The sequence below is a fragment of the Pseudorasbora parva genome, chromosome 16, assembly GCF_024679245.1.
Source record: "Pseudorasbora parva isolate DD20220531a chromosome 16, ASM2467924v1, whole genome shotgun sequence".
Classification (NCBI taxonomy): Eukaryota; Metazoa; Chordata; class Actinopteri; order Cypriniformes; family Gobionidae; genus Pseudorasbora; species Pseudorasbora parva.
In genome coordinates this window covers 17495518-17567606 of record NC_090187.1, presented here as the reverse complement: position 1 = coordinate 17567606, position 72089 = coordinate 17495518, and the positions used below count along the sequence as shown (strand labels likewise).

At 43.6% G+C, this 72089-nt stretch overlaps 2 protein-coding genes and 1 long non-coding RNA gene across 3 annotated transcripts; 2 read left to right on the top strand and 1 right to left on the bottom strand.

Moving 5' to 3' along the window:
• Positions 1 to 7137: 7137 nt before the first annotated feature.
• Positions 7138 to 10641, top strand: LOC137043185 (extracellular calcium-sensing receptor-like). Its single transcript, XM_067419359.1, has 6 exons — positions 7138 to 7361; positions 7490 to 7781; positions 7910 to 8665; positions 8755 to 8982; positions 9444 to 9567; positions 9728 to 10641. The coding sequence occupies exons 1-6, from the start codon at positions 7153 to 7155 to the stop codon at positions 10639 to 10641; spliced, it is 2523 nt and encodes an 840-aa protein (XP_067275460.1). The 5' UTR covers positions 7138 to 7152.
• Positions 10642 to 15071: 4430 nt separating this feature from the next.
• Positions 15072 to 37179, top strand: LOC137043805 (uncharacterized). The gene is made up of 3 exons (XR_010898570.1): positions 15072 to 15206; positions 15837 to 15896; positions 36690 to 37179. It is a non-coding gene; the product is annotated as an uncharacterized lncRNA (long non-coding RNA).
• Positions 29066 to 33479, bottom strand: LOC137043751 (zinc finger protein with KRAB and SCAN domains 7-like). Its single transcript, XM_067420169.1, has 2 exons — positions 32598 to 33479; positions 29066 to 29272 (listed from the first exon to the last, which is right to left on the bottom strand). Exons 1-2 carry the CDS (start codon positions 33477 to 33479, stop codon positions 29270 to 29272), a joined length of 885 nt encoding a protein of 294 aa, XP_067276270.1. The 3' UTR covers positions 29066 to 29269.
• Positions 37180 to 72089: the final 34910 nt, after the last annotated feature.

Sequence of the window (72089 nt, the reverse complement as noted above, 5' to 3'; positions counted from 1 at the left end):
TTCTCTTAGGCACTCGTCTTCTCTTCTTAAAGTTAGTATCTTCCACACAGTTTTTCGACTCCAAAGCAAGCAACCTATCATCTATGGACAGCAACCTGGAGATTACTAAAGTTAACTGCTCGTTAAAATCGGCAGCAAACTGAGCAAGCTGACGAGATAGCCCAATGATTGCATTCAGCTGTTTCTTTCTTCCCGCCGGTGTTACGGATCAACTGGGGATCATGTTATCTGGGGACGGGCGCGTGCACGCAGCTAGTTTTACCTGGATTTACAGCAGATGTTAGACGAGGACAGATTCGTCACAGCGGATTTTCCACTGAACAGATTTAAAACGCTTTCAACATTATTGGTAAATGTTTGCATAATATCAGGCTCTGTGTTTTCCTCTGTCGCTGCTTTGCTGTATGTTTCAAACGCAGTTTAAGGGAATTTTTAATGTGGTTTCATATCACAACACAGACCACGCCCACATTTTGTTACATTCTTTTCTATGAAAGTCGTATCCAATGACAATTACATTCAATAAATTACATTGTGTCGTTGCAGTGCGTAATTTGATGAAGCCTAGTTTTTGGCCTTATTTAAGTGGAGCATGAATATTGCTGTGGTTGAAGGAGAAGTCAAGCATTATTTTTTTAAGTATGGCCGTTTGAGGTGATGAGTATGGGCATTGCGTGAGTTTTAAATGTGTACTTCACATTTCCATAGGATGAGTATGTGACTGAAGAGGAGGAAAGCCTTGCTAAGAAGCAGAGTGAAGCAATAAGAATTAGTTAATGAACTAATAAAATAATAAAACAAAGATTAAATTAAGATGCTAACAATATATATATTCATCAAAATTTCCATCGCATGAACACAGTTGGTTATGGCTTAAGTGTACGTAAGCAGGTGGGTAATAACTGGATAGGTGTCACAAATATTACATCCATGCATTCAGCAGCCCAATTAAATACCTGTCTGTCATTAATATTAATCAAACGACTACAGATGTTAAATAAATGTATACATATAAAATAAATATGTATTAGTATCGGAATTTTTATTTTATTTTTAACTATTGTTTTTGTAATTTGCTTAGGGTATTTTTTAAATTATATATATATATATATATATATATATATATATATATATATATATATATATATATATATATATATATATATATATATATATATCCTAACTAAAATAACTCATAGCCTGTCATATTACCTTTCTCATATTAGCCTATTATATTCTATTATAATCTATTATATTGCCCACCCCTTGCCCACCTGCACATCCCAGCTGATATACAAGATTTGGGGGGTCATTCTGCATTTGAAAGTTTGAAAGGGTTTTAAATCTTCTAAATAAAGTAAAATGATTCAAAATCAAGTAATTTATATATGCCAAAATCAACTTTAAACATATACAATGTAATTTCCAAACAGCAAAATTGTGGCCAGTGAAAATGCTGAGTGGCTAGTAACTTTGGAAAACCACTAGCCACGGTGGCCGGTGAGCAAAAAAGTTAATGTCAACCCCTGTATATATATATATATATATATATATATATATATATATATATATATATATATATATATATATATATATATATATATATATATATATATATATATATATATACACACACACACACACACATATATATATATATATATATATATATATATATATATATATATATATATATATATATATATATATATATATGTGTAGTGCCGTTAAAATTAATTTGCGTTAACACGTTCATTTTGACAGTCAATGATATATGATATATAAAGTTTGCTGATGTATGACGCCGCTTATTAGCAGGAGACCGCAATGATTGGTAAAAGTTGCGGTGATAGGTCAAAATTGCGAGTCGCACTGAATTCACGGGGACTGATTGCAAATGACACACAATAAATAATCTAGAATACTTTCATCAAATATATAAATTCAAGCTTAAGTTTAAGATTTTACAGTTAGGCTATACTGAGCCTGATCTATCTAAGAGATTTTCTTAGAAGGAAGTTAATACCTTTTAGAAAAATGTCACATGGGTTAAAACTCCTGCTACCCTGATTTGCATTTGTATAGCTCACAGCATGTTCATTTACATGTTAAAGCCTCCCCTGGAGTTAAGGGAAGGGGGGTCTTGGGGGGGACAACTGCCAAGCAAGGCCCACGTCAATTTCTGACAATTCACGGCAGTTTTCGGTGTTGCCTGCAAACTGCCGTGTACAGTCGTAAACCTGATCTTTCACGACAATCTACAGTGCCGCTTACTGACGAAAATCCCACTTTTCATGCAGTGAAACTTCTCTCATGGACACATGTCATTTTCCAGGCTGTGCAGGAAACTTTTCTACCCTTCCCACAGATAAAAAATGTCCACAGTCATGTTGATGTTTATAATCCGTTACCACAACAATTTAATTCAAGATCGTTCGTTTGTTCGACCCATTTCAAGCAAGCTTCGCTCAGCGTCTTAAACTGAAGAAAGTGGTAATTACAACTGTATTCCTGCAAGCATTAAGTAGCAATTTTATCCACTTATTGACTGTTTTAACAATTTCTGATTAAATTGAAAGTTTCTTAGAGAAACAGCATTGTCTAGATAACGCAAGATGCTAGTACAGTAACAATAGGAAACACCAAGTATTATTTTGTATTACAAAATACAACCATAGATACGTTACTTACAGATCGTTCACTCGATCCTTCTAGCAAATGTCACCTTTTCCACCATATAAGTTAAAACGATAGTCATTTGACAAGGCAATTCATTTTGTAAAAATATAAAAATATAAGTTATATATTTATATTTTTGAGAACTGAAGTAGGCCTATCATATTTTTGCATGCTTTCAGAGTACTTTACAATCACTGCGTAACATTAGCCTACATTGTGAATAACGTAATATAAACATGCAATGTCCTTGACGAAAAAATACAAGCAATACAAAAATACAAACAATGTAGACTGGATGGCACTTTAAGCAGAAAATGTCAAATGGAGATTGCTGAAATGCAGCTTACTTGTTTATTGGTGTTTTCAGATCATCAGTGCGCGAAAGAGAGCTTGCATATGGTTGCCAGATTGGACATGTTCAGGTAAAACACTGGATAGTATATGAGTTCTTTTCACAGAAAAGCTCTGTTTGGGGGAAATTAAATGACTGAAATCTGGCAACCGGAAGCACGCATGCTCTTTCTCGCGCGTGAATGATCTGAAAACACCAATAAACAAGTAGGCTGCATTTTATCAATCTCCATTTGAGATGTTTTGCTTAAAGTGTCATTCAGTCAATCTGTGTTTTGTCAAGACTGTCAGGACTCACAAGCCTCTTTACTGAACTGTGTTGAGCTGTGAGCTGCTGAAAAAAGCCAATCAGAGCAGAGCTCAACATTAATATTCATGACCCTTCCAAATAAGGCAAAAACAGAGCATTATATCCTAGGGACAATTTATAGGGTTGTAAATGGACCTGTAAAACTGTATCTGGACAAATTTTGCCGTTAAATAAGCGGACAATTTAACATATTGTTTCAAATCATTCTAGGGCACCTTTAATAAAAATCGCAAGGCAACATTGATAAGTTCCGGAGCTACTGAATGTTGCTCTGCGTGCTCGGAATGGTCTCTGATCTATGTGTGTGTGTTTGTGTTTCAATGAAAGCAGCACATTAATTTAGAAATGTGATAAAACTGACTTTGAACTACATGTGCATTAAATGGTTTTACTGGACACCTTCCAGACAATCAGAATTGATTATTTAAACTTACCCATGGTAGACTATAAAAATAAATAAATAAATAAATAAATAAATAAATAAATAAATAAATAAATAAATAAAACATTTTTAAATTATTTCAGAGTAAAAATAAAATAAAAAGGATTATATTTTTGTGGTTTACTTTTCAAAGTTTACTTTTGGTAGCATTATTTGGGTCTTTACTGGAAATGTTAATCTGGCAATTTTACATCAATTTCAAAAATTAATGTGTGAAATTATTTTATTATAGATGTCAGATTGAGGCACAGGGAAGAGTAGAGATGAGGAGATTTGTAACAGTTTTAATTAAATAAAGATAATCAAAAAGTTAACTTAACAGAGAAAACAAACACAACACAAAAAAATTTGATCTTAACACAGTAAGTAACCAGAATAAAATAGAATGAGGGCTCTAAATACACAAAGGAAATTAGTAATTTAACAAGAAACAGGTTAACGCAATGATTCCCAATACGGTTTTCATAAGATAAACCACCTCTTTTAAACCTCACTATTAATATTTTAATTTAGACTTAATTTAAAATTCTGATTTACATAAGCCATAATATTTGCCATTGAGACCAAACACAAAACTAGGTCTCTGACAACAAACTTCAGACAAGTGTGTATATATACACTCACCTAAAGGATTATTAGGAACACCTGTTAAATTTCTAATCAACCAATCACATGGCAGTTGCTTCAATGCATTTAGGGTTATGGTCCTGATCAAGACAATCTCCTGAACTCCAAACTGAATGTCATAATGGGAAAGAAAGGTGATTTAAGCAATTTTGAGCGTGGCATTGTTGTTGGTGCCAGACGGGCCGGTCTGAGTATTTCACAATCTGCTCAGTTTAAATGGATTTTCACGCACAACCATTTTAAGGGTTTACAAAGAATGATGTGAAAAGGGAAAACATCCAGTATGTGGCAGTCCTGTGGGCGAAAATGCCTTGTTGATGCTAGCGGTCAGAGGAGAATGGGCCGACTGATTCAAGCTGATAGAAGAGCAACTTTGACTGAAATAACCACTCGTTACAACCAAAGTATGCAGCAAAGCATTTGTGAAGCCACAACATGTACTACCTTGAGGAGGATGGGCTTCAACAGCAGAAGACCCCACCGGGTACCACTCATCTTCACTACAAATAAGAAAAAGAGGCTACAATTTGCACAAGCTAACCAAAATTGGACAGTTGAAGCCTTAAAAAATGTTGCCTGTTCTGATGACTCTTGATTTCTGTTGGGACATTCAGATGGTAGAGTCAGAATTTGGCGTAAACAGAATGAGAACATGGATCCATCATGCCTTGTTACCAATGTGCAGGCTGGTGGTGGTGGTGTAATGGTGAGGGGGATGTTTTTTTTGGCACACTTTAGGCCCCTTAAGGTACGTTCACACCAAACGCGAATAGAGTGTCTGGAGCGAATGATTTCCATGTTAAGTCAATGGAAAGGTGCGTTGACGCACGTCTGGAGGCCCTGCGGCATGATAGACGCGTTTAGTGCGGCACGATGGACGCGATTCCACCGCGTTGACGCGCGTCTGGAGGCCCTGCGGCATGATAGACGCGTTTAGTGCGGCACGATGGACGCGATTCCACCTCATTCACGCGTCCAGTTTGCGCGAATAACGCAAATTTGAAGTGAATTGAGCGCCTTGCGCGATACACGCGTTACACTAAGTGGTGCTTTTTGTGCATTCATGCATTTGAAGTGAATTCGCGTCTACGCCTGAGTTGAAAAATTTGAACTTTGGCGTCAATTCCCGCCACGTTAACCAATGAAGAGCCTGGCTGGTGCTGTCACGTGATGAGAAACCCTGCATATAATTAAATAAATACTGATATTTTGTCACTAAATGTAGTTTTAATGCTTTTCAGTTGATAATATAGTTGTTTAAAGCTAAAATATGTGGTTTACCTAGGATGTTTTACTCATAGACAGAGCCTATTTAAAAAGAACACTCTTGCGTTTTTGGAGTTGTGAGATCCAGGCGATCTCCGGGGGCTCAGCGCTCGTTAACCCCAGCGAGAGCAGATTTTCCTCGGCCAGTCCTTCTGGCGTTTACCGCTGGCTCGGATGTCTATGTAGAGGTTAAACATGACAGATATACTTCGTCTTGTGTAAATCTAATGGGCAATCTTTGGTCCAATTAATCTGTTGTTGCCTACCAAATAATTTTGACTGAGGGCAAATTGAAGTTTCATAACTTTATATTTTATGTAAATATACATGCAGTGAAGATAATCCAGGTAGTGTGTTTCCTGAACCACATGTTTGGCTGTTAATGCTTAATATATTTCACCTGGAGCGCCTTTAACGCGCGTCTATTTCGCTTCAAATGCTCGATTTCTATGCGCGTCCAATTAGCTGTGGACGCGCAAATTGATTCAAAATGTTCACGCATCAAACTAGACGCGGTAGACGCGATTTTGACGCTCAATTCGCGTTTGGTGTGAACGTAGCATGAGTGCCAATTGGGCATTGTATAAATACCACAGCCTACCTGAGCATTGTTTCTGACCATGTCCATCCCTTTATGACCACCATGTACCCATCCTCTGATTGCTACTTCCAGCAGGATAATGCACCATGTCACAAAGCTCGAATCCTTTCAAATTGGTTTCTTGAACATGACAATGAGTTCACTGTACTAAAATGCCCCCCACAGTCACCAGATCTCAATCCAATAGAGCATATTTGGGATGTAGTGGAGCAGAAACTTTGTGCCCTGGATGTGCATCCTATAAATTTCCATCAACTGCAAGATGCTATCCTATGGGCCAACATTTATAAACAATGCTTTCAGCACCTTGTTGAATCAATGCCACATAGAATGAAGGTGAAAGAGGGTCAAATACAGTATTAGTATGGTGTTCCTAATAATCCTTTAGGTGAGTGCATATTTATATATATATATATATATATATATATATATATATATATATATATATATATATATATATATATATATATATATATATATATATATATCAATCAACCAAGTGCATATTCGGGTGTGGATAATAAAAAAAAAAAAAACAAATAAAAGTATGTTAGAGCTATTAAATGGCAAGGCGTTTAAAGAAAACAAAAAACTAAAAAACAAACAGGTAATGCAATTCTGAGCGCACAGCATTAACTTTAATGATCCAATATCCACAGTTATAAAATCAACTGCATTCTGACAGTGTTTATGAAGATTAGACACTGTAAAATGAACTTGCCTCTATTCCACCTATGATTGACCTGTCTCATGTGACCTATGAGGTCATTGGCTATGTTTACAATCATTCATCCATAATAATTATGTCTATAAAAGTGTGAATACTGTATCAGGTCAAATACATTTGGCAGCTGTAGTTGAGCTCAATCTTTAGAAATGCTTCTCGTTCTTTACACACTCTTGCTTTTTAGTCTGCTTCATGCAAAGACAGGTGACATTCCTTGTCGAATGATGGGAGACCCAAAGTACCCGCTATTTTTTAAGGATGGAGACGTTACTATTGGGGCACTTTTTCCAATCCACAGCATAGAGCCATTACCTTCATTTGAGTTTACACAAAAACCTCTGCTTCTATCATGCTCCAGGTTTGTTATGTCATGTGAAATTTAGATAGTGTACATGTATGTCCATTCCTTTGCCACTGTCTTTATCGGTTTGTTTGTTTATTTGTTTGTTTATTTTAGTTGATACTTACTGTTTCATGCTTTCACAGTGTGAATCTCAGAGATTTCCGTCTGGCTCAAATCATGATCTTTGCCATTGAGGAGATTAATAGAAGCGAAAGTTTACTCCCAAATATTTCTATAGGCTACTCAATTTATGATACATGTAGTTCAAGAATGTCTTCTATGAGTGCAACAATGGGACTGATGAATGGACCAGGGTTTATAGCAGGGAACAGATGCAATGGACAAGGGTCTCCTATACAAGCCATCATTGGAGAAACAGAGTCGTCTGCCACAGTGATTCTTTCCAGAACTACAGGACCTTTTAAAATTCCAGTGGTAAGTTGAAATTTTAAAAAAAGTATGACAAGATCAGTATACAGTAAAACTTTCTTTCTTTCTTTCTTTCTTTCTTTCTTTCTTTCTTTCTTTCTTTCTTTCTTTCTTTCTTTCTTTCTTTCTTTCAGATAAGTCATGCAGCCTCCTGTGAATGTCTCAGTAATAGGAAAGATCACCCCTCATTCTTCAGGACTATTGCTAGTGATTACCACCAAGGCAGAGCCCTAGCATACATAGTCAAGCACTTTGGCTGGTCTTGGGTAGGAGCTGTGAACAGTGACAATGACTATGGAAACAATGGAATGGCCATATTTCTAAATGCAGCACAGAAGGAGGGGATCTGTGTGGAGTACTCTGTGAAATTCTATCGAACAGAGCCAGAAAAACTCAAACAAGTGGTAGACACAATTAAAAAAAGCACTGCAAAAGTGATTGTTGCATTTGTTTCATTTCTTGAGATGGGCTTACTTATTGATCAGTTGAGTATTCAGAACATTACTGGTCTCCAAATGGTCGGTGTGGAGGGGTGGATAACTTCAAAGAGTTTAATCACGCCAAAAACCTTTCATGTGCTGGGAGGGTCACTGGGGTTTGCAGTGAGAAAAATCAATATTGAAGGCTTTGCAGATTATGTTATAAAATCATTCTGGGACACAGCTTTTCCATGCTCACAGAGTCAAGGAAATTATTCTCAGGTTGATTTAAAATGCAGAAGATATCAGGATCTACTTGCGCTGAAAAATTACAATGAAGATGTGCCTGAACACAGATTTTCAAGCCATGTCTATAAAGCTGTTTATGCTGTAGCTAATTCACTACACAGTCTACTGAGGTGCAAAGAACCAGAAGTTTGTGGGAAAGACCTGACAATACAACCACAGCAGGTAACAGAGCTAAACAGTGATGTCAAATAAATAATTATTTCAGGGTGACAATTATTTTCTCAATAAAAGCTAATTTGTCTTTTTACTAGGTGGTTGAGTCTTTGAAAAAGGTAAATTTCACCGTAAAGATGGGAGATCGTGTGTGGTTTGACAGCACTGGTGCCACAGTAGCCCAATATGAAGTTGTGAACTGGCAGCAGGACTCTGGTGGATCAATTCAGTTTAAACCAGTAGGATACTATGATGCCTCACTGCCCACTGACCAGCGCTTTGTGGTTAACACTGAAAATATAACCTGGGCTGGAGGACACCTAAAGGCAAGCGACACTTTTTTGTTCAATGTTTAAAATGGTTACCATAATGTCAAAATCTAAAAATAGGCAACTGCTAGTACTGACATCTAAGACATAATTGAAGGACATTAAAAAGGATGACATTTATAATGGTAGATTCATTATAAAATAAAGTATTATCATCCAACGCTTTTCAAATATCTACATCACGTTCATTAGTTCAGGACAGAAAATGTAGAAGAAAAAAAATGTAAAAAATAAAAAAATAAAAAATAAAATAATGTGACAAATGTGTAAGTGAAAATGAACCTTGATAAAGCAGAAATACAACTGCAGAGTTCATTAAATAGCCAGTTTTTTTTTTTATCAAAAATTAAATAAATAAATCTGACTTGAATAATAATCCGATGTACCTATTTATCTTCATTCTTCAGAATCAGAATCATTTAATAACTTTGTCCAAATTATTGTATTTTTATATATAGAAGCCACACTCTGTTTGTAGTGAGAGCTGTCCTCCAGGCACCAGGAAGGCTGCACTGAAAGGAAGACCTGTCTGCTGTTATGACTGTATCCCATGTGCAGATGGAGAAATCAGTAATGAGACAGGTAATATTCAGCCCATCTCAATGGTCCAAAGAAAGTTGGCTAGTTGCTCTTTTTGTGTTTTTCTTTTACTCTTCAGGCTACAGTTTTTTATCAACGGAGTTCATAAATAAAATATCTTTCACTGTATCTCTAACTATAGTAAACACAACTTCCTTTCCAGATTCAAATAACTGCAAGAAGTGTCCAGGGGAATACTGGTCTAATGCTGAGAAAAATAAATGTGTGTTAAAAGCTGTAGAGTTTCTGTCATTCACAGAATTTATGGGTATAATGCTAGTCTTTTTCTCACTGTTTGGAGTAGGATTAACTGCAGTGGTGGCCATCCTGTTTTACAGTAAGAAGGAAACGCCCATAGTAAAGGCCAACAACTCAGAGCTGAGCTTCTTGCTGCTCTTCTCATTGACTCTGTGTTTCCTCTGTTCACTTACTTTTATTGGTCGGCCCACTGAGTGGTCCTGTATGTTGCGTCACACAGCGTTTGGAATCACTTTTGTCCTCTGTATCTCCTGTGTTCTGGGGAAAACAATAGTGGTGTTAATGGCCTTCAAGGCCACAGTTCCAGGAAGTAATGTCATGAAATGGTTTGGGCCTTCACAACAACGACTCAGTGTTCTTGCCTTTACACTCATACAACTTCTAATCTGTGTTCTATGGCTGACAATATCTCCCCCATTTCCCCAAAAAAATATGAACTATTACAAGGAAAAGATCATTCTCGAGTGCAGTCTGGGTTCCACTATAGGATTCTGGGCTGTTCTGGGTTATATTGGCCTGTTGGCTGTTATGTGCTTCATTCTAGCTTTTCTGGCTCGCACGCTGCCTGATAACTTCAATGAAGCCAAATTCATCACATTCAGTATGTTAATATTCTGTGCCGTATGGATAACATTTATTCCAGCTTATGTTAGTTCTCCTGGGAAATTTACAGTAGCTGTGGAGATATTTGCCATTTTATTCTCAAGTGTTGGCTTATTAATCTGCATTTTTGCCCCTAAATGTTATATCATCTTGCTTAAGCCTGAACAAAATACAAAGCAACATATGATGGGAAAAACAACATATAAGTTATACTGAAAAATAAAATAACATGTTTACATTATTTTGCAAGTTATATTATTGTTTTTATTGTTTGCAAGAATGTTTGAATGTTTGTGTGCACCTAGAGTGGTTGGTCTCAAGTTTTTGCCATTGAACTGTGATGTGATGGAACCTGGAAAAACAGGCTGACCCAAAGGCCCCTATCATTACCACTCATCTGAAGTAAAGATGCCATATGTGTCTCTAGAAACAATGATGCGAATACAACCTTTAATAAAACCTAGTTGGGAAATACACCATATTATTGTCATAGACATCAAGGGAGTGAAAATGTTTTCAACAACAAAGACAATGAACAAAATACATGATGTAACTGATTGCTAAATTAGGTGTGATTATTAGTTGATTATTAGTTGAAAATGAGTTTGGAGAATATGCGTGAGATCGCAAATATGAGCCAGATGCTGAATGTACTGGGAAATTAGCTCTGACATATGATGATGACAGTGTCAATTAAACTCCCCCTTGTAAATGCTCGACATGACAGTCTTAATAAATTCTTCTTCTGCATGACGACTCCAATCTTTCAAATGATCTTATGAATATATATATTTAACTAATATGACTTAAGACATTTAATGCCAGAATTCTAAACATACATTCACGAGTTTGTGTGCCCATATAATCTTAGTGAATGTGGTAAATAGATTTGGCTTGCTGTCTGCTATAGAGGGGCTCGGAGAGGATAGTCTACCCGAGCTCCGATTGCCCCCCTATAACAGGCAAATTGAATGAATAAAATAATGAATGAATGAGTCATTTATATAGCGCTTTCATATGTACTACTGTACACCCAAAGTGCTTTACACTCGTGTCAGGGATCTCTCCTCAACCACAAAATTGTGTACAAAATTGTAAAAAGGAGGAGCAGGGGAGGAGGAGGGATGCTTCAGGAACTAAAAAAGGGAAGAGGTAAGCTGCTGGTTTTATACCTTGGTATTAATTGAAAGATTAGATGGGCGTACTCCTCCCGAAATTACGTTTATTAACTTCACTTCATGAGTTTCTGTGGCCATAAAATCTTAGTGAAAGTTGTAAACAGATTTGGCTTGCTGTCTGCTATAGAGGAGCTCGGAGAGGATATTCTACCCGAGCTCCGATTGCCCCCCAAAAACAGAATGCAGAAATAGACAGCAAGCAAGAATCATGGCAATTTAAAAGCTCATGATTACGGGAGGAGTCTGCATAATTATTTCAGAAGACCCTCCAAAATTGTTAAATAGACTGAATGGAAGATGGCACTGTAGCAGTATTGAGGTAGGTAACTGCTGTGAAAGTTTATGAAATAGTTGAGGTGTTGCAGCAGCAGTCAGGCATTGAGTGGGGCACTGCAGCAGCATCAAGCAAAGCACTGCAGCAGCATTCTCAAACTAGCAGGGCACTGCAGCAGCATCAAGCAAAGCACTGCAGCAACATTCTCGAATTGGCGGGGCACTGCAGCAGCAGTCTCAAAATGGCGGGGCACTGCAGCAGCATCGAGCAAAGCACTGCAGCAGCATTCTCAAACTGGCGGGGCACTGCAGCAGCCTCCAGCATTCTCGATTTGGTGGGGCACTGCAGCAGCTTCAAGCAAATCACTGCAGCAGCATTCTCTAACTGGTGGGGAACTGCAGCAGCAGTCTCAAATTAGCGGGGCACTGCAGCGGCAGTATCAAGCAAAGCATGGCAACGGCAGTCACAAAATAGCGAAGCACTGCAGCGGCTGCATCAAATGGTGGAGCACTGCAGTGGCAGCATCAAATAAGAGAAGCACTGCAGCAACAGTATCAAATTGTGGAGCACTGGATGGGCAGCATCAAAATGGAGGAGCAGTGCAGCGGCAGCATAAAATTGGCTGAGCATTGCAGCAGCAGCGTCAAATTGCGGAGCACTGCAGCGGCAGTGTCAAAATGGCGGAGGACTGCAGTGTCAGCATTAAATAGGAGGTGTACTGCAGTGGCAGCATTAAATAGGAGGAGCACTGCAGTTGCAGCATTTAATAGGAGGTGCACTGCAGTGGCAGCATTAAATAGGAGGTGCACTGCATTGGCAACATCAAATTGGTGAAGCAGGGTTAAATTGCGGAGCACTGCGGCGGTTGCGTCAAAATGGCGGAGCACTGCAGTGACAGCATCAAATAGGAGGAGCACTTCAGCGGCAGCATTAAAAAGGAGGAGCCCTGCAGTGGCAGCATTAAACTAGAGGAGCACTGTAGCGGCAGCATCAAATAGGAGGAGCACAGTGTCGAAATGGCAAAGCACTGTAGCATCAAAATAGGAGGAGCACTGCAGTGGCAGCATTAAATAGTAGGGGCTCTGCAGTGGCAGCATCAAACTTTAAGAGCACTGCAGTGGCAGCATCAAATAGGAGGGGCACTGCAGTGGCAGCGTCAAACTTTAGGAGCACTGCAGTGGCAGCATCAAATAGGAGGAGCACTGCAGCGGCAGCGTCAAAATAACAGAGCACTGCAGTGCCAGCATTAAATAGTAGGGGCACTGCAGTGGCAGCATTAAACTGGATGAGCACTGTAGTGGCAAGTGAAGCCCTGGAGCATCAAGTGAGGGACTGTGGCATCAAGTGAAGGACTACAACGGTGATATCTAGTAAAGCCAAATACTGCAGCGGCAGTATCAAATTGGCAGAGCCCTGCAGCATCAAGCGAACATGGCTTGTTTTTGATGAGGCTGAGGTCTGAACAAAAGTAAAATCGAAAGGCCTCTGAGGACCACCAACCCAGTAGTTTAATTGATGGTCTGGCAGTCCTTTTTTGGCCTGTGGTAGTGTTTGCTCCATTGCGGAAGAAGTGAGGTGAATACAAGTAAGCCTAAATACCAGAGTGGGTGGGGATCTGCTAACGCTTTTTAATGAACTTCACTGCCTGGTGACAGGAAGGTTGTTCTCATCAGCAAAACAGTGGGTCGAGATGTGAGGAGATCTGCACCTCCCTCAAAGGAACAGAAGGAAAGATATTGATATTGCTGGATGGATGTCGGGAGATTGAAGATAAGAATGAAAAGGCAGTTTTTTTAAATTGATCCGTTTATTGCTTTTAATGAGGAAACGGATGGTGTTCTTGTTTAAAACTTAGAGATCATAGATGTTTGGATGGTTGTAGATTAAAAATTGAAAGCAGCTGAGATAAAGTTTGATGGTACTAGATTGGGTGGACTTACTCTGGTTGAGATATGAGATGAATGAAGAAAATGAAAAAGAGGGAGAATTTGGGAAAACAAGTTGGTTGTAGGAGTGAAATTGTTTGAAAGCTCTCCAAGTTGTCCAGTAGGATTCCAATGCTGGGGTTGGAACTGTGTCCACCTTCGGGCTAATGCTCTTAATATTTATGCCCAAATCTGGGAAATATAGAAACTAAGATAAAAGCTCCACTCTTCTCCTCAAAAAGTCTGTTGGTTCCTCAGTGACAACTTTTATAGCATCAAACAACTAACTAAGCTAAACTTATTTAAAACAAACACTTGAAATAAAATCATAGTGACAAAACTGCCTTAAAAGACAGAAAACATATTGGAAAATATAAAGTGTAATTTGATTGTTTAGTTTAACTCATATCCATTAGAAACCACAGAGGGGCGGGGCTTATGAGCTATACTGGGACCAGCCAGCTGGGGCGATTGAGGCGCGGAGGCTTGGTGGAGACAGGTGATGGATCCATAGTAATGATGTAGTAGGAAATGTAAGAGGTAGTAGGAATGTAAATGTTCAGTTGAGAAGGAGGCAAGGAACTGTAGAGGAAGCAGAAGCTGGATGGAATAAGGTTGGAGAATAGAAACCTTGGGGAGCAGCCGTTTGCGGAGGCAGCCTCACGCTTGGGTCTGCACCTATATTGGGTCTGTGCCTATAGCATAGAAGAAATTATAGATGGGGGGGCAGGACCGTTTGCTGAGGCCGCCTCACGCATTGGGTCTGCTCCAATAGCAGAGGAGAAATGTATTATATAGCTTTTCTCGATTTAACAGCGAATAAAAGCCAGAAAGAACAGAAATGTTGGAAGCGTGGAAAGAAGAACAGAATAAGCTATACTTACCTGTGGGAGGAGGAAAGGTAACAGTCACTGTCGAAGAGGCCGTGGAACTATTGCGAACAGCCGGCTGAAACTGAAACGGACCGTATAGATTGTGCAGTTGTTTGTGTTGATGCACTGTAAAATCTAATAGCTTACCTGACTCACATATTCTTAGTTAACTTTACTCAGTAATATAAAATACATACTTCTTACTAGGTTTTGTTGAGTTTTTTTGTTGAGTTACAGTCAATTTCAGAGTGAAAATAACAATTTACTCAACTGTTTTAGTGACACTTACTTGAAACAAGCAAGTAGTAACAAAGGATGCAATGACGTTACTACACCAGTGAGAGGCAGCAGTGCATTAAAGCGTGTTTAATGTGCAAACGAAGAAGAAGTAGCAGCACTTTTAAGAGTATGCGCAATAGCATCTGTACGTATCTCGGCGTCAATTTTGCAGATGTTGCAAGACGTTGACAGGCTGCCTACGTTTTTATCCGAGGCTTTGTTACGTTTTTGCAAGAAGAAAAATAACAATAAGGTAAGTAATCAAGCATGCAACATTTGTGTTAATGTTTTGTTTACTGTCTGTCACAAATTTTTGCTGATCTTCTTATTGTGTACCTAATAGTTATGCCATTATGCAATTATTAACGTTACAAATCTGTTAAAATGGCGCACATTTACAGTTAACGTTATATGTAACATGCAGCTTATGCAGAGATGAAGTTTGTCATTGTTTTTGACATTTTTTGTGATTTCACTGTATTATACTATTATTTTTAAATTCAGAATATTATACAAGCACTGTAAAAGGTTTCTTCACTCAAACTCAACAGCTTTATTTCAATGTTGATATAATGAGCCATCTTCTAACAAGATGAAACTTAGTGATGTTAAAGTAAGCAATGTTAATATCACATGAATGTTTTCTTTTCCAAGTTTTTTTTTTCTTTTTTTTTTCCGTACTGGCAGACCATTACTGAAAGTAGTCAGAAGAAATGTACTGTTTTTAAAATGTCTGTATTGAAGTCACAAATACATATTTATAGAGCTGCGTATTTAAAGGTATATTTTCTCTAATGCTTGTAGAACATGCAAATATCAAGGAATGTGTGTTTAATCTTGCAAAGCAGAACCTCCTGTTAATCGAATCTTGTATTTTTTTTAGAAGAAGACTTCTGGCAGCTGCTTTCTGAGTGGTCTTCAATGCACAGGTCTTGATACACTGGTGAGTGTACTTTGATACACTTTTCTTTTGAAGAAATAAATTAGTTTGTGACCGTGTTCACTATGCTGCACTTTATATTTTGTTGACTAAACCAACTTAAAATATAGCTGCAAGCAGCAATTGTCGGGGCCAAGCGCAAAGAAGAAGACAAGACATGCCAGCATGACTGGAAGTGTCAAACCAACTGCAACAATGAGCCATTAAAGAATTATTAAGTTGATTTTAGGCAAAAAAGCAGTACAATTTTAAATACAGTCAATAATAATGATTTAATGGTTTATCATTTTCGACCAATAGGTGGCACTGTTACTAAACTGATGTGGTGTAGTCAGATTGAGGAGACAATGACACATGCAAGTTTGGTGTCAATATGTCAAAGCATTGCAGAGATACAGCCTCAAGAGTCATTTTTGCATCAGAGCTCAACTGCGTTGCAGTGGTATATGAAAACTGTTTTGCCTATCAACACGAAATCCATAATTATTTGTCAGCATGGTCTGAAGACAATACGATTTAATTTTGGTGAAAATTGGACAAACGGTCTAGGACGAGTTTGAAAAAGTAGGTTTTTAACAAATAACAAGATAGAGGGGAGAGAGGTTTGCCAAATATGGGAAAAATTGGTATCTATCTTCTCGGCATGAGCCATAGAATGATTTATAACCAGTCTCATTGCAATAGGCTAATTTAATCAAAAGTTATTAGCATTTTTGTACACTTTATTACAACTTTTACACAAGGTGGCGTTGCCCGAAAACTTTTTGAGTACCTTCAGGACATAGAGCGGAAGACACATACCGAGTTTTGTAATTATACACTAGTGCATTCGTAAAGTATAGCATATGCATTTTATACCCTAATTCTGCATTGAAGTCAATGGGAATTTCATGTTTGGTTCTATTATAGCGCCACCAAGAGGCAGAATCCATTTTTTATATGTCCTCAGAGTGAGCCCATACATATGTGTGTCGAGTTTGGTGAAAATATCTCATTTTGTTTTGGAGTTATAAACAGTTGTATGAAAAACACACGTAAAAAATGACTGACACCTGACTTTGATTGGATTTTACTACCCCTTACTATCAATATTTTGAGATTTGGGAATTAGTGTATAGCTATCGACCTATGTTTCCGAACTTCCGGCGCTGGTTTCGTCTCGATCGGAATGAAAATATAGAATGAACTACTATTAGATATTACATATTTTAAGAAGTAAAATGAGTTTTAAAAGGAAGGGACATTTAATGGGATTTGTATGTTTCATTTTATTGTTGTGGATTTAATTAGGGCCCGAGCACTGATGGTGGTCTACATGTCAATATTTAGTCAGTTATATTGTCACCTGTGGGCAAGAGTAAACTTTGATTAACTGTTCATTAAGATTGAACCAAAACAACAACATCATATTTGGTCAGTCTAATAGTTAATAGACTTAATGATGTTAAATTTCAAAGATCTTGAGTTTTGTTGAACATGTCCGTGGTATCCTGACAAAGTCTGATGTTTCGGCAAAATTTTAGTTATTCATAGTGCCACTAGCTGGTCAAGTCGCCTTTATTTATATAGCACTTTTAACAAGTCCAGTTTCAAAGCAGCTTCACAGTTTTAACAGGAAAATAATGCAACAGATTTTGTACAACTGCTCTGTTGAAAACGGTGATGTTATGCAGCTAATTTCAATTATCATGTAGTGTCAATGCGGGCAGATCAGTAATATAGTTGAAATTTAGGTGTCCCCAACTGAGCAAGCCAAGCCAAAGGCAACGGTGGCAAGGAACCAAAATTCCTTTAGGGCCAGGATGAAGATAAAAAAAATCTTGGGAGAAACCAGGCTAAGTCGGGGTGCCAGTTCTCCTCTGGCCAACGAACACACAGTGTATGATTATTATTTTGCGTATAACAGTGTATGATTATTTTTTACCTTTTAAACTGGCAACATTACAGTTCAGAAGTCATATTAGATAAATAGATATTCGTAAGATCATTTGATGGATTACAGTTGTCGTGCCGGAGACAGGTTTATAAGGATGTCTTTTCGAGTCTGCATTTACAGGGCAGAGTTTAATTGACACGTTCTCTTCAGACATTTCAGGGATGCATTGGTCATGTCCTGGCACAGGTCCACCCTCTGATCAGAGTACAGCCCAGTAGCAGGAAGTGTGGCAAATACAAATGATTGATATAGTCCTCCTATTTTTATATACTTAAATGCATATTGCCCACCGTGCTCTGTGTTCCTACAACCACAAGGTAGTGGTGGCACAGTTGCGAGGACCCTTTCATTCCTCTTGCAGCTTTAATGTAGTTTTGTATTTTTTACTTTTTGGGACCTCAGGAAGAGTAGTCACTGCCTAGGTATTGGCTAATGGGGATCCAAATAAACAAATAAACTTAGATCATCGATGGGAAAGAGCATTCATGGGTAAATTAACTAAGGAAAAATATAATATCATAGCTTTTTTAGGTGTCCTCAAAGGGGTCCATAAATATATGTCAAATTTGTTGTAAATATCTAATTTTCTTTTAAAGTTATAGCAAAATATATTTGAGAGCATGGGCTGCATTGATTGGATTTTTTTTTTCTTCCAAAATTTTGGCTTTGTTTTGGTCATTATTGTTTAGCTATTGACCTATGTAAGTATTCAGAATTTCCTATTGTGGTTTTGTTTTAATTGGACTAACTGTTTCCTACATTCGCAAAGGTTTTTTAGGTGCTAAAGTACACCTTTTTACAAACCATAAGGAGAAACCAGGAATGTTTGGTATTATTGGACTCGGCAAGGATTCAGGAGTCTAATGAGGTGAATACTGTGAAAAACACTGGCTTGAAAATTCTCAGGCTCCTTCAGGGCATTGCACCAATGAAGTATGCTTTGTTTGTGATACGCCATTGTCCTCATAGACTATCATGGCACCCAGGATAAAGACAATGAATGCCCATTTTCATCTGACTAATGTTTGGGTGCGTATATTGCCAGTTTCATGAGTTTTTCCCCTGTTATAGCGCCACCAAGTGATCAATCGTTGCGATTTTTTTTCATGTGATCTCAGACTGACCTCACTCACACGTGACCTTAATTTGGTGGAAATATCTCGTTCTGTTCACAAGTTATAACCATTTTATTAAATAAGGTCCCGGTCACATCAAACATTTTGGCTCCCCTTAGCAACCATAAATCAAAATGTTTTTTTTTTTTGATAATTATTGATAGTCTCTCTCCAGAGAACATTTCTGCAGTGGTTTGGTTCCGATCAGTCAAATAAGCTGGGAGTAATTTGCAAAAGTAGGTTTTACAAAAAACCTAAAATATCTCGAAATTGGCGCCTGAAGGGCGAGCAAATCCGAGATATGCATTTTGTCCGTCTCGAGCCAAGGATTCCAGCAATATAAGACACTCGAGGCTACGCCTTACGGTTGAGGAGTTATGAGCCGTTTCGTACTTTTGGTCGCCGTTTCGCACTTTTGATCGCTGTAGCGCCCCCCGTCAGGCCGATCGGGGCGGGCTTCGGTGACGTCTGCAGTGGTTGTGAGTACTACCAGCCCTGAAAGTTTCAAGTCTCTACGACTTACGGTTTGGTCTGCCCGAGCAGTTTTAGCTGGAAAATGATGCATCATGGGGAAATGAACAGTTCCAATAGGGTTTCAGCCTGACGCTTGACTTTGATTGGATTTTACTACCCCTTACTATCAAAATTTTGAGATTTGGCCTCACGACTGTGCCTAGCGACCTATGTTTCCGAACTTCTGACGCTGGTTTCGTCTCGATCGGACCAGTGGTTTCGAAGATATCGGCTAATTTTCTTAAAGCGCTAAATTACAACGGTGCACAAACCATACGCCGAAACCTGGCAAGTGTGGTATCGTTGGACTCGGCAACGATTCAGGAGTCTAAGGAGATGAGTCGCGTGAAAATAAGTCAACCACACCCAAAGTTATAAGCACTTTTTAAAAAAAATCTCAACTAGGTGGCGCTGTTTCGAAACTTCTCAGGCTACTTCAGGGCATCGTGGTGATGACCCATGCCGAGTTCCGTAACAATCCGTTCATGCGTTCATAAAATACAGCATTTTGGCACATAATTCAAGATGGCCGACAGCCAAAATGGCCGACATGGTAAAATTGGACATCAGTTGACTCGGCATGACGTCTCGAATCTGACGAGACCACTTTTGTGATTTTTGGGCAAACGGTTCAGCAAAAAAAAGCAAAAATAGCCATTTTTCCTATCTCCGGGCCAGTAGGTGGCGCTGCGCCGAAACGCAGCAGGTTGCCTCAAGACATGCTTGTGCCAACATGTACCAAGTTTGGTCTGAATACGATAAAGCGTTGCGGAGATACAGCCATACGTCTGTTTTTGCAAGCGCTACGTAAAATTTGTTTGCGCGTTTAACGGAAAAGATTTGACGAATCAACTTGAATTCCATAACTTTTTGTCGACACTGGCTGCAGATGATCTGGTTCAATTTTCGTGCAAATCAGACGAACAGTCTAGGACGAGTTCGCAAAAGTAGGATTTTGGGGAAATTCAAAATGGCGGGAAACATATAATGTCGGAAATGACGTCATAGGGTGCTTTCGGATTGGCAGGAGCTCAGAAATCTGAGGAAAAAAGAATTTTGTTTCTAGCCCTTAAGGTTCAAAAGTTATTAGCATAAACATGAGTGCAACTTTGGACAGGTGGTGGCGCTAGAGGGATTGAGTTGGAGACACCAAAATTGGTGTATTTAATGTTGGGACTGCCCTCTATCAGAATGTCAAATCGTTACAACTTTCCCGCAAACGGTTCTATGGGCTGCCATAGACCTCCATGGCGGAAGAAGAAAGTGCGACAACGGTTTCAATAGGTGCCTCCGCACCTTCGGTGCTTGGCCCCTAATAAAAAGGCAATAAAAAGGGTATAAAAAGGCATATAAAAAATAGACCATAGGGTTTGAGCACTTGAGTTTTGAGCTGCTGGTTGCTAAAACTTTATCAAGCCTGGTGACATGTGCATCGCCGAGGTCAAAGGTCAATTTTTGCATTTTCAGCTCATTTATCATGAAAATGGGGTGTTTTTATTTATTTATTTTTTTACCTTTTAAACTGGTGTGCCTCTACTGATGGCCCGATCTCCGCCAAAGTTTGCACGCGTCTTTACAATAATGCGGCGCACATGCCCAGCCGATTTGGTGAAGTTCTGCGCAAAGCAGGCAATTTTTAGTCATTTAAATGTCAATTTGCATAGGATAATAATAGGGCATTTGTTTTCACCAATTTAACAGTTAAAGCGCCCCGGCGGCCATAAAAGTCTGCAAGCCTCTTTAGGGTCACGTGACGCATGCGCACGCGTGATTTCGTAAAGCTGTATGCCAATCAGGCAGGAAGAGGGCCGCTTTCAGGCCTTTAATGGGATTTTCCATAGAAATACATCATTTTGACCCCTTTTTAACCATTATAGCGCCACCAAGTGGCCGGTCCCCACGTCCTTTTTCACTCGGCCACAGAATGAGCTCTTACATAGGCGTGCTGAGTTTGGTGAAAATACCTCATTCCGTTCACGAGTTTTAGCCAATTTAGTAAAAGGGGCTACTCCCCCTTCCAACGTTTTGGCTGCCTTTAGGGTCCAGGAACCCAAATTTCCGTTTTTTTTAAATGACTTTTGACAATTAGACTCCAGAGAATCTCGCTGCGCTGGTTTGGTTCCGGTTGGGCCAAAAACCTAGGACTAGTTGGCAAAAGTAGGTTTTGCAAAAAACCCGAAATACCCGAATTTTTTCCCACTATTCCGAGCCAATCCGGGGCATGCATTTTGTCCGTCTCGAGCCAAGGATTCCAGCAATATAAGACACTCGAGGCTACGCCTTACGGTTGAGGAGTTATGAGCCGTTTCGTACTTTTGCTCGCCGTTTCGCACTTTTGATCGCTGTAGCGCCCCCCGTCAGGCCGATCGGGGCGGGCTTCGGTGACGTCTGCAGTGGTTGTGAGTACTACCAGCCCTGAAAGTTTCAAGTCTCTACGACTTACGGTTTGGTCTGCCCGAGCAGTTTTAGCTGGAAAATGATGCATCATGGGGAAATGAACAGTTCCAATAGGGTTTCAGCCTGACGCTTGACTTTGATTGGATTTTACTACCCCTTACTATCAAAATTTTGAGATTTGGCCTCACGACTGTGCCTAGCGACCTATGTTTCCGAACTTCTGACGCTGGTTTCGTCTCGATCGGACCAGTGGTTTCGAAGATATCGGCTAATTTTCTTAAAGCGCTAAATTACAACGGTGCACAAACCATACGCCGAAACCTGGCAAGTGTGGTATCGTTGGACTCGGCAACGATTCAGGAGTCTAAGGAGATGAGTCGCGTGAAAATAAGTCAACCACACCCAAAGTTATAAGCACTTTTTAAAAAAAATCTCAACTAGGTGGCGCTGTTTCGAAACTTCTCAGGCTACTTCAGGGCATCGTGGTGATGACCCATGCAGAGTTCCGTAACAATCCGTTCATGCGTTCATAAAATACAGCATTTTGGCACATAATTCAAGATGGCCGACAGCCAAAATGGCCGACATGGTAAAATTGGACATCAGTTGACTCGGCATGACGTCTCGAATCTGACGAGACCACTTTTGTGATTTTTGGGCAAACGGTTCAGCAAAAAAAAGCAAAAATAGCCATTTTTCCTATCTCCGGGCCAGTAGGTGGCGCTGCGCCGAAACGCAGCAGGTTGCCTCAAGACATGCTTGTGCCAACATGTACCAAGTTTGGTCTGAATACGATAAAGCGTTGCGGAGATACAGCCATACGTCTGTTTTTGCAAGCGCTACGTAAAATTTGTTTGCGCGTTTAACGGAAAAGATTTGACGAATCAACTTGAATTCCATAACTTTTTGTCGACACTGGCTGCAGATGATCTGGTTCAATTTTCGTGCAAATCAGACGAACAGTCTAGGACGAGTTCGCAAAAGTAGGATTTTGGGGAAATTCAAAATGGCGGGAAACATATAATGTCGGAAATGACGTCATAGGGTGCTTTCGGATTGGCAGGAGCTCAGAAATCTGAGGAAAAAAGAATTTTGTTTCTAGCCCTTAAGGTTCAAAAGTTATTAGCATAAACATGAGTGCAACTTTGGACAGGTGGTGGCGCTAGAGGGATTGAGTTGGAGACACCAAAATTGGTGTATTTAATGTTGGGACTGCCCTCTATCAGAATGTCAAATCGTTACAACTTTCCCGCAAACGGTTCTATGGGCTGCCATAGACCTCCATGGCGGAAGAAGAAAGTGCGACAACGGTTTCAATAGGTGCCTCCGCACCTTCGGTGCTTGGCCCCTAAATATATGCCCACTTCAAATAATTTCTTGCAGATGCAGTAGAACTGTAAGCACTGTATTTTTACTGCAAACAAAAGAGGACTTTTGTTAAAACATTATCGTCTAAAACATGGAGGCTTCACTCGACAGCAGCCAATACCATGTCTACATATGAATTGCTTGTGCTTTTTCAAGTCTTTTAATGCACTCAAAGTGCACTTATCTGTTTGGCACTCTCAATCAGACAGACAAAAGAGTGAACCCAAAGTTGTGTTTCACTGCCAGTTATGCGAGTATGTGCAGCCCTGCACTGAAGCTGAGTTTTTCACACATTTACGCAGCCATTTAAAACTTAAACAAAGCGTTTCATGCTCATATGAAGGCTGTCAGTTTGAGAGTACACAGTGGGAGTGCTACAACCCAATTTAAAGGTCCAATACTTTCAAACATTGAACAATCAGATCAACTGACTGAAGTGGACGAAGAGTTGCCTTTACAGGATGATGAGTGTGAAGAGTCTGTAGATGAAATGCAGGACTTAGAAATTCAGCCGGAACGTAACCTGGCTTCATTATTTTTGAAAAAGCAAGCAATCCTGCACATATCTGAAAGCGCTGCACAAGAAGTAATCCAGCAAATTAATCAGATCCAAATGCTTTCACAGCCGTTACTACCCATATGGAAAAGTCTTGCTAAAAACATATGTGATTCTTATATGTTCCAACAGAAAACTATAAGGATCATATATGCTGCAAAAACCACATATACAAATTGTACAATATTCATGTATTTTCAGTCATATATGTCCTACACTGTAAAAAAATATATATGCTGGATTGTGTTAAATACAACCCCTGCAAATCAGTGAGATTTTACTTTAGTAAATTAATTAGCAAGTAAAACGAATAAAAATGGGTAACCCTAACACAAAGAAAATATTTCCTTATATATGTGAATGATAAATATATTAAATTATTTAACTGCATATTAAAAATATACAGGATAAATATATTACAATATTTAATAATACATGAGGAATTGCTGCTTTCAATTAGAAAATTATGTGACAATATATTTACTTATATATCATAATGTATGTCATTTTATTTGATGTGCATGTGATGATATACCCAAAAATATATTGAACAAAATAATATATATTACAAAATAAAAGGAACTGTAGTCCGTTACTGAGAAAGTGCTATTATATTACAGTTACTTATGAAAATGTTAACAATTACAAAGGGTTTTATATATATATATATATATATATATATATATATATATATATATATATATATATATATATATATATATATATATATATATATATATATATACACACACACACATACAGTTAACAATAACACAAGTCAAGCACACTGGCATGTTCCTACATATTAAGCAAAGAGCTGTAACTGCTGAAAAGTGCACCGACATTATTGTTAATAAAAGTAACAGTTTTACAGTTTTTTTAAATTGAGCAAAACACATGAAATAACAATTAATTTTAACATTTAACCTCCTTTAAATCAGAAGTAAAGCATGATGGGAAGTAGAAATTTGTTGTAACTCATTCTGTAAAAGTGTTTATGTGTCTACATGCATTCACATTAATATGGGAAATTCAATATACAGTAAGGCTACACAATAAAGGATACAACTTAATGGATATTACATGTAATACTATTTATATCTTAATTACTAAATATTGAATGTGTTAAAATATAGCCATATTTTATAAATAAAGTCAATATGCATACATTGCAGTAGCTATATTAAAAAAGGCTTTAGTTTCCTTTATTCCTTTATATTTCCTTTAATATAGGCTATTTTGCATATAATTGCAGTATATTCCCATATATTTGTTTCGTAATGTTCTACCCATACAAACTATTTGTTAACAGCAAAATCAACAATATTAAAAAAAATAATAATTAAACACTCACTCTAAGCGTTAGGCTTAGACGATGAAGATTTCTGTAACAAAAATAGCCTTAGTTCTGTCATCGCAAACTGCGCATGCGTCACCGCGCCGCGGCCAGGAGGAAATCAATCGCGGCAGAGTCCTGCACGGGTCCATTTTTGGAGACCCGCCCCCGCCCGTACCCGCAAGGTTTAGCACCAGATCCGACCCGTGACCCGTGAAAATATCAAAATTAAATCCGTACCCGCCCAGACCCGTTAATATTTGGCCCGTTACCCGACCCGTGCCCGCAATAAATCACACACGCTAAAACATTCAAATTAAAATGCTTTATTTTGTATCCTGCCCCTCTCTCAACATCAACAGCGTCATGAATGGGCTAATGAAACAGGCAAAAGTGCCTTTAAAGACTCATTGTCAACAATTTCATTTTTAGCTACTCCACTCACCAACTTTACTTTTACTTCATCCATTGCTACTCCTGCAACGCTCGATCGCTTCATCCGCGCTACGAGAGGCATCAACAAAGGTTTCAATGTCGCAGTGATGGTGACGTGATGGGTCAAATGGCATATCGTTGTTGCGTGTGTGTGTAGGCTAATGATAATTTGAACATAGAAATTGTAAAAGCCTACAATATGTTCGATGGGGGAAGAGGGAGGCGGAAACCGGCGAACATTTAAAAGACTTTAACCAAACAAAACGAAAGTAACGTGGGCAGCCCCTCATAGACATCTGCCAAGCGCACACACATAATAAAAAGTAAACAACTCAACGTCAAATCCAGGTCTGGTGATCTCTCGTCCTTATATGCTTCCGAGCTCCCTCAGAGGACTCGAGACCGGTGTGGCTCGCAGGTGACGCTCATTCACAATCACGCCCTGGTCTCGCTGTCGCTCTCTCTCTCTCTCTCTCTCGTTCACTTTGCCACAGAAATATTGCACATATTTTTCATCCGCCCATACGCGCAACTACCCGCCCGCACAGAGTTAATTATCCGCCCGCATCCCCGCCCGTGAATTTTATAAATGTCACAATCCACCCGTTTTAGACACTTTTTTGCGGGTACCCGCGGATACCCGCGGGTACCCGACCCGTTGCAGGACTCTGAATCGCGGGTTCTTGTTGTCTCCGTGATATGATTGCCTCCCAGCGGGACCGCGAAGTGTCGAGCTCCAGGTAAGATTTGTGTTTGTCATGTCGTTCTCAATGCAAATGTTAACTTATTTAATCGCAAGATTTGCTAAAAGATTAGTAAATTGTTCGTTTCTGTTATCATGTCAGTGCCACCGTAGTGTTAGGTAACGTTAAGCCTAATTATGCTGCGCGCACGTGCAAAAATTAAATTACAAGTATTTAATGTGCAAAAACAAGTGAAAAATGCTTATATTTGTATTAAAGTTATTAAACTATATGATTGGTCTCATCATTTGTTAGTCCCTTTGAATAAAAACGTCTGCTAAATGATCAAATGTAAAACACAACTATTCTAGTTGTTTAACTATGTAATTTGGTAACTAAGTTAAACCCTAAAGCTCATGGTTTGCATAGATAACGTTATACAACGATTGTGTGACACAGTGAAAGCTGTGTGACACTGACAAAACGCAAAGGTTAGAATAAATGTAATGTGATTTGTTTACCGGTATGTTCCTTTTGTCATCATTAATAGTCTATTTTGTGCCAATTCACTAATGTTTTAGTGAACTTGAGTTTGCAAATTGCTGTAATGTAGTTAAAATATAGCTAAAATATAAACTTCTATAATTTGCATTCATGTAACTGCAACATATATGAATCTAAATGATGTACAATATTACAATTTTGTAATAGAAAGTTAGTAACTGTATAAGAATATATTGTTATACTGGAAAAAACATTATAATGAAACGTGTTTCTAATATTCATGTATGGGGTGGTCAAGAAGATTTTCTTTTTCTTCCACAGAAAGATCTTCATGAAAACATTTGAAGACCACGCAAGAAGAACAGGTTCAGCCACAGACTGGTTCATCCCATGAGGACTGGTTCAGTTCTGAAGGGGAAGTGTTGAAGAAGTTTATGTAATGTGAGTTGTAAGACTTGAACTAATGTTAACAAATGAGACTTTAATGTAGTGTATTAACTAACATGAACTAACAATGAGCAATACATTATTACAGTATTTATTAAACTTTGTCAATTTTTAACGTTTAGTTCACCCAAAAATGTATGTTGTTAAAATGACCCTCATGTCGTTCCAATAACCAGCTCATGGCAGATGACTTGGGACCAGAGAGTGATCCGAGTGATGCGATGTAGGAGTAGCATTAGCTTCAACGTCTCTCTGGGCAACAAAATCAAGCGCTTCTCTTTTATCGAATCCTCTTTAAATTCAAATTCGTGACCAGTGTTTTGTTTTCCTCTATTCTCTGCATATCCGCATTCATCAATACATCATGCTTCGGGTCAGAGGTCACTCTTTTGGCCTAAGTAGACACGCACAGTTGACTGCCAGAAGATAGATATTTTAGTCTAAAGTCAAAAATATGGATATTTTTTTAATAAAAAATGCATAGCTTCTCTTCAGAAGGCCTTCATTAAAAGATTTTTTAAAATGTCCTGATAATTTACTCACCCCCATGTCATCCAAGATGTTCATGTCTTTCTTTCTTCAGTCGAAAAGAAATTCAGTTTTTTGAACAAAATATTCCAGGATTTTTCATCATATAATGGTTTTTAGTTGCAACCAAAATACTGAAGGTCCAAATCAATGCAGTTCCACCTCCGTGTTTACAAAGCACTCATGTGAAGACTAATACAAATGCCCTCTAGCAAATAAAAATAATATAAAACAACGATACTGGATGATTTTGAAGTTGAAAATTGAGTGTTTTTGCTAAAGGGCGTTTGTATTAGTCTTCACATGAGCGCTTCGTAGACACGAGGGCGGGACTTCTGCCTACGTCTATGTGACCATTTCCACGTGATTACGTCATCCTTGGCACCTCGCAGAGCTGAGCAAGTTGAACAATTAAGGTTGAAAAGTATATTCATTTTTTTAAATGACAGATCGTTTGACTAGATAAGACCCTATTCCTCATCTGAGATCACGCAGAGGCTATGAAGCCCTTTGAAACGGCATTGATCTGGACCTTCAACATTTTGGTTGCAACTGAAAAGCATTATATGATGAACAATCCTGGAATGTTTTCTTCAAGAAACGTAATTTCTTTTCCACTGAAGAAATAAAGACATGAACATCTTGGATGAGATGGGGGTGAGTAAACTATCAGTCAATTTTCATTTTGGGGTGAACTAATCCGTTCATTATCTTTGATTGATGGCCATGACACTGTGTTCAGTGTATTTTGTTGTTGTTTGTTGGGTTTTGTTTTTTTCCTGAGCAAAGTTCAGTTTGCTATCAAGTTGGAATTGTAAATTACTCATGTGGAGTATAATTTGATTATTTTATTTTGTGTTGAAATAAAAGTGTTTCCATCACAAATTTGTGTATGTCATTGATTGAAATCATATATGGTTAGTATATGCAGAGATGTAATATTGACTGAAATCATGTATGATTTTTATATGTAGTTTATATGTATATTATATAAACTTGAAGAGCTAACACACCATTTCCCTATTAAAAAAATATGAAATCTGTATAAAAACCATATAAACAAATGACACAAAATATAAATAAATCCTATATGACTAGCATATGATTCAGTATAAGAACTTTATATGATTTGTATATGAATATCATGTATTTTCTACTAATACCATATACCATTGCATACAGTTTACATGTAAAACTCATATAAGATTTTTGCAGGATTCATACATGACCCAAAAGTTTTCTGTGTGTTTTTTAGTATGAAATGGGCCATAAACGGTCTGATTTTGTGTATGACTGTAGTAAAGTTCGATATAAGGAGGAAGGAAGAGGACACGGGGTCGGCTGGACGGTTGATGCTTGTCTCTTTATTTTCTCAATAACTCATCAACACACATTCATGTGTGAAATCTCATAAACACGATCTCTCGATCACTTCCGGGTCGGCACTTCCGGCTTCCGGTTACTCAGTCTCTGAACAGGGGGTTTGGCATCAACCGTCCGGGTTCTCTCTCTCCTCGATCTCCGGTTCCACTGATGTTTTATCCCCTCTCCGCGCTCATTACTAGAACAAGAGACAGGTGTTATTAATCGGCTTCCAACCCACTCACGTACCGCTTGTCCCGCGGCTCTCTCTCCCGCTGCAGACCTCGCTGAACCACGCCCCCCTTGCCACATACCCCCACCGCCCGACTCAGGCCGGGGAGCCGTCCGGCCTGCAGCCCCCCCCCCCCCCCCCCCCCCCCCCCATTTCTGGAGAGGAAGTCGGCCACAGCCATCTGAGCACCCGGCCTGTGGACCACCTGGAACTTAAAAGGCTGAAGAGCTAGATACCAACGGGTGATCCGCGCGTTGGTATCCTTCATGCGGTGGAGCCACTGGAGAGGAGCGTGGTCCGAACAGAGGGTGAACTCCCGCCCCAGAAGGTAATAGCGGAGGGTGAGAACGGCCCACCTGATGGCAAGGCACTCTTTTTCGATGGTGCTGTACTTAGCCTCTCTCTTCGAGAGCTTACGGCTAATGTACAGCACCGGCCGCTCTCCCCCCTCCACCTCCTGGGCCAGGACTGCGCCCAGCCCCCTGTCCGACGCGTCAGTCTGCAACAGAAAAGGGAGAGAAAAGTCAGGGGAGTGTAAAAGCGGCCCGCCACATAGAGCAGCCTTAACTCGGGTGAAGGCCTGCTGGCACGGCTCCGTCCATTGGACCGTATCTGGTAGCCCCTTTTTAGTAAGGTCAGTCAGAGGGCTGGTGAGGTCCGAATAATTTGGTATAAACCGTCTATAATATCCCGCCAGCCCCAAGAACTGCCTTACCTCCTTTTTGGTCTTGGGCCTCGGGCAGGTCGCAATTGCGGCGGTCTTATCAATTTGGGGACGCACCTGCCCATGACCCAAGTGGAAGCCCAGATACCTTACCTCCACCCGCCCAATTGCACACTTCTTCGGGTTGGCCGTGAGCCCCGCTCCCCTCAACGACCTCAAGACCGCCCGGACATGCTGCATATGCCGCTGCCAATCGTGACTGTAAATCACGATGTCGTCCAGGTAGGCAGCAGCATATGCGGCATGGGGACGCAAAATCCTGTCCATGAGGCGCTGAAAGGTAGCGGGTGCCCCGAACAAGCCGAAGGGAAGCGTGACGAATTGGTGCAATCCGAACGGCGTGGTGAAGGCTGTTTTTTCTTTGGACAATGGAGACAAGGGGATCTGCCAATAGCCCTTCGTTAAGTCCAATGTCGAATAAAATCGAGCCGTGCCCAGCCGATCAAGCAACTCGTCAACCCGCGGCATTGGATACGCGTCGAATTTCGACACTGCGTTCACCTTGCGGTAGTCCACACAGAACCTGACCGAGCCGTCGGTTTTAGGGACCAAAACGATCGGGCTCGCCCAGTCACTGTTGGACTCCTCTATTACTCCCATATCGAGCATTGCCCCTAATTCTTCCTGAACTACTTTTTTTTTGTGTTCAGGTAAACGATACGGCCGGCTGCGAACTACCACGCCCGGCTCGGTCTCGATATGGTGCTGAATTAAGTCGGTACGTCCCGGTAGGGGCGAGAACACGTCGGCGAATTCCGCCTGTAGTTTTGAGAGATCAGTGAGTTGGGACGGTGAGAGGTGATCTCCCCCAGGGGCCAGTGCGACCGATTGTGCTTTGATGCTCGCCTCTGGCCCGAGATCATCCTCTCCCCCGATCACCGTCGCCAACAACACTGATTCGACCTCATTCCATTTCTTCAGGAGATTGAGGTGATATATTTGCCGTGCCCCGTTCCTATCGGACCGTATCACTTCATAATCGAGGTCTCCAACCTGTCGTGCGACCTCAAACGGCCCCTGCCACTTCGACATTAATTTAGAGCTCGATGTAGGGAGTAATACGAGCACTTTCTCTCCCGGTGTGAATTTGCGTAGTCTCGTACCCCTGTTATACGACCGGCTTTGGCGGTCCTGGGCTTGCAACAAATTCTCCCTAGATAGCCGCCCCAAGGTGTGGAGTTTTGTTCGCAAGTCCAGCACATATTGAATTTCGTTTTTGGCCAAAGAAGGCCCCTCCTCCCAAGTTTCTCGTAGGACGTCCAGCACCCCCCGGGGCTGCCGTCTGTAGAGAAGCTCGAAGGGGGAAAACCCCGTGGAGGCTTGCGGGACCTCCTGCACAGCGAATAAGAGGGGTTCTAACCACCGATCCCAATTTTTGGCGTCTTCCTGTACGAATTTACGGATCATGGATTTAAGAGTGCGATTAAATCGTTCGACCAAGCCGTCTGTTTGTGGGTGATAGACGCTTGTCCGAATCGATTTGATGCCCAATAACCCGTATAATTCGCTTAGCGTGCGTGACATAAACGCCGTGCCTTGATCAGTGAGGATTTCCTTCGGAATCCCCACTCGGGAGATTAAACGAAACAGTGCGTCCGCAACACTCTTCGCCGAGATGTTGCGGAGAGCCACTGCTTCCGGATATCGTGTTGCGTAGTCCACGATAACTAGCGCAAAACGATGTCCGCGTGCGGATCGCTCTAATGGCCCGATGAGGTCCATCGCAATTCTCTCGAAGGGGACCTGCATTAATGGAAGGGGGCGCAATGGCGCTTTTGGGGAGGCCAGGGGATTCACCAACTGACATTCAGGACAAGACGCGCACCACCTGCGCACATTGTCGTGAATGCCTGGCCAAAAAAATCGGGTCATTAAACGATTCAGCGTGGCCGCCTGTCCCAGGTGGCCCGCCATTGGGTTAGAGTGAGCCGCCTGGAAAAGCATTTCCCGGCGGCTCTTTGGTACTAACAACTGGGTTGTATCCACTTTTGTCTGAGCGTCTTGGGTCACTCGATACAACCTATCCTTAATTATGGCAAAATAAGGATACGTGACGGGCAAGGCGGGTTGAAGGGACTGACCGTCGATTGTGCGGACCTGTTGGAAAGCATGTTTTAGGGTATCGTCTTGAGACTGCTCCAGAGGGAAGTCATCGCGGTCCGAGAGAATCAGTCTCTCGACCCCGCTCGGTTCCTCTGAAGCAGTTCCCGAGGGTCCCGTATCAGTCTCGCCAACCTGCACCCGCACCGCCCCGTTCCTAGCCTTGTTCTCCCAAGCGGCATCCGCGCATATCGACCCCAATAACGCCGGAAAAGCGGGCCAGTTCGTCCCCAGAATTAGCGGATGCCGGAGGTGGGGACTAACCGCCACCTCAACACTATGATTTTCTCCCCTAAACTGTATCGTGACTGGGACAACCGGATATTCCACCACATCCCCGTGCACACACCGCACCTTAACCATGCGGCTTGTATCCAATGCCCCAGGCTGCATCAGGCTTTGATGGATCGAGGTTTGGTTACATCCTGAATCCACCAAGGCCTGATATGTACCCCCCTTGATACTCACAGGAACTTGGTACTCTCCTGCTTGATCAGGGGTGGTCCGCTGAACGTCCGGGACCCGGATCATTGTCCCGATGTCCATCATTGGACATCGGTCCACAAAATGGTCCGGGTCGCTGCACCGCCAGCAGGCCAGCCCAGGCCTGCCCGCCGCCCCTGCGGCGGGGAGTGGGTTGGAATATGAGCGTGGAGGGGGGGTGGAACCGGAACCGTTATCCCCGCCCGACCCCAGCAGCCCCGCCCCCCTGGGCGGGGCCCTCGAACTCCCGTACTGCCCTGGGCCCATTCCACCCCGACCTCTGGGGGGAATGCGAGGGGGCCCTGGAGGGCGGGACCTAGGGAGAGGGACAGGGTGAGAAGGAGAGACAGAGGGGGGAGAGAGAGAGGGAGAGGTTAGTCGGGGTTCGCCGACCCCCGGGCACGCCACCAGATGGTCCTCCGCCAGGTTGATGGCCGTCGTCAGCGACGTGGGCCGGTGGCACTGGACCCACTCGGCGGTCTTCTTAGGTAGCCGAGTGATGAACTGCTCCAGTACCACCAGATCGACGATGTGGTCCACGTCGCTTCCACCGGCCAATAGCCATTTGCGGCAGGCGTCCCGGAGCTGGTGGGCCATCGCGAAGGGCCGGCCCGTCTCCCCCCACTCCAGCGAGCGGAACCGCTGACGGTGCTGTTCGGGGGTCCGACCGACCCGCTGGATGATGGCCCTCTTCAGATCTTCGTAATCCAGGAGGTTCGCCACCGGCAGTTGTTGGGCGGCCGCCTGGGCTTCTCCGGTGAGCAGTGGAATAAGGCGCACCGGCCACTGTGCCCGGGGCCACCCGCAGGCCTCCGCTGCTTTCTGAAACAGATCGATGAAGGCCTCGGGATCGTCTTGTGGCCCCATCTTGTGTAGGGGCACGTGGACCGGTGCGCTGGCGAGCCCGGCGGCTTCGGTGCGAACCTCCCGGTCTATCCAGCTCCGGAACCTCTCGCGGTCCTCTTGCTGGCCGCGGACGATGGCCTCGAATCGGCGCTCCTGGTCCGCCCGCAGCTCCAGCATGGACTGATGTTGTTCCTGGTGGAGGGCCGCGAGAGAGGTGATAATGTCCGCAAACGGCGTGGCGGAGGGCGTTGGTGTAGTCATGGCGGCGGCGCGGTCCTACTTCCTCCCGGGTTTCGGCACCACTGTAGTAAAGTTCGATATAAGGAGGAAGGAAGAGGACACGGGGTCGGCTGGACGGTTGATGCTTGTCTCTTTATTTTCTCAATAACTCATCAACACACATTCATGTGTGAAATCTCATAAACACGATCTCTCGATCACTTCCGGGTCGGCACTTCCGGCTTCCGGTTACTCAGTCTCTGAACAGGGGGTTTGGCATCAACCGTCCGGGTTCTCTCTCTCCTCGATCTCCGGTTCCACTGATGCTTTATCCCCTCTCCGCGCTCATTACTAGAACAAGAGACAGGTGTTATTAATCGGCTTCCAACCCACTCACGTACCGCTTGTCCCGCGGCTCTCTCTCCCGCTGCAGACCTCGCTGAACCACGCCCCCCTTGCCACAATGACATATATGGGACTTACATTAAACATATAAGATAATTCTGACTGATTTAAGTAAGGAACATATATGGTCGCATATATGAACCATATAGGTTTTTTTCATATGGGTACAAAATGCTGTCCAGAAAATTATCAGTCAGCACTGTAGTGATATGGATAATTCCATAGTAAATGACATTGTAAGTGTAGTGTCACAAAGTAATGTCCTGCTGAAATGTACCAGTGCAGAAGGATCCCTGTCAACAGCTAGCAGGAGAGCATTTTATATGCTGCGAGAATTTCCAGTTGTTATGCCAGATGAGTTTGCTCTTGATAAAGATCACTCATTTGTGTATGTCCCCATACTGAAAATGTTGAAGACATTGTTAAACAATAAGGACATTTTGCATAAGGTGCTGCATGCAGAGGGGATTTCACCTGAAAGATACTACTCATTCAGAGATGGCTCTCATTTCAAAGAAAATATTATTTTGAATGAGGAAGAATATAGGATTGCCCTTGGTCTATACATGGATGACTTTGAAGTTGCTAATCCAATTGGAACCTCCAAAAAAAAAAAAAACACAAACTATGTGCCATATATTGGGTATTTGCTAATATTGATTCCAAGTATCGGTCAGCTCTTCACTCAATCCAACTTGCACTTTTTGTTCAAGGTTAACACTCTAAAAGAGCATGGCTATCATGAAGTTCTTCGTCCTCTCATTCAGGACATTGCAAGTCTTGAGGAAAGTGGTGTGTATGTTGAACGATTAGCAGGAAGTGTTAAAGGCACTGTACTGTATGTGGCAGCTGACAACTTGGGGGCTAACTCTTTGGCAGGATTCCAGGAGAGTTTTGCTGCGGATTACTTTAGTCGGTTTTGTATGTGTAAACAAGATGACATTCAAGATAAGGAGTTCAGATCTGGTCTACTCCAGCCAAGGACAAGAGAGAACCATGAAAAACATGTGCACAAGGTTTCCCATGACCATACTATGACAAAACATAATGGTGTAAAAAGAGGATGTCCACTATCGGAAAAATGTACACACTTTCATGTGGTGAATGGTTTCCCAGCTGACATTCTCCATGATTTTTTGGAGGGTATAGTACCAGCAGAATTGCCACTGTGCCTTAAGGATTTGATTGCCAAAAAATATATTTCTTTGGAGTCTTTGAACAGGGCTATATGGCAGTTCCCTTACACATTTTCTGATAAAGCTGACAAACCACAGATCATTCCAAAAACTTCCTTCTCTAGGGGAACTACTGGGGGAAATGGCCATGAAAATTGGTCTCTGCTGAGGCTGCTTCCATTGATGATAGGCTACAATACCCCTGAAGGAGACCAATCATGGGAGATACTGATGCTTCTTAAAGATACACTGGAGTTGGTAATGTCAGCACACTTTACTGAAGAGTTAGTACACTTCTTGGAGAGCAAAATCTCAGAACATCGTGAGTTACTGCTGAAAACTTTTCCAAAACACAGACTTCGTCCCAAACATCATTTCACGAGTTTGTGTGCCCATATAATCTTAGTGAAAGTGGTAAACAGATTTGGCTTGCTGTCTGCTATAGAGGGGCTCGGAGAGGATATTCTACCCGAGCTCCGATTGCCCCCCTATAACAGGCAAATTGAATGAATAAAATAATGAATGAATGAGTCATTTATATAGCGCTTTCATATGTACTACTGTACACCCAAAGCGCTTTACACTTGTGTCAGGGATCTCTCCTCAACCACGGTGTACAAAAGGAGGAGCAGGGGAGGAGGAGGGATGCCTCAGGAACCAAAAAGGGGAAGAGGTAAGCTGCTGGTTTTATACCTTGGTATTAATTGAAAGATTAGATGGGCGTACTCCTCCCGAAATTACGTTTATTAACTTCACTTCGTTGAACACTATCCTCGAATGATAAAAATCTTTGGCCCTCTAGTAGATGTGTGGACAATGAGGTTTGAAGGGAAGCACTAATTTTTCAAGACAGTTGTGCATGACACATGCAATTTCAAGAATGTAGCACTTACCTTAGCTGTAAGACACCAAAAAATGATGGCCTTCCATTTGGATTCCTCAACATTCTTCAAATCTCCTTTGGAAATTGATAAAGTGAGATCAGTTATGGTCACATCCTTCCCTGAGAATGTTCAGAGTTCACTGCATCAGCAATATGGCAAGCAATCTTCAGTGCTGGTTACATCCTCTGCATGTGTTCATAGTGTGAAATACTGTGCAGATATGATCGTGTCCGTTGGCAGTTGCTCAGGTCTTCCAGAGTTTAGACAAATAACACACATTGTTGTTATCAACACAGAAATTATGTTGGTCTGCAGGATTTTGAGCTCCTGGTATATTGAACATTTGCGTTCTTATGAATTGATGAATTGTACTTTGGTGGGGCAAGGTGTCTTACAGTGACCCATCTGTCTGAGCTTAATGATGTTTTCCCCTTATCTGCCTACTGAGTAAAAGGCAATGTGTATGTGACACTGAAGCGTTACATTCTGTGCTGAATTACAATACATCAAATGGCCACTAAAGAGAATTTCTTTTTTCTTTTTTTTAGGACCATGGAAAGCTATAAAGTAAGACTCATCCTAACTGAACAGGACATAAGGACGTTGTCACTGGATGTAAAACCCAAAACTGTTGAAGAGCTGAAGATAAAAATCAAAGAAAAATGCGACCTGCAGTATGACTTCAATGTAATGTATGAAGATTCAGACTTTGACAATGCCTTCTGCAGCCTTGAAGACATAGCCGACCTACCAGCTTCAAGAGCGACAGTGAAGGTAATCCCATTGCTGGTTACCGCCTCAACCACCAGCATGTCTGATGACTCTTGTATTTCCGATGATAAAGTGATTCTGCCCACAAACAGCTTATCTACAAGACACAATCCATGGCCAGAGATTTTTGACATTCCAAATTTTTCTGTCGATGTGGAATTCAGACTCAGACAGGCTAATCAAGTGTGACAATGTACCATTTTATACAAATATACATCATGCGATAGCACAGGCATATATAAATTGTAAATATTGTCTAGTTCTGTGTGAGAACCTCACAGTTCCAAAACAAAATGTCATAATATTTTGTCTGGAAGCTGTGATGAAACAAGAACATGAAAGAAAGATTATTTTGAAGCCTTTTAATTATTTTTAATAATTATTGCTGCAGTGATTATTTATCACTGCAGTCACAGCCTGTGTGTGTGTGTGTGTGTGTGTGTGTGTGTGTGTCTGTGGTAATGTCAGATGGATAAATGTATGTTAGATGCAGGTTAGGGTAGGATCAAATTTCTCTCTGTGGAAAATAATTTGTTTAATACTCAAAGTTTGTGTGTTTTAAAGTGTGTGTGTCTGGGTAGCGTGTGTATAAATGTATTGATACATGCACAGGTCCAAGGGCTCGATGTTTGCTAGCTCTCCCATTCACTTTCAATGGTCGGCTATTGTGACCATTTTTGACCATGCCTACTCTCAGATAAATGAGGTCCATGATTAATCAGATTCAAACTGAAATATAAAACCAGTCCTAATTGAAAGACAACAAGTTGACAAAAAGATTGAATCCAAGATTGGGTGAAAATATGGTATAATGAGTGATTTATAAGCTATTTTTTAAAGGCCGGTAATTTTGACCGGGAACACCACAAGTGTGACTATGTGCCATATTTTTTACAAAATAAAAATTTCAAAACAAAATTCCTGGTGAAACATTAGAGTAGACTAGTGTGATTAACAATACCAATTTTCTTCAGATTTGATTTAATATTTCTAAAATTAGTCAAAAATTTAAAAAAAAATACTCAAAAAATGAAATGCCTACTCTCAAATAAATGAGGCCTATGATTATTCAGATGCAAACAATAATATAAAACCAGTCCTAATTGAAAGAGAACATGTTGACAAAAAGATTGAATCCAAGATTGCATGAAAATAGGGTATAATGAGTGATTTATAAGCTATTTTTATAGGCCGGTTATTTTTGACCGGGAACACCACAAGTGTAACGAGGTAACAAAACTCCCACAAAAAAGTAAGAAAATTTCCCCCAAAATTTATTTTTATTGTTTGGTTTTATTCAGGCATGTGATATTGATTGCTGGCCACAAGTGTCCGTTGGGGTGCTGACTGTTATTGACGAAGAAGAACCTCTCATTCCAAACAAACTGTACCTTGACACAGTGTCTACTGCAATCATTGTGGAGGGAGGTATAGAACTGGATAATCTGCAAAATCTTCCTCAGGCAATTTGTGTCTTGTTTGGTCTGTTTTATGCTTAAATTTGAATTACCCAAAAGGAATGATAAACACTTTTAACTTCATTCAGAAAGTGATGCTTGGTTTGGGACAGAACAAACTGCCACCAAAACTACAATCTCTGAAAAATCTCCTGTTGAGCTGAGATGTTATCAAATGTGCAAGCGTGATCTATGACATTATATTTTTATGACAGTGGAATTAGATTAGTTGATAGAAAAAAAGGGAAACTAAAGCACTTGTTTAAAATAGTCAGCCCTTTGGTTCTTGAGCAAGTTAAGAGGCTGTCAGTGTATTCATTTCTAATGGACATGTGTGCCAGAGACTTTGCTTTTTCGTTGTTTATTGAAAGTAGACACTTTTTTGGCACTTGTCAGCATGTTGGAGCAGGTTTGGTCGCTGAAGTGTTATTGATTAAAGATGTTCACAGTCAGGGTATGGTCTTGTAAAATACATTTGCTTTTATATACATTTATTTAGAAGTGACTATTTGCAAATTTTTTACCCCAGTGCAAACTTGTGTGTACCATTTTTGTGTCAGTTTGGTAAGAAAACAAATACCAATAAATATACCTTGAACTGTATCACTGACTTAAATGTATTTGTCCAGTTGTAATGTTATCTGAAAAATTGTGAACCTATTCTCAATGATTTATCATAAATGATTGTTAGAACTTAAGTTATTTGAGTAACGCTTACTTGTTTTTTTTAAGGCAATCGGTTTGCATGGTTTTAACAAGTAAACTGGGTTGCCTTTGAAGTAAAGTAAACTCAGTAATTCCAAGTTGTATGCAGAAAACATCACCTTAGCACAACTTTCATAAATGAGTTAGGAATACTCTCAAAGTGTATTTTACTTGAAATTATTTAGATGATTAAAATGGTAATTAAGAGTAGTCTATACTAAGACAAGTACATCTAAAGTAAATGATTAAGTATACGATACAAATTTGATTTAAGTTACTGGTACTCTCTTGTAAGTGTACAATAATAGACAGGCTCTTGTTAGTTCTACATACTATTCCTATTTCACTTTACTTCATTTTTTCAAGGCAATCGGTTTGCATGCTTTTTTTAAGTAAGGTTTACTAATTGGATTTTACAGTGTAGCAACAAATGCCTCCTCAACATCTGAATATGCAGTCTCTAGGTCTGATGAGTCCCTATCAGCCACCTTCCAAGTGTCAAAGATAAACTCAATAGCCTCCTATCTTGTATACACTGTCTTCGCCATGTTTTTGTCCTTTTTTAATTGTTTTTTGGAATCTAAAAATCCTCTAAAACTCTGCCGCGCACCGTATCTCTGTTCAAATCCCCCCCCCCCCCCCCCCCCGAAAGCCGCGGTGATTTGCTGATGGAAAACATGACATTACCGTAATAAGCCATATATAGGCGGAAAGCGCAGGGTGTCTACTTTCAGGAGGAATTTAAATTATTATGATAGTGCAAAGGGTTAAAGAGTTACGGTAACTTCAATACAGCTTGGTTGGCTGTGTCGGTTTTAAAGGGTTAATAAATGGTTCACTTGTGATCACTTTGCATTAAGGTTCACTTTCACAAGTTATTAATGTTTGTAACTCATTCATAAATGGTTCATATGGGATCACTTTACGTTAGGGTTCACTTTCACAAGTTATTAATGGTTATAACTCATTCATAAATGGTCCACATGTGTTCTTTGTATTAAAGTTCACTTTCACAGGTTATTAACCCTTTTGCCACCAGAGTTTTTTTCCTAAAACGTTCGATTTTGACATCTTAATTTCGAAAGGCTATATCTTAAAAGTGATAAAAGATAGAAACTTTCTGTAAACTAGAGAAATATTAAGGAGGACCCTAAGTTTATGTAGAAATTAAATTGTCCCATCTAATTTGCATATTATGACATCATAACGTGGGGACAATCTTGGATTATAGAATTTTCTTGAAAAGCCGCATTTTATCATGTTTAAATGATAAAATGCAGCACTTCTTTCCCCCCAAAATTTCCCTCACCTTCTGTGTGCTATATTGCACAATACTGAATGTTCAGGTAAATAGTACATAGTAAACAAACTGTAAATCATTACAAATAAATGGTAGAAACAAACCGAATGCATGTAGCGGTTTGCCTTTTGCTGTAGAGATTTTCCATTTACTACATACAGTAAGCACTCTGAATCCATATATAGGGCACATGTATATTATATATTATGCATAATAGCCCCTCTTCCCCGTGTCACAGCGCGTCTGCTTGCGTCCAGATCTGCCTCACGCGCCGCCGAGTGGGCACAGCCACGGCCACTGTTATTGTCATTGACTCCCCACCCTGCCTCCACGTTAGGGTTGGGCGATGTCACTTAAATCGGCAGCTGGGGGGGGGGGGGGGGGGCGGACGAATTTTCGTTTCGTTTTCGTTTTTTCGAACTAGAGCTTAGATCAGTTAAAAAAAAATCAAAACCGACCCTACCCAAGCCACATTAACTGTAATTATGAGCCCAAGCCCCATTTAAAACTGACCATTTTTGAATACGTGGGCATTCTGTCGAGAACGAGCCTGTAATAACTAATGAGCGGAGCCGGTGTGACTCAGCTCAATAATCCTCGCGCGCTCATGAACCAGCCGGTAAAATTATGTTCGTTCAAATCCAGCTCAGACATGACATAAATCTATAGCTTACTATACTTGTTGTAGCCATTAAACAATGTTTTTAATTTATGTTTAAATATTTTTGCCTAATATTTTTTAATTTCATCTGATTATGATAGGCTATAAGTGCAAAGATGCGAGTCGGTCAGAAATGATTTTGGTGGTTATATTTAGTTTAATATTAAGTTTTGGTTTGTAAAAAGCCTTTCTTTCGTTTTGTACAAATTGTATTTTAATTTTAATAAAGGTTTCTTCGGCCAATTGCATGTATTTAATTAATAAGAAGCAAATAAGTTGCCTGGACTATGAGGAAGCGATCGCTTTCAATGCTCATGAACTGGAGCACGTCTCAAATAAACTGAAACTCAGCAGGCTCGCCTCACAGACATGAGAAATATGTAGCCTAATATGTGTAGAAACGAAAAGATTTAAATAAGCATGGTGCAGTGTTCAGAACTCAGGGTAAACAACCAGCCTGATACAGATGATCATGGCGATGGGCATGAGCGGGATGTTAAAGGTTAAGGGATTTTTTTTTATCTCATAATGAATATGTTCGAGTGAAAGCACATTTTAAACAGGTAGCACTTATTCACACAAGAACTAATCGTTTCTCCTCGGTGTTTATCCATCGTGATGTCGCACAGCCATCATCGTCCATCTGCACAACCCTACTCCACGTTGCCCTCGAAATTGCTTATGAATACTTCGACCTCTTCTCACATACCTAGTGGCGTTAGATAAAGTCTCCATCACAATACTGGCGCGGATTGTGAGCGCGGCAAAAATCTCCCGCGGCCGCCTCGTTCCCAACACTAACACACCATCTAACTTCAATATGAACACTCCGACCCCAGGAAACATTGTTCCCACCACTGACATTGGGCAAAGGACCATCTACATTGGGCAAATGATCCATCGTTTGTGCTAAGTGTAACGTTAGGGTTAGTTTCACTTTCAGAATCAGCATCATCTCATATTTCCCTTCAGGATCAGGGTCCGTGAATAGAAGACCCATTTCTTTTCTTTTTTTATTCAGTGGCGCATCTTGTCGTGTAAACTCGACTGTGGCGACTAGAGGGTTAAGGAACATTTTAAAAAAGGCAGTCATGAGATATAAATTCTGTAATATTAGAAAAAGTGTAAGGGAATATTAAAAAGTGGCAGTCATGAGATATAAATTCTGTAATATTAAATAATATTAAAAAGTGGTAGTCATGAGATATTAATGAGAGAACCACACACAACACCCTTCAGTCTCACTATGAAAGTCTATTTTGCTGCATTTAAAAAAATCAGGAATATTGCTTTTTTAAGCATTTATAACATGTTAGTTAAAAACAACACTATTTGGCAGGCATTGAGTTAAAGTTGCCCTTTTATTCATGTAGTCATAACTGCGTATCAATGATTTATAATCCATTTGTAAATGAGTTATTAGTCATTAACAAACACCTTTATAAACCTTTTATAAATGGAACCTTAATGTAAAGTGTTACCGAAAAGGTTTATTTTTAAGTGCAGTCTGGGTTGCACAAAATTACACCACTCTACAGTAATTTAAAAGTGATTGCAGTACCAGTTTTGGCCACAATCTTACATAAACTTTCTTTAAACCTGAAGAAAATACATAGCAACATATAATGTGAAAACATATATTACCTATCGAACAAATAAAACATCTATATTAATATTGTGATGTTTATTATTATTTGCAAGAAAGTGTGTTTGTTTCTGCAGACCATAGGGAGTGCATTGACAGAAGCAGAAACAACAAGCCGCAGGTCTGTGACACAGAACATGTTTCAACCTGGATGATGAAATGCTTCTGTTGAATGTACTCACCTGAGAAGACATTTTTGGTATCTCCACAAACATGGAAAGACAATAATAATAAACCCATTAAGTAAAGCACAGCTGGAAGATATACAACATTACTGTCATGACTATCAAGGGGGTTAAACTATTCTCAACAACAAATTAAATGAACAAAACACATGATGTAACTGACTATTAAATGAGGTGTGATTATTTAGTTGTCTATGTTGGTCTCTGAAATGAAGTATTATGTTAAAATAAAACTGATGCCTGAATAAGGTGTAAAACTATAAGAAAGAAAGAAAGAAAGAAAGAAAGAAAGAAAGAAAGAAAGAAAGAAAGAAAGAAAGGGTTCCATTAAGGAATATGTTAGAAGATGAAAAGTACACAAAAAAGTTTTTTTAAATCACATGTATGTCTTCCAAAGTATATACACTATCTTGAATTTAGATGTGTAGTTCAGATACAGATAGGCCAGCAGTTTCCTGCAGTGATTAAGGCTGCATAAAAACTAACTGGACAGTTTTTATTTGGACAGGACAGTAAAAAGAATTGACAGGAAGCAAAGTAAGGGGGAGTGAGAGGGAGATGTGATGGTCCACAAACAGACAGTCTACTATTGACAATAAGTTTCTTTGCAAGTACAATATCAAAATATTATACTAACCAGTCTACTAATACTCTAAACTTCTAAAAGAGAATTTCCTTCTAAAAGAACAACACAATTTGACTCTGCATCTATTTCAAGATGTCATCCAAACTGTGTATTTCTGTGTACGGTTGTTTCCTGTCCTTATTTGACGGCCACAATCTCTCTCACATGTAAACATGTGAGATAGCTTTCATGGGTGGTCCATGCTCTCTCAGGAGAACGTGGTCACGTCGACACATTATTTGTCTCACCTTTCGCATTAGGGCTTGAGCGTCCAGTGCACCGTGTGCCGTCCAGTGCTGGCTGACAGTGGGGGTTGTCACAGCGACCAAGGGCACCACCCAGCGCATCACTTGGCACTCTAGAAGTGCGATCGAGACTATGAAACCTCAAACAGGGTGGAGTGCCTTTGCCTATTCCCCGATCTAGTTTCGGAAAGCGCATATTTCCCCGATATTTCGGTTTTGGTCCTGCCACTGGCTTTCTGGAGTCCAGTGGTAGCCACATTCTAAATAGAAGAGCAATTTCCTCCTTCCCTGGGCCCTAAGAGTGTCAGATTGGTCGTGCGTGATGCCCCTGGGCCTTGCCACTTCTTTTCCTCCCCTCTTCAGGGGGCAGCAGTGTGGGCACTGAGGATGCAACCAAGCCTTCTCACCCACACTCTGCCTTGCCCTGGAATACTCAGACAACACCCCGGGCTGCCTCTGGGCCTCCCTAGTCGGGTCTGAGTGTTCCACCTCCCTGCCTCCAGGCAGCGGGCATCAGAGTGGGCACCGAGGATGCCACCAGGCCTTCTCACCCACACTCTGCCCAAACCAGGAATGCTCAGGCAACACTCCGGGCCGCCCCCGGGCCTCCTGAGTCGGGCCAGAGAACTCTGCCTCACTGCCCCACCCCGGGTATGTCTGTGGGTATGTCTGTGGGTACATCTGTGGGTATGGGTGGGTACCAAGCAAGCGTTGGTCCCACTTGTTTGGTCTCCAGGGGCTTGGCTCAGTCTCACTAGCTCATCCGTACCACCAGACTCGACTATGAGATTAAGTTCACTCACCAGCCTCCCAAGATCAGGGGCAGCCTCTGTGCCACCGTGTGGAGCAGTGATGCCCATGTCTTGCGGTTTGATTGATGACCTGCTGGTGAAGGACGCGTTCCTCCAGCCAGATCCGCCAGCCGATATGATGTCGTGGTTCTAAAGCCCCTACTTCATTGTACCCAAGAAAGGTGGTGGGTTAAAGCTAGTCTTGGACCTGCACATTATGAATCAGGCCCTGCACAAGCTCCCGTTCAAAATGTTAACACAGAAACACATTTTCGAAATTGTTCCTTCCCTGAGATTGGTTTGCAGTGATTGACCTGAAGGATGCATGCTTTCATGTCTCCCTTTTTTCTCGACACAGACCGAGCGTTCGAGAGGAGGACATATTAGTAGAAAGTCCTGCTCTTTGGGCTGTCCTTGTCATCTCGTGTCTTCACGAAAGTCATGGAGGTAGCCATTGTTCCGCTCCAAGAACGCAGCTGCATTTGAATTCCCAACTATCACAACAGCTTACATTGGCCCAGTCTCGGGAGGGGTTGTGCAAACACAAGGACCTGGTGCTCCGTCACCTCAGTCTGTTGGGCCTTCGGGTCAACCGAGAGAAGAGCATACTCTGTCCCACTCAGAGGATCTCTTATCTCGGTATAGAGCTGGATTCCATTAAACGGACTGCGCGCCTCACAGAGGAACGAGTCCAGTCAGTGTTGAACTGCTTAAATATGTTCAGAGGTAGGACATCGATCCCACTGATTTTTTTAGAGGCTCCTGGGGCATATGCAGCCGCGGTAACGTGTGGCAGAGTGGCAAGTACCGGGTCTCAGTTACTCCTTACTGTTGCCAAACCTACGACCTGGAGACAGACCCTTCGTTTCTCCAGGTGGGAGTGTCCTTAGAACAGGTGTTGAGGCATGCTGTGGTCTTCTCCATGGGCTTGGGGGCCATGTACAATGGGTACGCAGTTTCGGGTCTGTGGACGGGGCCTCAACTGCTTTGGCATGTCAGTTGCCTAGAGTTACTGAAAGTACATTTCGCCCTGGATTGCCTCAAAAATCCACTACAGGGCAAGCACATACTGGTCTGTACGGACAGCACTGCAGCCATTGTGTACATCAACCATCAGGGTGGTCTACGCTCCGGTTGCATGTTCCAGCTTTGCCTGCCATCTCCTTCTATAGAGTCAGGAGTGTCTGAGGTCAACCAGACAGCCAACAAGCTCTCTCATCAGTCGATACATCCGGACTCGACCCATTGCCACTTGTGCTATTTCCTGATTGGGGGCACCCTCGGTATAGATGTACTGGCACACTGCTGGCCCTGGGACCTATGCAAGTATGTGTTTCCCCAGTCAGCATTCTTGCACAGACACTGTTCAAGGTCAGGGAGGAAGAGTAAAAGGTCTTGTTAGTTGCGCCTTGCAACATCCCCTCCCTGGCCGATCCCCCTGACGAAGGACTTGCTTTCTCAGGGGCGGGGAACTCTATGGCACCTGCTTCCAGACCTTTGGAAACTCCATGTCTGGTCCCTGGATTGGAAACAGAGGTTCTAGGTGGCCTGGTGCAGGCTGTAATAGACACCATCACTTCGGCTATAGCCCCCCATGAGGCTACTCAGTGCTCTGAAGTGGAACCTGTTCGCTGAGTGGTGTTCTTCCCGCCGGGAAGACCCCCAAAGGTGTTCGATTAAAGTTTTGATTTTCTTTCTGCAAGATGGGCTGGAGTAAAGGCTGTCTCCCTCCACCCTCAAGTGTATGTCGTGGCAATAGCGGTGTATCATGATGCAGTAGAAGGTACAGTATTGTTCAAAATAATAGCAGTACAATGTGACTAACCAGAATAATCAAGGTTTTTAGTATATTTTTTTATTGCTACGTGGCAAACAAGTTACCAGTAGGTTCAGTAGATTGTCAGAAAACAAACAAGACCCAGCATTCATGATATGCACGCTCTTAAGGCTGTGCAGTTGGGCAATTAGTTGAAAGGGGTGTGTTCAAAAAAATAGCAGTGTCTACTGTACAACTCAACTCAAAACTATTTTGTACAAACTTTTTTTTTCTGGGATTTAGCAATCCTGTGAATCACTAAACTAATATTTAGTTGTATGACCACAGTTTTTTAAAACTGCTTGACATCTGTGTGGCATGGAGTCAACCAACTTGTGTCAACCTCTTCAGCATAGGGCAACATGACCTCTTCAAGTATTTTAACATATGCAAACTGATCCATGATCCCTGGTATGCGATAAATAGGCCCAACACCATAGTAGGAGAAACATGCCCATATCATGATGCATGCACCTCCATGCTTCACTGTCTTCACTGTGTACTGTGGCTTGAATTCAGAGTTTGGGGGTCATCTCACAAACTGCCTGTGGCCCTTGGACCCAAAAAGAACAATTTTACTCTCATCAGCCCACAAAATGTTCCTCCATTTCTCTTTAGGCCAGTTGATGTGTTCTTTGGCAAATTGTAACCTCTTCTGCACATGCCTTTTTTTAACAGAGGGACTTTGCGGGGGATTCTTGAAAATAGATTAGCTTCACACAGACGTCTTCTAACTGTCACAGTACTTACAGGTAACTCCAGACTGTCTTTGATCATCCTGGAGGTGATCATTGGCTGAGCCTTTGCCATTCTGGTTATTCTTCTATCCATTTTGATGGTTGTCTTCCGTTTTCTTCCACGTCTCTCTGGTTTTGCTCTCCATTTTAAGGCATTGGAGATCATTTTAGCTGAACAGCCTATCATTTTTTGCACCTCTTTATAGGTTTTCCCCTCTCTAATCAACTTTTTAATCAAAGTACGCTGTTCTTCTGAACAATGTCTTGAACGACCCATTTTCCTCAGCTTTCAAATGCATGTTCAACAAGTGTTGGCTTCATCCTTAAATAGGGGCCACCTGATTCACACCTGTTTCTTCACAAAATTGATGACCTCAGTGATTGAATGCCACACTGCTATTTTTTTTAAACACACCCTTTCAACTAATTCAACTAATTGCCCAATTGCACAGCCTTAAGAGCGTGCATATCATGAATGCTGGGTCTCATTTGTTTTCTGAGAATCTACTGAAGCTACTGGTAACTTGTTTGCCATGTAGCAATAAAAAAATATACGAAAAACCTTGATTATTCTGGTTAGTCACATTGTACTGCTATTATTTTGAACAATAGTGTAAGTCCTTAGAGAAGCATGACTTAATCCTCAGGGTCCTCAGAGGTGCAAGGAGACTAAATCCTCCTCGTCCAACCTCGGTACCCTCTTGTGACTTAGCCCTGGTGCACTTCAGTGCCCTCCCTTTGAGCCTTCTGCACTGGCCTCAATCAAGAGGGTAGGGGACCTGCACGCACTTTACGTCATCAAATCGTGTCTAGAATTCAGGCTGGCCAATTCTCACGTTGTCCAGAGACCCCAGCCTGGATACGTGCCCAAGGTTCCCACCATTCTCTTCTGGGGACCAGGTGGTGAACCTGGAAGCGCTGCCTTCAGAGGAGGCAGACCCAGCCCTGGCTTTGTTATGTCTGTGTGCACTCTTTGCACTTACGTTGACCGGACTTAGAGCTTTAGAACCTCAGAGCAGCTCTTTGTCTGTTGCAAAGGCAGACAAGGGAAAGGCTACAAGCAGATGGTAAGCCCACTAAATAGTGGATGCTATCGTCTTGGCTTACCAGTCCCAAGACGTGCCTTGCCTGTTCAGGTTGCGAGCGCACTCCACAAGGAGTCTAGCTTCTTCCTAGGCGCTGGCTCAAGGTGTCTTGCTGACAGACATATGTAGAGCTGTGAGCTGGGCGACACCCAACACGTTCGCTAGATTTTATAGCCTCCATGTAGAGCCCGTATCTTCACGCATCCTTTCCCCCAGTGGCCAGTAGTGCTAAGTGCCCATTCTAGTGTCGGCTTGCAAAGTCTCCCCGCCCTCTGGGCCGGATACGTACATCTATTCTTCTCCAGTTGTGTTCCCTGGAAACAGCTAACCCTGTGAGCACTTCTGTTACCCCTTCGGTGTCAGACGTTGCGGCTATCCTATGCTAGGCCTGCACCAGTGTGCTTGTGGAACGTGTGTGTAGGCTGGGTTCCATATGCAGTGCTTCCCTAATGGCAATCCCATATGCGTATTCTCCACGGTACTCAGTACCCTACTCGGCTAGCACCGTGTCTTTTCCTTCATCTCTGGTGGTGTTCTTTCCTTCCTGGGACCATGTTGGATCCACCCCAGAGACTGCCATAGGTAGTACTACCCAATATGGTAGTCCTTATGTGTATTTGCCACCTCTCCTTTTACTGAAGGTCATGGCTCCACAGCATACCATCTCCCTGAGACGGGCTCGCTTTCCCAGCGTTATCCAATAGTCATTCTGAGAGGGTCTTGCAGGAACAGCAGTGACTGACCCTCTCTGCCAGGAGCCCTGACTGCCACTCCAACATGGGAATGGTCCATTGAGCTCAGGCAGGGCACTGGAAGGACCAGAATCCTGGGTGTGTTGGTAGGGATCCCAGTTCTTCGTCAGTTCTGACATCTAACCTGAACGACTAAAAGGGAACATCTCGGTTATGTACTGCATGGCAATGTCCATTGGCTCGTTTTTAATCTCTCTAAGTAGATTGGTCTCTAGATCCTAATTCGTTGGTAAGTTCCGACATACATCTCCATTTCCGCCTTCAGGGAATGAGGGTTACATATGTATCCAAGACGATATTATCATATAATTTTGGTCCTCTGTATCTCTTGTGTTCTGGGGGAAACAAAAGTGGTGTTAATGGCCATCAGGACAACACTTCCAGAAAGTAATGTTATGTTTTTTGGCTAACAATATCTTATCCATTTCCCAATAATAATTGTACAGTTAACTGCAATCAGTGTTCAGGAGATTACTACTCTAATGCTTAGAAAATGTATGGCTATTAAAGTTTCTGTCATTCATAGAAGTTATGGGTATAGTGCTAGTATTTTTATAACTGTTTAAAGAAGGATTATCTGTGCTGGTGGCCATCTTGTTATACAGCAAGAAGGATACCCCAATGTAAGAGCCAACAACTCAGATCTGAGCTTCCTCTTGGTCTTACATCTCAGTCATTGAGAGAATCTCAGTCATTGAGAGAATTGACTCTCAATGACTGAGATGGTTTCTCCCAAATATTTTTTTTCTTCTTCATTTTTCTTCTCCACTTAGTGGATTTTGGGTTCCAATCCACATTTGCCTTTGGATTGCTCAGTTGCTCAGTCATACTTACATACTATTCAGTAATATCATTGACTGACACTATTGGATAAAAACTGATCTGAGCTTGGACATTGACATCATTATTTCCCTGTTTATCCTTGTAAGCTACTTTGAAACAATCTGTATTGTATAATGTTACCTGTATTGAATCTTGTATCATCCTTTCATTGGTTTGTCCCAAAGTGTTTGGGATCACTTTTGTCTTCTGTTTTCTGTGTTCTGATGAAAAAAACAGTGGCATCAACAGCCTTCAAAGCTAAACTTCCTGGAAGTTATGTCATAAAAAATGTCAAGCACAACAATGGCTGTGTTCTTGCCTTTTCAGTTATAAGTCCTATCATGATTAAGTCTTTTAAGTCCTTATCTGAGTGCTTTGGCTAACAATATATCTTCCATTTCCAAACAAAAAACCCTTGTCTGGGTTGCACAACATTTTCTGGGCTGTTCTGAGTAATACTGTCCTACTGGCTGTCACACCACCACTACACTTCATCAAGCCAAATTTATCACATTCAGTATGCTTATATTTTATTCTTATTGCTTATTGTTTGGATCATATTTATTCCAGCTTATTTCATTTCTCTGGAAAATGCATAGTAACTCTGGAGATATTTGCTATTTAATTCTCAAGCTTTGGTTTACTATTTTGTAGGGGTGTCAACAACAATCGATTCGGCGATGCATCGCGATGCGGGGCATGAACGATTCAGCATCGATGCGGCAAAGTGCCATAATCGATTATGTCACTGTTTATTTTCTGGCGGACGATAAAGTTGTGAAGTTTCAAATACTTCCGGTTCCGAGAGAATAACAACAACAACAAGGAAGATGGCTGAGGCGGAGGGAGATGACCGCGATAGACGGGTTATTAAAAACGCGCTAACGACCCGAGGTGTGTAGGATTGTACGTATATTTTTTTTGCACAATAATCAATGAATCTATAATGACGAAAAACGCCGCAATTCACCTTTATTCCACAAGGTGGCAATGTCTGATACGCAATGATGAAGTGACGTTTCACTCATAGTTACCTCTGACAGAAAACGAAACAATAATCTGCAAAACTTGAAATGGCTCAGTGATTTACCGCAGAAAGCAAGTACTAAACACAATCATATGTTAGTGTCACTGTCTCTTGATGATGGATGTGGTCAAGAAGCTGTCAGTGATCAAAATATTGATTTTGAAGACATTGAAAATGAGTTTTGAGAATATGCTGGAGATCGCGAATATGAGCAGATGCTGAATATGGTAAACGAGCTGACGAGGTCATATGATGATGGTATTAAACATCTGCTCAAACTGAATCCTTCCAAGCTCCAAAAGGTAACGAAATAGGGTTTTATTTTATTCTTCTGTAGCTGCTACTCTAAAATCAGGAGTTTTATATATTATCACGACAGGTAGAGGTCTATCCATGTTAAATATAGATCTGGGTCGCTAACGACCTGAATATGTAAGAATGTTTGGTGAAACAGTCATGCATTTTAGGGCTAATTGCATTTTATTTAATTTTATTTAATTACATTTTATTTTATTTAATAACTTTTATGTCAAAGATACAGGAGACACATAGCAGCCAATACAATCTGTTGTTTAATATCTGCTTGTATTGCCTCATGACTGATGAAAAATTTGCTTTGTGTGCAGTAGAATTTTGATGCATCACAATGCATCGTAGAATCGAATCGAATCGAATCGTTACCTGGTGAATCGTAATCGAATCGTGAAGGAAGTGCCAATGCACACCCCTACTATTTTGCATATTTGCGCTTAAATATTATATTGTTCTGCTGAAGACTGAAGAAAATACAAAGCAGCATATAATGGAGAAATACTCTATTGAGAAATAAAACAACATGTCTATATAAATAGTGTAGTGTTTTATTATTATTATTATTATTATTATTTGAAAGAAAGTGTGTTTGTTTGTGTGGATCATGGGTGTGCATTTACAGAAACAGAAACAACAATCCTGTGACACAAAACATGTTTCAACCTAAAAATCAGTCTGACGCAAATTCTTCTGTTGCATGTACTCACCAGAGAGGACATTTTTGGCATCTCCACAAACATGGAAAAACAATAATAACAATAAACCTATTAATTAAACCACAGCTGGAAGATATACCATATTAGTGTCATAAATATCAAGGGGGTAAAACTGTTCTTAACAACAAAGGAAATGAACAAAACACATGATGTAACTGATTATTAAATGAGGTGTGATTATTGAGTTGTTTATAGTTTGTCTCTGAAATGTCAAGTATTATATTAAAATAAAAATTATACCTTAATAAGTTGTAAAACAATAATTCAAAATAAATAAATAAAAAAGATTGAAAATGTGAAGGGTTCCATTCATGCACATTTTAGAAGAAGAGTACACAAATAAGCTTTTAAATCACATTTATATCTTCCAAAGTATATGCACTGAATTTAGATATGTGTAGTTCAGCAATGGATAAGCCTGCACTTTCCTGCAGTGGTTAAAGCTGCATAAAACTAACACATTTTTGCCTATTTATTGGGACAGGACCGTAAAAAGAATTGAAAGGAAGCAAAGTAAGAGGGAGTGAGAGGGAGATGGGATTGGGAAGGACCACAAGACGAGACTAATGCCCTTTCCCAAATTGCACATTTCAAAGGAGGGCCATCCTCCTTTATTTATATGGAAAGTACTGCATAATAAAAGTTCATTTACAGCATAACTTTCAGTAATCATAGTTTAACTATAAAGTAAGTACTTGTAGGTTTAAGGGAACAAAATGTAATATTTGGTGAATGAAGGGGTAACTGTCGGGAAAATTAACAAATTATTTATACTGTAAGTACTTGTAGGTATAAGGGAACAAAATGTAATTGTGGTGGGACAAGCAGCGGGGCGAGGGACCACGAGAGCGGGCCGGTGATGAGTGTTAATGAGTGCCAGCTGCATGACACACTGGTCTCTTCTCGCGGCCATGTGACGGGAGCATAAAAGGAGGAACAAGGGAAGCGGAAGACGAGAGAGGACCAGGCCTGGATTTTATGTTGAGTTTTATTTAAGTTTTATTATATTTGTGTGGGCAGTCGTCCGTGAGGGGCTGCCCACGTTTTATTCTGTGGGTATTTTATTCTGTTGGGTAGAGCGCAGTCTCGGGAGTGCCCCCCGGCCTGCGAGGGGCGATGGGGGTATGTGGTTGGACAAGCAGTGGGTCGAGGGACCGCGAGAGTGGGCCGGTGATGAGTGTTAATGAGTGCCAGCTGCATGACACACCGGTCTCGTCTCGCGGCCATGTGACGGGAGCATAAAAGGAGCAAGGGCAGCGGAAGACTAAAGAGGACCAGACCTGGATTTATGTTATGTTTTGTTTACGCTTTATTATGTTAGTGTGGGCAGTCGTCCGTGAGGGGCTGCCCCCGTTTTATTCTGTGGGTATTTGCGGGCAGTCGTCCGTGAGGGGCTGCCTGCGGTTTTACTTTCGTTTTGTTTATTTATTTAGAATTAAAGTTGTGAAACGTTCGCCGGTTCCCGCCTGCTTCCTTCCCATCTACGAACTTCGTTACAGTAATATTTGGGGAATAAAGGGGTAACCATCAGGAAAACGTCCCCGGTTACGTATGTAACCTTAGTTCCCTGAGAACAGGGAACGAGACGCTGCGTCAGCTGACGCTACGGGGAACGCCTTCAGCGTGACAGGTGTCTGAAATCGCTATCAAATCACAATCCTACTGACCGTCGGCAGCTGGTGATGTCATCACTGTGCGACCAGGAAGTATAAAAAGGCACCGTGCCAACATGACAACATCCGCTTCGTCTGAAGGGACTGTGGGCAGGCACACCTTGAAGCATGGCCATGTGACGCAGCGTCTCGTTCCCTGTTCTCAGGGAACTAAGGTTACATACGTAACCGGGGACGTTCCCTTTCGAAAGGGAACTCGCGCTGCGTCAGCTGACGCTACGGGGAACGATATACCCACGCCGCCATGCTGAGGGGAGTGCACGCCCCTTACTGGCAGTGAGAACTGCCTGGACGAGTGTTTGCGGAAAGTCTGAACCACTCCCCCTCTAGCCACACAGGCTGCCAGTGACATCATTCCCTACGGTCATAGCCCAAGCTATATGCCCAAGAGAGAACCTAAACAAGTTTTAACTGAGGTTTCCTACTCTCGGCTTGCTCGAGGGCCTGGGACCTACTACTTTCGAAGGAAGGAGTCCCTTAAGGGAATGTGGCTAGGGGACCTGAGGGCGCCACCAGCCGTCACTAATTCGGGAAAAACCTTCACCGAATGCCACTAGGGAGGCCTCACCTGGCATCACTTCTGTGGGACACCCCAGCTTGGCCAACCCTGTCTGTCAAAACAGAGCCTCCGGACATCGCTCTACTTATGAGCATCCAGACTGAGGGACTGCAAAGTGGCAATGTCCTCCTCAGACCGGAACTCGGAGACGGGAATCCTGGAGAGCAGTACTCAGCTTAGTGCTTCTTACCCTTGCCATCGAGGGAGAGTCTCTTCTGCTCGATCCTAGGATCTACTGAGCACATTTATTACAGGGGTGCTCAGGAGGCCTAAAAAAGGCCTATGGACTGATCTACCCGGGAGGCCCCGAGGGGGGCCTGCCCGTCTGATCAGACTCAAGCGGCCGTAAGCTCGCAGACGACCCTCAATGAGGGGAGCTCTTAAGCCAGCTTGGTAGGTAACCCATGCTGTAGGCTAGCCAGTCCCTGTCCTGAAGGAACTGCGCAGCAGAAACGGAGTCTCATTGTGCTAGGGCATGAGCCCGCCCTTGAGTTATACCGGCCCAGGCCGGGACCCACCGGCGGGCAGCCGCTAGCTGTCAGCCCAAAGCTAGTTATACGTTCCCGCTCCAGGGAACCGTTTCCCCTCCAGGGAGGCAATGAGGAGCCTCCACCCGGCACCGTTAGTGTTCGCTATTAGCTGTTATCTGTTAAGAGCCGCAGGAAGGTGGCTTTACTGGTTCCTCAGGAGGCTCATGAGGCTATATCGCCAGAAGCCACCCATGCTAATGGCTAGCTTGTCACCGAGACCTTTGGTCCGGGAATCCTTTCCCAAAAAGGTCCAAAAAGGCCTGACAGCATAATACACTGGCCTAGTGAGCGTCCCAGTTTGGGGCTCACCCTCAGGCGGCCTGCAGGCAGGTGGCTCTCCTGGTTCCTCAGGGGGCTCATGAGGCTATAACGCCAGAAGCCACCCATGTTAATAGCTAGCTTGTCACCGAGACCTGGTCCGGGAATCCCTCCCCAAAAAGGCCCAAAAAGGCCTGACAGCATAATACACTGGCCTACCGAGCGTCCCAGCTCGGGGGCTCACCCTCAGGCGGCCTAGAGCGGCCTACTTCCTGCCAGCCAACGTGCAAACTGTCGGGAGCTGTTGTGTTCCCGAGGCTCGCCTCCAGGGAGGCCTGTTTGATGCCACGTACAGTCCGGTCCTTTTAGGGCGGCCTGGAGAGGCCTATTGCCGAATGGCAGTTCCCTATTAGATTGGTGACAGACGGTGCTTATCCGATGGCAAATCCCACCGGAAACCCCGCAGGGCCGGGAAACGACCATAGGACGGCCTGAAGCGGCCCGTCCCTGATAGCAGACCATGCTAGCCGCCTGGCTAACACCCACGCACACTGTTGCAAGACCTGGGAACCGGGGCTCATCCTACAGGAGGCCTAAAGCGGCCTAGATCCTGTCAACCAATGGTCTGAACCCTAGGTCACCCCCTCAGGGGACGCCATGTGAGGCGTGCTGAAACTCAGCGAGCCCTTAAAGTCGGGCTGACAGTGGCTGTCTTCTGGCTGATGAGGACTGGGTATCCAGTCACTACCTGGGGACTCATCCCCAGGGAGGCCGTTAGGGGCCTACTTATGACGAGGTTTCTGCTGCAGCCGACATCATTGGGGAGAACCCTCCCCGCTCACATGGGCCACGATGAACTCACCCGCAGGGAGGCCTACTGAGGCCTACCACCTGACCCAGAGTTAACTGCCCGGACTGCCTCGGCTGGCGTCTCCCGCCAGCCAGCCTTCTATAGTCGGTCCGCCCCAGCGGCCCATAGCAGCCTTCTGCGACGGCGCAGTCTCTCAGGCAGCGCCTACCAGCGTGCACCTAAAACACAATGCCCACAGCAGTGCACTCAGCATAAAACGCCTTGAACCCTCTAAAGCGAGGGGAGTACAACTTACGCCACCTGCCTCCAGGGCGGCCGACTGGTCGTCCAGCGGTCCGCCGTCCGCGCAAGGGCATCAGCCGTGACAGTGTTTCGACTCCAGGGGAGCATCCTACCAACCGATGCTTTCAGATGTTTGCGAAGTACAGCTCGACCCGAGCCTAAAAGATGAAGCAGAAGACACAGAGCAGAAAGTGAAAGATATTGAACACACACAACCGGCCATTTCCTGAACCAAGCCGGGGGGGCGCCCAGAAGTGGCGGCTGCACTAGCTCTGGGGGGTGGGGCTAGCAAAACCAGTCTGACTGTGCACTGCGAAGAGACGCCTACCCCGTCCCCACGACCACTGGCTGAGTCGCGATTCATTCTGCTATACACCTTTTTGCATTAATAACAACCCCCAAATGCAGAAGGGGGGTGGGCATTGGCCGGACGACCCTACTACGGGGAGGCCGGGTAGGGATACAAAGCTCCTGCGGGGATACCGACAGGAGCCCGGGGCAACTGCCAGGGCGATATGCCACCGCGAGACGCCACCGTCATCCCATCAACAGCCTAGGCCAACCTGATGCACTAGCATCGGCCTGATAATTCCACAAACAACGGCCCTAAAAAGGACTGGGACAGACCTTACTGTAGTTCATGCGCTAGCCTGACCTCACATACTCATCTAGATATTTCACTAGCAGAGGTGCCAACGCTACCCAGAGGTACAGTACAAAAAAAAAAAGTTTGCCAGGAGAACATACATCAGTTTATGTCGCCACTACATGCCCACGGCATGTGCGGTGGCCTCTACTGCTCACATTACACATATCCAGAAGAGAAAACAGCCTTATAAACAACTGTTGCTACACTAGCAAACATACAGCCTACATAAACACACTGTGTTTATACAAACATCGTTCTAGCCACCTTTACCGGGGAACTACAGGCCCACTTCTCCAACTGTTACACTTTTCTTCATCTTTTGTAGACAAAATATCCCTCAGGGAAGCATAGAGTCCAAACATACGGCATTGAAAAGAAGAATGTTTGCCCTAAAAGGGGACTCACCCGCTGTCTTCAGTGCCTCATCGCTTCATGAAACAAGCATGCTTCAGCGCACTAACCTGAGGGTGGGGCGCTTTATTCTCAAATAAGGCCGAGGAGGCGGCCGCGAAATCCCGCTATTCCCAGAGTCGATGCACTGCGTGCGGGCAGAGCACACACCGGCCTGGCAGGCCTTCGTCAGAGTCTCACCTTCGCTCATCATCAGCCCGCGCGGCCTGGTGTAAAGCGCGCCCGGGGAGAAAAAAAGAAAAACAACAGAAAAACAAAGGAGGGGACACAACATCACTTCCGCGCCCTTGGGGGCAGAGACTCATCACCTCGCTTCCGGCACTGGAAGCGGTTCTTCACCCCGATTTCCCTCCTCCTGTTGCGGGTGTCCCCCTCTTCCACGTCCTACTCCTCCACGGAGGGGGCGCACGAGAGGCCACGCTACTGCGTTGGCCCATTTTTTTTTTTTTTTTTGATGGGCCAGGGACACCCTCCTGCCTGGGCGCCACCCCAGACCTCAGCGGAATAAACGCTCTATACGCCGCTGAGCGCGCCCTCGCCTCTCTGAACCTTCCCACCACCGCCTCGACGGAGGTGCCGAAAAGCTCAGAGGGCGAGACCGGGGCATTGAGGAGAAAAGCCTTTTCTTTCACCCCGATGTCCACCAAGTTTAGCCACCGATGCCTCTCTGTGGCGACCATAGCCGCCATCGACCGCCCGATGGCGACTGCTATGTGTTTGGCCGCCCGGAGAGAGAGATCCGTGGTGCGCCACTCAGCCATAGCATCAGGGGGTAGGCCCTCCCCCTGATCGAGGTCCCTCAGCAGGCCAGCTTGATAAGCCTGCAACACAGCCATTGTGTGCAAGGCCGCCGCCGCCTGACCCGCCGATGTGTATGCCCTGCCATTAAGACGTGAAGTCGTCTTTAATGGTTTCGATGGCAGGGCTGGAGCTCTTAGTGTCGATGGCCACCCGGACGCGAGACAGTTCGCGAACGTATCGTCGATGGGCGGCATCGACACATACCCTGCCTCGGCCAATCCCCCGACATCAGCAAAATTAAAACGCTGATGTCGATGGATTCGCGCCGAGTAGGGTTTCTTCCATGCCCCCACGACGTGCTCATGAAGGTCGGGGAGGAATGGAAAGCTCCCGGGAGCTGGGCGGCTATGGCCATCACATCCAGCAGCTCCCCATACACGGGGCAGGATGGCTGGGAGGATTTGGCCTCAGCCTCATTTTTCTCCTCATCCACAGCCATCCTCTGATCGACTGGAAAAGCACGGGCTGACGAAGAGGAGGAGTCTCCATCCGACTCCTCCTCCGTCCGCCTGCTCTTCATTTCACTTTAGAAAGACTTTCTAGCGAACCAGACAAAACAGTCCCTGAAGACGAAAGGATGTTGTCATGTTGGCACAGTGCCTTTTTATACTTCCTGGTCGCACGGTGATGACATCACCAGCTGCCGACGGTCAGTAGGATTGTGATTTGATTGCGATTTCAGACACCTGTCACGCTGAAGGCGTTCCCCGTAGCGTCAGCTGACGCAGCGCGAGTTCCTTTTCGAAAGGGAACTAACATTATTTATACTTATTTATACTTGTTTCATGTAGTTTCAGGGTAAGTACAAAAAAAAATACAAAACAGATTTGACACATTTTTTAAAATAAAATTGTCATTTCAAATGATAATGTCCTGACAGAAAGAGGCATGTTTTGTCCCTTTCTCTTTCTTTTATTTTCTTGTTCCTCTTCTTCTTTTTGATTATTTCCATTGATGGATCTTAAGAGAAATCCCATGTATTTTAATTTTGTATTATTATTTATTAAAAGAAAAAGTACTTTACCAAGAAATGCTCTCATAATTTACTAATCTTCGTATCCGATCAGCTGTTACCAGCGCGTGCACGAGACACTTCAGGCTTTAATGACGTTCTCATGCGCATTTCATCTGAAACACGTGAGAACTGGCACGTCTCTTGTCTTTTAGTCTTGTTTGTTTCTAATTGCTATTATCATATATTATGTTATTGTTTGTATACTGTTGTGAGCATAAAAAAAATTAAAAAAATAAAAACTGACACCATTCAACATCCGCATGACCAGTTTTTCGGTGCGCGCACATCATGCTTTAAGTTACGTCAAGCATGAAGTCAACCCTTGCATGTACATCAGAAGACTGCTGGTCGGAAGAGATATAGTCTACAGTTAAAAAATAAAGAAATAAATAAATATATATATATATATATATATATATATATATATATATATATATATATATATATATATATATATATATATATATATTGTTATTTTTCTTACAGACACTAATTGTTTAACTTCAGAAGACCTATGGATTACTGTACAGTCCCTGACAAAAGTCTTGTCGCTTATCTATTTTCTAGAAATAACTGATATTAACCTGAATTTTAATTAATTCATTGGTGTTAGAAATAGCTCATATGAAAAGCTAAAACCCTCCCAAATGATGTTTAATGCACTGAAATAAATAATTTTCACAGAAAAAATATTTATCATTTAATCAAGACAGAAAGGTCAAATTTTGGCAAGACAAAAGTTTTGTCGCCTATACAGAAATTGAACAAATTTACTGCAAATACAAAAATATGTCAGCAAATTAAGTTGTGGTGCTGTGAGATCCAAATTGAATATCTTGTATGACGTCCATGAGCTTGAAGGACTGGATCCATGCGGTTTGGCAAGGATTCGTTCAATTTATTGATGAAGTCATCAGGAATAGCTAAGAAAGCAGTCTTGCGTGCCTCCCAGAGTTCATCAATATTCTTTGCTTTCGTCTTCCATGCGTCCTCTTTCATCCTACCCCACATATGCTCAATGATGTTCATGTCTGGTGACTGGGCTGGCCAATCCTGGAGCATCTTGATCTTCTTCGCCTTGAGGAACTTTGATGTGGAGATGGAAGTATGCGATGGAGCTCCAACCTGCTGCAGAATTCGGCCTCTTTTATGGTTGGGAATATAGGAGGTAGCTACGATTTCTTGGTATTTTAGACTATTGATGTTGCCTTGCACCCTGCAGATCTCTCGCACACCCCCATACTGGATGTAACCCCAGAAAATGATTTTTTCCGCCACCAAACTTCACTGTTTTCTGGGTGAATCTCAGATCCATTCTGGCTCCAGTAGGTCTCCTGCAATATTTGCGACGACTGTGGTGTAATTCAACAGAAGATTCATCTGAAAAATCCACCTTCTGCCATTTTCCTGCGTCCATCCTTTTAGTAGGCTGTGGGCCTTGGCAAATGCCACACGGTTTTTCAATTGTCTTTTGTTTAGTGCTGGCTTCTGGGCACTGATTCGACCATGGAGGCCATTTTGAGACAGAATCCGACAAACTGTTCTGGTTGACACAGGGACTTCAGGTGACCAGGTCTCGTGGAGCTCTACTGCAGTGGAAAATGGGCTGGCCTTGGATTTTCGAGCCAACAAACGGTCCTCTCGAGCAGTTGTCTTGCGGGGTCTGCCTGACGTGGGCTTGTCAAAAAAGCGTCTTCAGTCTCTTCAAATCTTTTTTTTATCCTCTGTACTTGACGCTGAGACACATTGAAGGTGTCTGCCACATCAGCAGTGGATCTGGTCTTCAGCCTCTCGATAATCAAAACTTTAGTCTCAAGGTGAATCTTAGGCATTTTTGCAGAGGTCTAGTTGCAGTTGATGTGAAGGTCTAGTGTACTGGGGTTCTTTTTATACACACTTAAGTCCTAATTGATCCATTATTAGTCACAGCTGAAGCTCATATGACAAGGTGACAACACTTATGTCTTTGCAAAAATCGACTCAATGGGCTTTACCAAGCTGTGAATATTAGAATACTTTTTGACTGATAGTTTTTCACTGAAACATTATCACAAAAGCTGGTGGGATTAAAATGAGCCATTTCTTGAAAAAAAAATCTTGATTAGAAATATATTTCAGCGGCACTTTAGGTCAATTTGTACACAAGCGACAAGACTTTTGTCAGGGACTGTATCTATTGATGTGCTGTTTGATGCTTTAACTCTTAGAAACCCAAATGAGTTTTCATTAACAGAGAGAATTTATTATTCTGTGTTTATCTGAAGAAACAGTCGTATACATCTCGGATGACATGAGAGTAAAAGACGAGTAAACGGTGAGGACATTTCTGCGCACACTGTATTTTTAGGTTAAAGGTACACTAGAATGAGTTGAAACAATATTTTAAATATTCTCTGATATCTACATAGAGGGTATGTGGCTTATTTAAGGGAAAAATGGTCCAGATACAACTGTATAAATTGTCCCTAGGATGTAATGTTCTGTTTTTGCCTTATTTGGAAGAGTCCTGAATATTAATGTTGAGCTCTGCTCTGATTGGCTTATTCAGTAGCTCACAGCAGTTCAGTTGTTCAGCGAAGTGGCTTGTGAGTCCTGACAAAACACAGACCGACTGAATGACACTTTAAGCAGAACATCATAAATAGAGATTGCTAAAATGCAGCTTACTTGTTTATTGATGTTTTCAGATCATCCACGCGAGAGATAGATTTAGGTAAAAAACGGATAGTATACATGTTCTTTTCACAGAAATGCTCTGATTGGGGGATTTAAATTACTGAAATCTACTGTGGTATCTGAATATAATAAACATCAACCATGACTGTTGACAGGGTATGAAAAGTCCTCATGTCCCCTGCATAGCCCGGAACATGACTGTGGCGGAGGGGGCGTAGTTCCGTGAGGTCTGTAGCGGGAGAGAGGGAGCATGACCGAGCAGGGAGAACGTAGGTCAAGTGCAAATGACTAACACCTGTGTCTGATTGCAGTAATTGGCACGGAGAGACGGATTTTAAACGGCAGCAGAGACAGAGGAAAGAGAGAGAGACAAGGACTGGGACTGCTGCTACTGCAACTGCCAAAAGACACTGAGCCTGTGAATGAGCATTAAATGAACTGAAGCTGACGAGCAGAGAAACGTTGCCTACGAGACATGTGGGACCCAGGACAGTGTATAGATCAGTGTCCGGGGATGGAGGTGGGGACACTGGTCCAGATCCCCAACGCGCCGCACGCCGCCCCCCGGCATGTGTGGATGCCTCTTGGGGGAAGAGGCATCCACACACAAACGCCGAGCGCTCCGGAAACGCCAGTGTTTTCGGAACGCGATGACTTTCCCCTGAAACAGTCCCAGGATGAAACGCTCAAAAATGCGTTCAATCAGGTCTGTGCCATCGACGGCCATCCCCTCCGTCCTGATCAACCGCTCACCTTTCCTTATTGTAGTCTGCTAAAGGACAGGTTGTATTGGGTGACCCAAGATGCCCAGACAAAACAGACTACAACCCAGTTGTTAATTCCTAAAAGCCATCGGGAAATGCTTTTCCAGGCGGCTCATCACAATGGCCTATGGCCGGGCATTTAGGGCAAACAGCGACACTAAACCGTCTCATGGCCCGATTCTTTTGGCCGGGCATTCACGAGAATGTACGCCGGTGGTGTGCGTCTTGTCGTGAATGTCAGTTGGTAAACCCACCGGGCCAACCAAAAGCACCATTGTGCCCCCTCCCGTTGATGCAGGTCCCCTTCGAAAGAATTGGGATGGACCTCATCGGGCCATTAGAGCGGTCAGCCCGCGGACATCGCTTTGCATTAGTCCTAGTGGATTATGCAACGCGATATCCCGAGGCAGTGCCACTGCGTAACATTTCGATGAAAAGTGTTGCGAGTGCACTGTTCTCCCTAATCTCCCGGGTGGGAATCCCGAAAGAGATTCTCACTGATCAAGGCACGGCGTTCATGTAACGGACAATCCGCGAACTTTACAAATTATTGGGCATTAAATCTATTCGGAACAGCGTCTATCACCCACAAACAGACGGGCTGGTAGAAAGATTTAATCGCACGTTGAAAACCATGATTCGTAAGTTTGTTCACGAAGACGCCAAAAATTGGGACAAATGGCTAGAACCTCTCGTTCGCTGTCTGCGAGGTCCCCCAAGCCTCCACAGGGTTTTCCCCCTTCGAGCTTCTCTATGGCCGCCAACCCCGAGGAGTTTTGGATGTCATTAGGGAAGCTTGGGAGGACGGACCATCCGCTAGTAAAAACGAAATTCAGATTGTGTTAGACCTGAGAACAAAACGCCACACGCTGGGGCGGCTTTCAATGGAGAATTTGTTACAGGCTCAAGACAAACAGAGGCAGCTGTACAACAAAGGGGCTAGATTACGACAATTTTCACCGGGAGAGAAAGTACTTCTATTACTCCCCACCTCTAGTTCCAAATTACTCGCCAAGTGGCAAGGACCGTTTGAGGTCAGGGGATCTGAACTATGAGGTAATTCGGTCCGACAGGGACGGGGCACGTCAGATATACCACCTTCAATTTATTAAAAAAATGGGTTGAGGCAGAGGCTGTGATGCTGGCGATGGTAGTGAGTGGAGAGGTTGATCTCGGACCAGCGGCGGATCAAAAATCACAATCTCACGCTCTGGTCCCGGTGGGAGATCACCTCTCACCCTCCCAGCTCATAGACCTCAAACAATTACAGGCAGATTTCGCTGACGTGTTCTCGCCCCTACCGGGTCAGACAGACCTCATCCAACACCACGTTGAGACTGAGCCAGGCGTGGTTGTACGCAGCCGACCATATAGATTAATAGATAGCCCAGGAGGGATGAATGCCGTCTATCTTCAACAGGTCAGGTCTGCCCCAAAAACTTTTCCAATTGTCTATGAAACCTATGTTATTTTGCAGACACCACTTAGACAACCAGCCATTGAGTGATGATAATCTGCTAACTATTTCATCACTCCTTTTCGCAGGGAGAGGACCAGAGAAAAATACGGCTTTTGACATCGTACTTGCGAGTTTACACTCCTCTTTAATGTTAATTTTGGTGATCTCCGACTGGCGAAGTCGAACATCATTAGTGCCAACGTGAATAATAATCTTAGAGAATTTACGATTAGCTTTAGCCAGCACTTTTAAATTTGCTTTGATGTCAGGCGCTCTGGCTCCCGGTAAACGTGTGACTATGGTGGCTGGTGTCTCTATTTTCACATTCCGTGTAATAGAATCGCCAATAACTAGGGCACTTTCAACAGGATCCTCAGTGGGTGCGTCACTGAGTGGGGAGAACCTGTTTGATGTTCTAATCGGAACGGAAGAGTGGTGTTTTGATCCGCGACTATGCTTTCTCATCGTCACCCAGCCCTGCTGCGCGGGCTCAGCCGGAACCAAACAATGAGTGTTCACTAAGCTAGTCGCATCCAAAGCAGTATCTAAAGCTGTTACATTCTCACTACTCTCACATAAAGCTTGGATGCGTGTCTCTAAATCTGAAATCTTCTCCGCCAGCCTGACTAATTCCTTACATTTATCACATGTGAAGCCCTGTTCGCCAACGGAGATAGATATGCTAAGCATGTAGCATGCAGTGCAAGTGACAATGACATGAGAAGAAGACATGGCTTACCGTATTTGTTGATGAATCCAAAACTTACCACAGTTGTCTGATGGAGTCTTTTTAATAATCCAACTCACCACAGTTGTCTAAAGAACTCAGAAAACAGGAGACCCGGATGCTGGGATGGAAAGCTACCAGGCTAGCGAAAAGCTAACGTGTGGTAGTGATTTAGATTAAAAGCTAGTAATGTCAAATTTAAATTGATAGGCTATATTAAACACTATATGGTGATGAGTAAGTTATATTTAGCAGTGTAAATTACAAAGAAAATATATCAAATAGAGATTCAAACACAGCTATACAGAGCTACAAACAATGAGGCAGCAGCAGCAAGGCAGCAGCAGCAGCAGCAAGGTCACTGAGAAGGTCACTGAGAAGGGCGGGGCTCACGGCCAACCCGAAGAAGTGTGCAATTGGGCGGGTGGAAGTAAGATATCTGGGCTTCCACTTGGGTCATGGGCAGGTGCATCCCCAAATTTATAAGACCTCAGCAGTTGCGGCCTGCCCAAGACCCAAGACCAAAAAGGAGGTTAGACAGTTCCTGGGGCTGGCGGGATATCATAGGAGATTTGTACTTAATTATTCGGACCTCGCCAGCTTCACTCAGTTAAAGGTGGCTCTGTGTGTTGGGCCGCTCCTACAAGCTCTTAACTTTTCTCTCCCTTTTTCTCTGCAGACAGACGCCTCGGACAGGGGGCTGGGCGCAGTCCTGTCCGAGGAGGTGGAGGGGGAGGAACGGCTGGTGCTGTACATCAGTCGAAAGCTCTCTGAGAGAGAAACGATGTACAGCACCATAGAGAAGCAGTGTTTGGCCATCAGGTGGGCCGTCCTCACCCTTTGCTATTACCTCCTGGGACGGGAGTTCATCCTCTGTTCGGATCACGCCCCCTTGCAGTGGCTCACCTGTTGGTATCTAGCTTTACAGCCTTTTAAGTTCAAGGTGATCCACAGGCCGGGTGTTCAGATGTCTGCGCCTGACTTCCTCTCCCGTAGGGGGGGGGGGGGGGGGGGTGCCTGGATGCCTCCCCGGCCTGATTCGGGCGGGGGGGGATGGGGGGGGTTGCCTGGATGCCTCCCCGGCCTGATTCGGGCGGTGGGGGTATGTGGCGAAGGGGCGTGGTTCAGCGAGGTCTGCAGCGGGAGAGAGAGCTCAGAGTGGAGCGGCGGGTAAGTAGGTCAAGCACAGATGACGAACACCTGTTTCTGATTGCAGTAATTGGCAGGGAGAGAGCGCATTTAAGCCGCGGCTGGGAGAGAGACGAGAGAGTTGGACTGGGACTTCGCATGCACAGCAGAGAGATTAAGAGACTGAAATAGAGAGTCTGATTGAGAAGGAGCGATCCATATCGTGGAGAAACTGAGAGTCTGACACGGAGTGTCTGACTGAAATGAGCGATCCATATCGTAGAGAAACTGAGTTACCACACACACACGTGTGTTTGTTTTGTTTTGAAAAGACTGAATAAAGAAAGCAAATCCCAGTCAAAGCCGACCCCTGTCTTCTTCCTTCCTAACACAACGAACTTTACTACAGGTCCTTAGACGGAGAAAATCACTGCTTGTAAAGCTGGGACCTCCAAATTGTAGAATCTGATAAAAGTGGACGGAGAGGCCCAGTCTGCCGCCGCACAGATATCTTCCATGGAAGTGCCACATGACCAAGCCCAGGACAATGCTATGCCTCTAGGGGATTGGGCTTTAATGCCTGTAGGACAGGTTAGGTTCTTAGACCTATATGCTAGTGAGATCGCATCTACTATCCAGTGTGAGATTCCTTGTCTCATGACAGCACAATCTTAGTGCGGCCACCGAAGCAATGAAGAGCTGATCCGACTGCCTGAAATGGGGGTGGAGCGCTCTAAATACAATTTCAATGCTCTGACTGGGTATTATAGGGTTGCGTCTTATTCTCTCTGAGACGCGGGTAAAGGAAGCAGTGTAATGACCTGCATACTGAAAAGGGTTAATAGCAATTTGGGTATAAAACCATATCTCGGTTTGAGCACAACCTAGAAGTTGTTGGACCCGAACTCAAGACAGGAAGGGCTCACGGAGAGTGCATGTAAGCCACCCAGCTTGGGATTGGGATGCCACTGAATCAGTTCGGAGAACCATGTGCGGTTCTTCCAAAGTGGGGCTATTAAAAGCACTGTGGATACTGTCTCCCTGATCTTTTTTGATGGTTTGCGGCAGCATCGCGATCGGAGGGAGCATATAGAGGGAGTCTGGGCAAAACATGGGCCAGGGCATCCCTGCGTTTGCAGAAAAATATAGGGCAACGAGTGTTGTGTGAGCTGAATCGTTTGTGGGTGAAGAGACCGTTCCCCTGGGGGAATGAGTCCACTCGATAACATGTCTGGACCGTGATTCAGAATACCTGGCACATAAGCCGCCCTTAGGGAGCTCAGATTGAGCTCTGCCAATAAAAGGAGATACTGGTCTGGGGCGGCAGTGGCTCAGTGGTTCATGTAGATTGTCTACAAACCAGAAGGTTGGTGGTTCGATCCCCGGTTCCACTTGACCAAGTGTCGAGGTGTCCTTGAGCAAGACACCTAACCCCAGCTGCTCCCGACGAGCTGGATGGCGCCTTACATGGCTGACATCGCCGTCGGTGTATGAATGGGTGAATGTGAGGCAAAAATGTAAAGCGCTTTGGATAAAAGCGCTATATAAATGCAGTCCATTTACCATTTACCATACTTAGACATGCGGTATAGAGAGTCTGATCTCGGCCGCCCTGGCGATTTTATGTATGTTACCAAGACGTGGTGGTTCTTTATGACATAGGCTACTCGTTCATGAGTCTTGAGTCTATGACAGTGCCCAGAAAAGATACTGTACTGATAAGCCTGCCCCTCGAAGGCGAATCTCAAGAATGGCCTGTAGTGCGGGGCTATATGAACGTGAAAGTATGCGTTTTTCAGATCACTTACTATACGAAGAAAACAGCATTGGTACATTTTTATTTACAAAGCAATGCTAGGTAAGCTTCCAGCATATCTTTGTACTCTTCTTTGTGTTAGTTTGGGCAGTTACCAGTTGCGCTCTTCAAAGTGTTTGCTTTTAAATGTACCTAGAATTTTTACTGAACTGGGGAAACGTCTCGGTTACGTATGTAACCCTAGTTCCCTGAGGGAACGAGACGCTGCGTCGAAACGCTGTGAGAACGCCTCTGCGTTAATGCGTCGTGAAGCACCTGTAGAACCATTCCATCGGAAAAAAGATTGATCGTCGGCGTGATGACGTCATCGACCGGAAGCTATAAAGCGTCCGTGAAAACAAACAGGAACTAACTTCTGATAAAGCCTGAAGTAAGTGATCACGGACACGCCGGGAGTATGGCAGAGCGATGCAGCGTCTCGTTCCCTCAGGGAACTAGGGTTACATACGTAACCGAGACGTTCCCTTTCGGGGAACTCGAGCTGCGTCGAAACGCTGTGAGAACGCTTATACCCACATCGCCATAGGACCAAGTGTCTCGTATGTGTGAAGCCGAAGCGCACACGGTTACGAGAGAACCTGCGCCCCAACAGTAGATGCCAGGTCTAGTTCGTAGAACCTGACGAAAGTAAGCGGAGACGACCAACCGGCCGCGTTGCAAATATAATGGAGGGAAGCCCCCGACAAAAGTGCTTTAGAAGCAGCCATACCCCTGGTAGAATGCGCCCGGACAGCCAGTGGAGACGGCTGCCCGGCCGCCTCATAAGCAAGTGAGATGGCCTCGACCACCCACTTGCTCATTCTCTGCTTAGATACTGGGGCCCCTTTCTTAGGGGGCCCGAAACAGACAAACAGCTGATCAGTTTTCCTCCACAGGGCAGCTCTGTGGACATAAGTATCTAGTGCTCTAACAGGGCACAGCAGATTTAATCTTTCCTGGTCTGACGTCGTGAAAGGAGGAGGACAGAACGCTTGAAGAGTAATGGGGCCCCGTGGGCTCATAGGAACCTTGGGGACATAACCCGGCCTGGGATGTAGAAAGGCTTTCACCATCCCCGGTGCAAACTCTAGACATGAGGGCCCTACAGACAGGGACTGAATATCTCCTATTCTTTTGAGAGATGAAATAGCCAAAAGGAATATAGTCTTGAGGGTGAGGAACTTATCCGAAACCTCCTCCAAGGGTTCAAACGGAGGCTCGGACAAGCCCCGCAAAACAATGGCTAAGTCCCATGCTGGGACCCTCGAGTGCATAACAGGCCTCAACCTTAAAGTCCCACGGAGGAAACGTGTAATCAGAGGGTGTCTTCCCAAAGACACTCCACCCAAAGGGACGTGGAAGGCACCCAAGGCCGCCACATACACCTTTATTGTGGAGGGGGTCAACCCTGCCGAGAACCTTGCCTGCAGGAACTCCAGCACTGTACCAACCGGGCAGTTAACTGGGTCCCACTGGCGTTCTCTGCACCATGCTGAGAAAAGTTTCCATTTCAGAGCTTACAGTTTCCTCGTGGACGGAGCTCTGGAGTGAAGGATGGTCTCTACGACCTCGGCCGAGAGACCTTCCTCTATGAGCCTAGCCCCCTCAGAGGCCAGGCCCACAGTTTCCACATCTCCGGGCGTGGGTGCAGGAATCTCCCGCCCGCCTGAGAGAGTAGGTCCCTCCTGGTCGGAATCTCCATCGGAGAGCCTTCCAGGAGAGATATCAGGTCCGAAAACCATACTCTGGTCGGCCAGTACGGAGCCAATAGAAGTACCTGGGCCCGTCCCGGCGTACCCTCTCCAGAACTCCTGGAAGCAAGACAATCGGGGGGAAGGCGTACAGAGGTAGCCTCGGCTACTCCTGTACCATGGCATCCAACCCCAGCGGGGCTGGATGGGTCAGAGAAAACCACTGCGGGCAGTGGGAATTCTCCGCCAAAGCAAATAGGTCTATTTCCGCTTTCCCATAAACCTTCCATAGGAGCTCCACCACCTCTGGGTGGAGTCTCCACTCCCCGGGCCTCGGCCCCTGTCTCGACAGGCTGTCTGCTTCCTGATTCAGGACCCCGGGGATATATACTGCCCTGATTGACAGCAATTTCCCCTGGGCCCACAGGAGGATCCGATGCGCCAATTTGTCCAACGGACGGGACCTCAGACCCCCCTGGTGATTTATATAGGCGACCACCGATGTGTGGTCTGACCTGAATAACACATGGTGGCCCCTGAGGTTGGGCAGGAACTGTTTCAACGCAAGAAAGACTGCGAGCATCTCTAGCCGATTTATGTGCCAGTGCCGCTGATGTTCCTGCCATAGACCCTGGGATGAGTGACCACTCATGGTCTCCCCCCAGCCCGTGAGAGAGGCGTCTGTCGTTAGCGTTACGCGACGAACATGAGCCCCCAACACGGGACCCTGAGATAAAAACCCCGGGTTTTTCCACATGACCAGAGCACGTAGGCATCGCCGCGTGACTTTGATCGTGCGGAGCGGATTTCCCCTCGGGGAGAATCCCTTTGTTTTGAGCCACCACTGCAGTGGCCTCATGTACAGTAGGCCAAAAGGTATCACGTTGGACGCTGCTGCCATGAGACCTAACAGTTTCTGGAACTGTTTCACAGTGACGGCCCGGCCTAGCTTCTGTTCTTTGACTGCTGCCAGGATCGATGTTATGCGTGTTGGCGATAATTGCGCCCGCATAATTACCGAATCCCAGTTCACACCTAGAAAAGTGGTTCTCTGAGCCGGAGAAAGCACACTCTTCTTGGCGTTCAGCCTCAACCCCAGCTTCGACATATGGGCGAGAACAGCATCTCGATGCTGAACCGCCATCTCTTCTGTATTCGCTAGAATCAGCCAGTCGTCGATATAGTTCAGTATGCGGATGCCCTGCAGACGCAACGGCGCCAGAGCTGCATCCACACACTTGGTGAATGTGCGGGGTGACAGTGCTAGACCGAAGGGAAGTACTCGATATTGGTATGCCTCTCCCTCGAAGGCAAACCTCAGGAACTTCCTGTGATGTGGAAGGATGGAGACATGAAAATACGCATCTTTGAGGTCTATGGTGACAAACCAATCCTCCGACTTGATCTGCGATACAATCTGTCTGAGTGTAAGCATCTTGAATTTAAGCTTGGCCACCGAGCGATTTAATATTCGCAGATCTAATATCGGGCGTAAGCCACCATCCTTCTTCGGCACGATGAAGTAACGGCTGTAAAACCCAGACTCCCTGCTGGGAGGGGGGACCCTTTCTATAGCCCCTTTTTGCAGGAGTGTCTCTACTTTCTGTGCCATTACCAGAGCCTGCTCCGGGCCCACCTCTGTAGGTAGGACACCGCTGAAAGGAGGTGGCCGCCTCTTGAATTGAATGGCGTACCCCCTTTCGATTATCTGCAGGACCCAACGAGATATATTTGACAGATGTTTCCATTCGTCTATAAAATCTACTAAGGGAACCAGCCTCTCGAGGCTGGCCTCTGGTGTGCTTTGAACAGCCAGCACAGCGCCCTGAAGCGGCGGACCGGCAGGGAACAACTGACTTGACTGCTCGGGAGCCCCCCGAGACCGACTGCGCCCCGGCATTGCGGCGGGGTTGGCAGCGCGGCCCCCAGAGGGTGCCGCAGGGAAACGGGTACCGTTGGCAGGGGTAAACACCGTTTCCCTACGGGGGGAACCACCCTCAGCGTCCTGACGCTTCTGGCGTCAGGAACGCTTCGACGAGGCCTTCTTGGCGATCAGGACTGTCCTCAGATCAGCCCTGCCCCTCGAAGGCCTCGTCTGAGAGCGCCGCCCCTCGTCCCCGCGCTGAGGGGGAGTTCGGGTGGCGACGCTCTGCTTCTGTTGCGCCCTGTGAGCAGAGCTTGTACTCGGCTTGGGCTGCCTGATGTCAGCGGCAGCCCCAGGGACCTGGACCCGGAGAGGGAGAAACTGCTTTAGCGCCGCAGCTTGTTTCTTTGACTCCTGGAACCTCTCGGTGACAGTGTGTACTGCGTCACCGAAGAGGCCGCCAGGAGACAGCGGCGCGTCGAGCAGGAAGCTTTTCTCCCTCTCCTTGATTTCGGTGGGGTTGAGCCATAGATGCCTCTCCGTAGCCACCAAGGCTGCCATAGAGCGGCCCACACATCTGGCCGTCTCCTTGGTGGCCCGGAGAGCAAGATCAGCTGATGTTCTTAACTCATTAATAATATCGCCCCCCACCTCATCACGTCCATCAAGGTCCCTTAGCAGGTCAGCCTGATATGCCTGCATTATTGCCATCGTATGCAGGCATGCAGCGGCCTGACCTGCCGCCGAGTACGCTTTGTCCACCAGTGGCGACGTTGTTTTTAATGGTCTGGTGGGCAAAGTCGGGGCCTTTAGGGACGATGCCGAAGAAGGCGAGAGATGGCTTGCAAGCGTCTCTTCTACCTTTGGCATCGCCCCATAACCGTAGTGCTTCAGCCCCATGATGTTGCTATAGACCGAGGTCTGTGGGCTGAACACACGGTATGATGCCGGTCTCTTCCATGACTTTGCCACCTCGGTGTGCAAATCATGAAAGAATGGCAGGCCCCGTCGCTGAGGTTCTGAAGCGCGAGAGGGCAGGAACCTTTCATCTAATTTACTAGATCTTTTCCTTCCTGCCTCTGATCTCTCAATGGGCCAGTCGATATTTAATCTGGCCACAGCTCGCGTCAAAACCTCAACGAGCTCCTCACTCGCAGGGGACTGAAGTGGCGAATCTTCAGTCACGATGCTCTCAACGTCCAC

Bases quoted from the DNA above. Each gene is read 5' to 3' on its own strand.
- LOC137043751 (XM_067420169.1), bottom strand. From the start codon at position 33,479: ATGGGGCCACAAGACGATCCCGAGGCCTTCATCGATCTGTTTCAGAAA.
- LOC137043185 (XM_067419359.1), top strand. From the start codon at position 7,153: ATGCTTCTCGTTCTTTACACACTCTTGCTTTTTAGTCTGCTTCATGCA. The intron at 7,362-7,489 runs GTTTGTTATGTC...ATGCTTTCACAG, and splicing joins CTGCTTCTATCATGCTCCAG to TGTGAATCTCAGAGATTTCC. The intron at 8,666-8,754 runs GTAACAGAGCTA...TCTTTTTACTAG, and splicing joins TGACAATACAACCACAGCAG to GTGGTTGAGTCTTTGAAAAA.